Source organism: Oncorhynchus keta, chromosome 6, assembly GCF_023373465.1.
Source record: "Oncorhynchus keta strain PuntledgeMale-10-30-2019 chromosome 6, Oket_V2, whole genome shotgun sequence".
Classification (NCBI taxonomy): Eukaryota; Metazoa; Chordata; class Actinopteri; order Salmoniformes; family Salmonidae; genus Oncorhynchus; species Oncorhynchus keta.
In genome coordinates, this window is record NC_068426.1 from 7,417,644 (window position 1) to 7,480,711 (window position 63,068).

A 63,068-nucleotide genomic window follows, 5' to 3' on the forward strand; every position below is an offset into this window, starting at 1 on the left:
GCCTAGTGGTTAGAGACAGGTAGCCTAGTGGTTAGAGTGTAGGGACGGTAGGTAGCCTCGTGGTTAGAGACAGGTAGCCTAGTGGTTAGAGTGTAGGGACGGTAGGTAGCCTAGTGGTTAGCGTGTAGGGACGGTAGGTAGCCTAGTGGTTAGAGACAGGTAGCATAGTGGTTAGAGTGTAGGGACGGTAGGTAGCCTAGTGGTTAGAGTGTAGGGACGGTAGGTAGCCTAGTGGTTAGCGTGTAGGGACGGTAGGTAGCCTAGTGGTTAGAGTGTAGGGACGGTAGGTGGCCTAGTGGTTAGAGTGTAGGGACGGTAGGTGGCCTAGTGGTTAGCGTGTAGGGACGGTAGGTGGCCTAGTGGTTAGAGTGTAGGGACGGTAGGTGGCCTAGTGATTAGCGTGTAGGGACGGTAGGTGGTCTAGTGGTTAGAGTGTAGGGACGGTAGGTGACCTAGTGGTTAGAGTGTAGGGACGGTAGGTGGCCTAGTGGTTAGAGTGTAGGGACGGTAGGTGGCCTAGTGGTTAGCGTGTAGGGACGGTAGGTGGCCTAGTGGTTAGAGTGTAGGGACGGTAGGTGGCCTAGTGGTTAGAGTGTAGGGACGGTAGGTGGCCTAGTGGTTAGAGTGTAGGGACGGTAGGTGGCCTAGTGGTTAGCGTGTAGGGACGGTAGGTAGCCTAGTGGTTAGCGTGTAGGGACGGTAGGTGGCCTAGTGGTTAGAGTGTAGGGACGGTAGGTGGCCTAGTGGTTAGAGTGTAGGGACGGTAGGTGGCCTAGTGGTTAGAGTGTAGGGACAGTAGGTGGCCTAGTGGTTAGAGTGTAGGGACGGTAGGTGGCCTAGTGGTTAGAGTGTAGGGACGGTAGGTGGCCTAGTGGTTAGAGTGTAGGGACGGTAGGTGGCCTAGTGGTTAGAGTGTAGGGACGGTAGGTGGCCTAGTGGTTAGAGTGTAGGGACGGTAGGTAGCCTAGTGGTTAGAGTGTAGGGACGGTAGGTGGCCTAGTGGTTAGCGTGTAGGGACGGTAGGTGGTCTAGTGGTTAGAGTGTAGGGACGGTAGGTGGCCTAGTGGTTAGAGTGTAGGGACGGTAGGTAGCCTAGTGGTTAGAGTGTAGGGACGGTAGGTGGCCTAGTGGTTAGAGTGTAGGGACGGTAGGTAGCCTAGTGGTTAGAGTGTAGGGACGGTAGGTGGCCTAGTGGTTAGCGTGTAGGGACGGTAGGTGGCCTAGTGGTTAGAGTGTAGGGACGGTAGGTGGTCTAGTGGTTAGAGTGTAGGGACGGTAGGTGGTCTAGTGGTTAGAGTGTAGGGACGGTAGGTGGCCTAGTGGTTAGAGTGTAGGGACGGTAGGTGGCCTAGTGGTTAGAGTGTAGGGACGGTAGGTGGCCTAGTGGTTAGCGTGTAGGGACGGTAGGTAGCCTAGTGGTTAGCGTGTAGGGACGGTAGGTGGCCTAGTGGTTAGAGTGTAGGGACGGTAGGTGGCCTAGTGGTTAGCGTGTAGGGACGGTAGGTGGCCTAGTGGTTAGAGTGTAGGGACAGTAGGTGGCCTAGTGGTTAGAGTGTAGGGACGGTAGGTGGCCTAGTGGTTAGAGTGTAGGGACAGTAGGTGGCCTAGTGGTTAGCGTGTAGGGACGGTAGGTGGCCTAGTGGTTAGAGTGTAGGGACGGTAGGTGGCCTAGTGGTTAGAGTGTAGGGACAGTAGGTGGCCTAGTGGTTAGAGTGTAGGGACGGTAGGTGGCCTAGTGGTTAGAGTGTAGGGACAGTAGGTGGCCTAGTGGTTAGAGTGTAGGGACGGTAGGTGGCCTAGTGGTTAGAGTGTAGGGACAGTAGGTGGCCTAGTGGTTAGAGTGTAGGGACAGTAGGTGGCCTAGTGGTTAGAGTGTAGGGACGGTAGGTGGCCTAGTGGTTAGAGCGTAGGGACAGTAGGTGGCCTAGTGGTTAGCGTGTAGGGACGGTAGGTGGCCTAGTGGTTAGAGTGTAGGGACGGTAGGTGGCCTAGTGGTTAGAGTGTAGGGACAGTAGGTGGCCTAGTGGTTAGAGTGTAGGGACGGTAGGTGGCCTAGTGGTTAGAGTGTAGGGACAGTAGGTGGCCTAGTGGTTAGAGTGTAGGGACGGTAGGTGGCCTAGTGGTTAGAGTGTAGGGACAGTAGGTGGCCTAGTGGTTAGAGTGTAGGGACGGTAGGTGGCCTAGTGGTTAGCGTGTAGGGACGGTAGGTGGTCTAGTGGTTAGAGTGTAGGGACGGTAGGTGGCCTAGTGGTTAGAGTGTAGGGACGGTAGGTAGCCTAGTGGTTAGCGTGTAGGGACGGTAGGTGGCCTAGTGGTTAGCGTGTAGGGACGGTAGGTAGCCTAGTGGTTAGAGTGTAGGGACGGTAGGTGGCCTAGTGATTAGCGTGTAGGGACGGTAGGTGGTCTAGTGGTTAGAGTGTAGGGACGGTAGGTAGCCTAGTGGTTAGCGTGTAGGTAGGTGGCCTAGTGGTTAGAGTGTAGGGACGGTAGGTGGTCTAGTGGTTAGAGTGTAGGGACGGTAGGTAGCCTAGTGGTTAGAGTGTAGGGACGGTAGGTGGCCTAGTGGTTAGAGTGTAGGGTTACGTAGGGACGGTAGGTGGCCTAGTGGTTAGCGTGTAGGGACGGTAGGTAGCCTAGTGGTTAGCGTGTAGGGACGGTAGGTGGCCTAGTGGTTAGAGTGTAGGGACGGTAGGTGGCCTAGTGGTTAGCGTGTAGGGACGGTAGGTGGCCTAGTGGTTAGAGTGTAGGGACAGTAGGTGGCCTAGTGGTTAGAGTGTAGGGACGGTAGGTGGCCTAGTGGTTAGAGTGTAGGGACAGTAGGTGGCCTAGTGGTTAGCGTGTAGGGACGGTAGGTGGCCTAGTGGTTAGCGTGTAGGGACGGTAGGTGGCCTAGTGGTTAGCGTGTAGGGACAGTAGGTGGCCTAGTGGTTAGAGTGTAGGGACGGTAGGTAGCCTAGTGGTTAGCGTGTAGGGACGGTAGGTGGCCTAGTGGTTAGAGTGTAGGGACGGTAGGTGGCCTAGTGGTTAGAGTGTAGGGACAGTAGGTGGCCTAGTGGTTAGCGTGTAGGGACGGTAGGTGGCCTAGTGGTTAGCGTGTAGGGACGGTAGGTGGTCTAGTGGTTAGAGTGTAGGGACGGTAGGTGGTCTAGTGGTTAGAGTGTAGGGACGGTAGGTGGCCTAGTGGTTAGAGTGTAGGGACGGTAGGTGGCCTAGTGGTTAGAGTGTAGGGACGGTAGGTGGCCTAGTGGTTAGAGTGTAGGGACTGTAGGTGGCCTAGTGGTTAGAGTGTAGGGACGGTAGGTGGCCTAGTGGTTAGAGCGGTGGCCTAGTGGTTATGGTAGGTAGCCTAGTGGTTAGAGTGTAGGGACGGTAGGTAGCCTAGTGGTTAGAGTGTAGGGACGGTAGGTGGCCTAGTGGTTAGAGTGTAGGGACGTGTAGGTAGCCTAGTGGTTAGAGTGTAGGTGGTTAGAGCGTACGGTAGGTGGCCTAGTGGTTAGAGTGTAGGGACGGTAGGTAGCCTAGTGGTTAGAGTGTAGGGACGGTAGGTAGCCTAGTGGTTAGAGTGTAGGGACGGTAGGTAGCCTAGTGGTTAGAGTGTAGGGACGGTAGGTGGCCTAGTGGTTAGAGTGTAGGGACGGTAGGTAGCCTAGTGGTTAGCGTGTAGGGACGGTAGGTAGCCTAGTGGTTAGAGTGTAGGGACGGTAGGTGGCCTAGTGGTTAGAGTGTAGGGACGGTAGGTAGCCTAGTGGTTAGAGTGTAGGGACGGTAGGTAGCCTAGTGGTTAGCGTGTAGGGACGGTAGGTAGCCTAGTGGTTAGAGTGTAGGGGACGGTAGGTGGCCTAGTGGTTAGCGTGTAGGGACGGTAGGTGGCCTAGTGGTTAGAGTGTAGGGAGGGACAGTACCTGGGTTAGAGTGTAGGGACCAGGTAGCCTAGTGGTTAGCGTGTAGGGACGGTAGGTGGCCTAGTGGTTAGAGCGTTGGGACGGTAGGTGGCCTAGTGGTTAGAGTGTAGGGACGGTAGGTGGCCTAGTGGTTAGAGTGTTGGGACGGTAGGTGGCCTAGTGGTTAGAGCGTTGGGACGGTAGGTGGCCTAGTGGTTAGAGCGTTGGGACGGTAGGTGGCCTAGTGGTTAGAGTGTAGGGACGGTAGGTGGCCTAGTGGTTAGAGTGTAGGGACGGTAGGTGGCCTAGTGGTTAGAGCGTTGGGACGGTAGGTGGCCTAGTGGTTAGAGCGTTGGGACGGTAGGTGGCCTAGTGGTTAGAGTGTAGGGACGGTAGGTGGCCTAGTGGTTAGAGTGTAGGGACGGTAGGTGGCCTAGTGGTTAGCGTGTAGGGACGGTAGGTAGCCTAGTGGTTAGAGTGTAGGGACGGTAGGTGGCCTAGTGGTTAGCGTGTAGGGACGGTAGGTGGCCTAGTGGTTAGCGTGTAGGGACGGTAGGTAGCCTAGTGGTTAGAGCGTTGGGCCAGTAACCGAAAGGTTGCCTGATTGAATCCCTGAACTGACAAGGTAAAAATCTGTCGTTCTGCCCCCGAACAAGGCAGCTGACCCACTGTTCCCCGGTAGGCAGTCATTGTAAATAACAATGTGTTCTTCACTGACTTGCCTAGTTAAATAAAGGTTCAATGCAACAACAAAAAAAGCACAAGCGGCTGTGATTGGTAGTCCCATAGTGCAGTGCACAATTGGCCCAGCGTCGTCCAGGTTTGCCCGGTGTAGGCCACCATTGTAAATAAGAATTTGTTAAGTGACTTTCCTAGAAAGTTAACTGAATAAAGGTTAAATAAAAAAAATCAAGCCAGACCCAGCCATGATTACAGACATGTCCTTTGAAACAATATAAACTAGTGACCTGCAGTGTTGGTAATTATAAACTGGGTGGTTTGTGCACTGAATGCTGAAAGCTGTGGTACATCAGACCATATACCACAGGTTTGACAAAACATGTATTTTTACTGCTCTAATTACGTTGGTAACCAGTTTATAATAACAATAAGGCACCTTGGGGTTTGTGGTATATGGCCAATATACCATGGCTAAACGCTGTATCCAGGCACTCCGCGTTGCGTCGTGAAAGAACAGCCCTTAGCCGTGGTATATTGGCCACATACCACACCCATTCGTGCCTTATAGCTTAATTATACCCTGATGAAGACAGCTTGTCTGTTGAAACGTTGATTGTTAGGTTATTAAATTATTGCATCTGAGCTCCTGGACCTAGAGTTTGCGGCTCTCCTTTTATTTTTCAAGAACCATGGCATGACCATGGGCTCGCAACGCAGCCGAATCTCCTGCTAGCAGCCTACCAGAGGTTGCACCGTGTTCATTACAACGTAGAAAAAAACGCATCACTCGTCCAAACCGTTCAATAGTTAAAGGCGGTGCATGGTCATTCCGAAGGCGACATTGGCCCTGTAGCATTCATGGCGATACAGCATCTGCTAAAGTCAGGGTCATTCATACTTCTTGCGCTCTGGAGCAGCACAGAGCTGCTGTCAAGGAAGTTGTCAGGAAGTGAATTTGTGTTCATACAAGAACTCCCGCCCCCACCTACCGTCAACCAATCATGTCAATGCAGAGCAAACGGAGCCCTCCGCATTGTTATAACATTTGAGAGGCGCACAGAAATGCGGTAAGGAGCTCAATTTGGCCTATGCGTGCCTCTGGAGGTTCTGCAGTTGCGTCACACCTACCGACCACATTTTCGGTTCAAGCATAAATAGGCTCTTAAAGACTCTACATGGTCAATCTGACATCTGTAATGGTCTTTCAGCATATACAGCCATGCGGCCTCTGGAGAAGTCAGAGAAAACGTACTTTTTGGCTTCCTGGAGCAGAGTAGAGCTGTTGTGAAGGAAGTTGTCAAGGAAGTGTATTTGTGTTTATACAGTACCTCCCGCCCCCACCTACCGTCAACCAATCATGTCAATGTCGAGCTATACGGAGGCGCACAGCCATGCTGTACAGAACTTCTGCATGCCTCCCGAAATTGCATCACACCCTCCATAGGAAGCCTCTGACCACATTGTCAAATCAAGCATAAATGGGCTTTTAGGCTATCCATAGTACTGGAGCATCGTCTTATCCATAGTACTGGAGCATCGTCTTATCCATAGTACTGGAGCATCGTCTTATCCATAGTACAGGAGCATCGTCTTATCCATAGTACAGGAGCATCGTCTTATCCATAGTACTGGAGCATCGTCTTATCCATAGTACAGGAGCATCGTCTTATCCATAGTACTGGAGCATCATCTTATCCATAGTACAGGAGCATCGTCTTATCCATAGTACTGGAGCATCATCTTATCCATAGTACTGGAGCATCATCTTATCCATAGTACTGGAGCATCATCTTATCCATAGTACAGGAGCATCGTCTTATCCATAGTACTGGAGCATTGTCTTATCCATAGTACCGGAGCATCATCTTATCCATAGTACTGGAGCATCATCTTATCCATAGTACAGGAGCATCGTCTTATCCATAGTACTGGAGCATTGTCTTATCCATAGTACCGGAGCATCATCTTATCCATAGTACTGGAGCATTGTCTTATCCATAGTACTGGAGCATCATCTTATCCATAGTACTGGAGCTTCGTCTTATCCATAGTACTGGAGCATCATCTTATCCATAGTACCTGAGCATCATCTTATCCATAGTACTGGAGCATTGTCTTATCCATAGTACCGGAGCATCATCTTATCCATAGTACTGGAGCATTGTCTTATCCATAGTACCGGAGCATCATCTTATCCATAGTACTGGAGCATTGTCTTATCCATAGTACTGGAGCTTCGTCTTATCCATAGTACAGGAGCATTGTCTTATCCATAGTACTGGAGCATCGTCTTATCCATACTACTGGAGCTTCGTCTTATCCGTAGTACCAGAGCTTCGTCTTATCTATAGTACCGGAGCTTCATCTTATCCATAGTACCGGAGCTTCGTCTTATTCATAGTACCGGAGCTTCGTCTTATCCATAGTACCGGAGCTTCTTGTTATCCATGGTACCGGATCTTCGTCTTATCTATAGTACCGGAGCTTCATCTTATCCATAGTACCGGAGCTTCTTCTTATCCATAGTACTGGAGCATCGTCTTATCCATACTTTACGGGTGCTTCGTCTTATCCATAGTACCGGAGCTTCGTCTTATCCATAGTATCAGAGCTTCGTCTTATCTATAGTACCGGAGCTTCATCTTATCCATAGTATCGGATCTTTGTCTTATCTATAGTACCAGAGCATCGTCTTATCCATAGTACCGGAGCTTCATCTTATCCATAGTACCGGAGCTTCGTCTTATCCATAGTACCGGAGCTTCGTCTTATCCATAGTACCGGAGCTTCGTCTTATCCATAGTACCGGAGCTTCGTCTTATCCATAGTACCGGAGCATCGTCTTATCCATAGTACCGGAGCATCGTCTTATCCATAGTACCGAGCTTCATCTTATCCATAGTACCGAGCTTCTTATCTTATCCATAGTACCGAGCATCGCCTTATCCATAGTACCGAGCTTCATCTTATCCATAGTACCGAGCTTCGTCTTATCCATAGTACCGAGCATCGTCTTATCCATAGTACCGAGCTTTATCCATAGTACTTCATCCCATAGTACTGGAGCATCTTCTTATCCATAGTACCTGAGCATCATCTTATCCATAGTACCGGAGCATCGTCTTATCCATAGTACCGGAGCTTCGTCTTATCCATAGTACCGGAGCTTCGTCTTATTCATAGTACCGGAGCTTCGTCTTATCCATAGTACCGGAGCTTCGTCTTATCCATAGTACCGGAGCTTCGTCTTATCCATAGTACCGGAGCTTCGTCTTATCCATAGTACCGGAGCTTCGTCTTATCCATAGTACCGGAGCTTTGTCTTATCTATAGTACCGGAGCTTCGTCTTATCCATAGTACCGGAGCTTCGTCTTATCCATAGTACCGGAGCTTCGTCTTATCCATAGTACCGGAGCTTCGTCTTATCCATAGTACCGGAGCTTCGTCTTATCCATAGTACCGGATCTTTGTCTTATCCATAGTACCGGATCTTTGTCTTATCCATAGTACCGGAGCTTCGTCTTATCCATAGTACCGGAGCTTCGTCTTATCCATAGTACCGGAGCTTCGTCTTGTCCTTTCTATTTCTAACTAGGTTTGATTGAACATAACAAAACTTTGGAGATGACACAATAGATGTCAAAGTGAAAGATACTGGTTTCTCCTATCCCTATCCATCTGTGGCGAAGTTTTGCATAAATGTTTATGACAAATCCAGCTCTGGAACCAGACCTATCCTAGCCAGTTGGCTAATCTTTTGAATACAGTGTAGCAACAAGAGATAACATTAGGTAGCGAAGGTTAGCATGCTAGCTAGCTAGCTACATTGACAGCTATCAGTGCCCTCCTGTTACATCTACCCATAACATAGTACATGTAAGTCCGAGACACTCCAATTAGTACGATATGTCACGATTCGTATGGTATGTATTAATCTGTGGATGTCCATCATTCATTTCGTATAACATGATACGAATTACAATTCTTATGATATGTTTACTTTGAATTGTAGTTGTTACAATATGTTAAGAATTGCAATTCATACATGTTACAAATTTGCTAAATGTATGATATTAAAATAACTATTTAGGATGTAGCAGTTGTTATCTATAATGCTAATGCTGAAACAAAAGCTAGCTAAAGAGCCATTTTACTGGTTGAAGTTGAAGTGTTTTTAAAATATATATATATAATTCAGTTGATTTGTAATGATGACACAAACATTTGATTATGCAGGACATTCATACAAGCCTTGAAATCCAATTATAATCCAAAAGTAGTGTGAAACGCACCCATTATCAACATGTAAATAGATACTTTTTTTGTTGTTTCTGGCGTTCTATAAGAACTCCCCCTTGTTCTGTCACCAACATGCGCGCATCGCCATCGTGCGGCAATGTTTGCAAACACAGAACATGGTCAATAAAGAGGGTTTCCTGCAGATGCAGGAATACCTACATGCAGGAAAGGCCCGAATCGCAGGCTGAAGTTGCACACTTCTCCCATCCCCATGCATTTTGTGGATAGGGCCAATACAATTTTGAGGTCACGTAGAGGCAAACAATACAACAACAATCTTTAAATGTTGTAGGTCTACACCCTACCTACACATTTGAAGACAGGTAGGGTGTAGACCTACAACATGTATTTGTGTAAATCAAACGGTCGTATGGTTTCAGTTCGCAACTGCGGCGCCCAGCCAGGCATCTTTCCTTGGCAGGTGCCCTACAGACAGCCCGAGGTGCACACACAGTGACAGACAGGACAATCGGCCAATCCCTAGCGTCCTTTTCCTCCGTATCCAGAGGACCCGCATCTGATTGGTTGCTAAGGGCGGGGTGCTGCCATCCCTACCCAGAGAGCTGTCACCCGACCAAGGCACGACTCCGGGAGGGAAGAGAGACGAGACGAATAGATGCAAACACGAGAATCAAACCACAAACAAACAAGACCGATACACCGAGAAATGTACAAATAAACACCGGTTAAGACGCGCATAAGGTAGAGTGCATTTTTGGTGTCAATTCTAGCGATGGGGATGTTTTGTGGCTGGCTTGCCTATAACAATACGAGACAGCCATGTCTCCTATCTTGTCTCGATAACACACACTGACTGTGCCACTGTACTTGGTGGCTAGGTAACCAGCTAGCTAGCGGCAACGAAATTACACGGTTTTTCACCACGAATAGCTTATTTTATTATACAATCATGTAGTCAAAGAAACGCCGCCGTTGCGTTGCAGATCAACATGTCTGTAAACAATCTGATGCACCCTGTGGATATACCGTTTGCTAGGAGATAAAAGATTATGTGCAAGAATAGGTGATGGGGTAGGCGGGGATGCTCAGCTTGACAGGCTTTTACTACGGGTCGTCGGTGTTTCAAAATGGTTGTGTCTAGGAATATAGCTAGTAGGGAATAAAAACGTTTTTTTGGTGGTTCTATTAGGGTAATGTTATACTTAGTAATTCTACCTTATTTAAATCACTATTATTTATTTAGGTATGTCTGTCTGTCTGTATCATGTATGAAACATCTTGTCTCTCTACATCATCATATTGGAACATAAATAAACCCGGGCACTTCGAAAGGTTACAATTCTGATCCCGAAGTTCAACTGCTCTCCCTCGCGGCCTCTTGCTTCGCCTGTGTAGTGAGTGAGTGTAGGCTACTTGTTCATTCCCCCGGGATGCATTGCGACCAGGTATGTGTGTGTGTGTGTGTGTGTGTAATTAGCATGTTAATTATTGATAAGTCATATTTCTGGAGCCTTGTTGTACAGTCTAGTTTGGTGTGTAGGCTACATGCTCCCGTTTGCTCCACATACTGTTGGCCTTGCTTTATTGTGTAATGCATTGCCGCCCGCAGTGTCAATTCAGGATAAAACATCCTATCTGATTTGACCTGCTACTATAGAACTACACACTGCTTATATGTTCTTTGTTGTTTACAGTATGTTCGTCTAAACCTCAGTGTAAGTGTATCAACAGCATACTTTTTTGAAGTGTTGTGTCATTGTCGTGTTATAATCATCAGTGTCAAATTGGCAATGGGTCACTGCCACTGGTCTTGAACCAATGATTTCACTGCACCTATCCGGTATATGTGACAAAACATTATTTATTTATTTATATATGCACTAGATGACTGATAGGGGGCGCTGTGTTGAAGCCACCATGCCTCCTCCATCTTGGTACTCCCCCACCGTTGTAAAATATATTTTGGAAGCTATAGAAATGCATTTATTAATGTCTACATTCGTTTTTGCCACATTTATTTTTATTACAGATTCCTTAATGCATACTTTTACCTTATATTATGTGAGCTAAACATAATTTAAAAAAAAATAAGGTATACTTTATTAAGGGATACTTTGGGATTTTGGCAAAGCGGCCCTTTATCTACTTCCCCAGAGTCAGATGAAGTAGTGGATAGTTTATTTTTTTATATCTGTATCCAGTATGAAGGAAATTAGAGGTAGTTTCATGAGCCAACGCTAACTAGCAATACCGCAATGACTGGAAGTCTATGGGTATCTACTAGCATGCTACCGTAATGTTACTGTCTCCACTACAACAACAAAAATACTTAAATACATGTTAGCATTTAATTGATATACTGTAGAATTCCATTCATTCCAATGGAGAACTGCTCCTACTGGGGAGTACCAATATGGCTGGTTGCTTCAAAATCCTATTGTCCCTAACCCCTAACAGTAACCCTAACCTTTGACCTAACCCCAAACCCTAAACCTAACACTAACCCTAATTCTTCCCCTAACCCTAATTCTAACCCTAGCCATAAACCTAACACTAACCCTAATTCTAACCCTAGCCATAAACCTAACACTAACCCTAATTCTTCCCCTAACCCTAATTATAACCCTAGCCATAAACCTAACGACTAAACCTAAAAAAAAATATTTTTCCTTGTTTTACTATCCTTGTGAGTACTTCTGGTTCCTACAAGGATAGTAAAACCAAACCACACACACACACACACGCACGCGCACGCGCACACACACACACACACACACACACACACACACACACACACACACACACACACACACACACACACACACACACACACACACACACACACACACACACACACACACACACACACACACACACACACACACACACACACACACACACACACACACTCAGTGACACTCAATAGCACTGGATATGTGACAGACAGCACTGTGGGTCCTTGTGATGCTTTCCTCCCCCCTCTCTCTCTCTCTCTTTGTCGCTGTTACACTGTGCTACCGGCTGGGTAGATGGGCGATAGTAGGCCAGCCTACCCACGCACTCATTATGGTTGCTCTGTGATATAGAACCCTGTATGGTGCCATTTTTAAATTATGGCTACTACTATTAAAATAGTAATATTTTGTGCTAAGACCATAATTTAATAAAACATGTAATAATGGATGAAATGACAAAAGAACACCAGTATAGTTTTCAGAATTTATTGTCATTGTATGCAAACATAGTTTGGAAATGTGCACTGGTGGCCAGAGAGGCATCTCTTTGTTAGAATGATGGCCCATGTCAACTCTGGCTGACTTATTTGCAGTACAATACAATACAATACAATACAATACAATACAATACCATACAATAGAATACCATACACTACCATACCATACCATTCAATTCAATACAATACAATACAATACACTACCATACCATACCATACCATTCAATTCAATACAATACCATTCAATTCAATTCAATACAATACAATACAATACAATACAATACAATACACTACCATACCATTCAATACAATACAATACAATACAATACAATACACTACCATACCATACCATACCATTCAATACAATACAATACACTACCATACCATACCATACCATACCATTCAATTCAATACAATACCATTCAATTCAATACAATACAATACAATACACTACCATACCATTCAATTCAATACAATACAATACAATACAATACAATACAATACACTACCATACCATTCAATACAATTCAATACAATACAATACACTACCATACCATTCAATACAATACAATACAATACAATACAATACAATACCATTCAATTCAATACAATACAATACACTACCATACCATTCAATTCAATACAATACCATACCATACCATTCAATACAATTCAATATAATACAATACAATACCATACCATACCATTCAATACAATACAATACAATACAATACAATACCATACCATACCATTCAATACAATACAATACAATACAATACACTACTATACCATACCATACCATTCAATACAATACAATACAATACAATACACTACTATACCATACCATTCAATTCAATACAATACACTACCATACCATACCATTCAATTCAATTCAATACAATACAATACAATACACTACTATACCATACCATTCAATACAATTCAATACAATACAATACAATACACTACTATACCATACCATTCAATACAATTCAACACAATACAATACACTACTATACCATACCATTCAATACAATTCAATACAATACAATACACTACCATACCATACCATACCATTCAATACAATACAATACAATACAATACAATACAATACAATACACTACTATACCATACCATTCAATCCAATACAATACAATACACTACTATACCATACCATTCAATACAATTCAATACAATACCATACCATACCATTCAATTCAATACAATACAATACAATACACTACTATACCATACCATTCAATTCAATACAATACAATACAATACACTACCATACCATTCAATTCAATACAATACAATACACTACAATACCATACCATTCAATACAATACAATACAATACAATACAATACAATACACTACCATACCATACCATTCAATACAATACAATACAATACCATTCAATTCAATACAATACAATACAATACAATACAATACAATACAATACAATACACTACCATACCATTCAATACAATACAATACAATACAATACAATACACTACCATACCATTCAATACAATACAATACAATACACTACCATACCATACCATTCAATACAATACAATACACTACCATACCATTCAATATAATTCAATACAATACCATACCATTCAATTCAATACAATACACTACCATACCATTCAATTAAATTCAATACAATACAATACCATACCATTCAATATAATACAATACAATACACTACCATACCATACCATTCAATACAATACAATACAATACACTACCATACCATTCAATACAATACAATACAATACACTACCATACCATTCAATACAATACAATACCATACCATTCAATACAATACAATACAATACACTACCATACCATACCATCCAATTCAATACAATACAATACAATACAATACAATACCATACCATACCATTCAATACAATACAATACAATACAATACACTACCATACCATTCAATACAATACAATACACTACCATACCATTCAATTCAATACAATACAATACAATACACTACCATACCATTCAATTCAATACAATACAATACACTACCATACCATACCATACCATTCAATACAATACATTATAGTTTTTCCATTATTTATAGTGAACAACAAAAATCTGTGTTCTGCTCCGTTCAACTTCAGCATTTTTGGAAGTGTATAAAAACAAAAGAAAAACTGAAATATTACATTTACATAAGTATTCAGACCCTTTAGTCAGTACTTTGTTGAAACACCTTTGGCAGTGATTACAGCCTTAAATATTATTGGGTTTGATGCTACAACCTCGGCACACCTGTATTTAGGGAGTTTCTCCCATTCTTCTCTGCAGATCCCCTCAAGCTCTGTCAGGTTGGATGGGGAGCGTCGATGCACAGTTATTTCAGGTCTCTCTAGAGATGTTAGATCGGGTTCAAGTCCGGCTGGGCCACTCAAGGATATTTAGAGACTTGTCCCAAAGCTGCTCCTGCATTGTCTTGGCTGTGTGCTTAAGTTGGTTGTCCTATCGCCCCAGTCTGAGGTCCTGAGCGCTCTGGAGCAGGTTTTCATCAAGGATCTCTCTGCTCCATGTACTTTGCTCCATTCATCTTTCCCTTGATCCTGACTAGTCTCCCAGTCCCTGCCGCTGAAAAATATCCACACAGCATGATGCTGCCACCACCATGCTTCACCGTAGGGATGCTGCCACCACCATGCTTCACCGTAGGGATGGTGCCAGGTTTCCTCCAGACAGGACGCTTGGTATTCAGGCCAAAGCGTTCAATCTTGGTTTCATAAGACCAGAGAATCTTGTTTCTCATGGTCTGAGATTCCTTTAGGTGCCTTTTGTCAAACTCCAAGCGGGCTGTCATGAGTTTTTTACTTCCGTCTGGCCACTCTACAACAAAGGCCTGATTGGTGGAGTTCTGCAGAGATGGTTGTCCTTCTGGAAGGTTCTCATTCCATTGAAGAATGATGGAGGCCACTTTGTTCTTGGGGACCTTCAATGCTTCAGACATTTTTTGGTACCCTTCCCTACAACTGTGCTTCTGTAAAATCCTGTCTCGGAGCACTATGGACAATTCCTTTGACCATAGTGGCTTGGCTTTTGCTCTGACGTGCACTGTCAACTGTGGGACCTTATATAGACAGGTGTGTGTGCCTTTCCAAATCATGTCCAATCAATTGATTTTACCACAGTTGGACTCCAATCAAGTGGTAGAAACATCTCAAAGATGATTAATGGAAACAGGATGCACCTGAGCTCAATTTTGAGTCTCATAGCAAAGGGTCTGAATACTTATATAAATAAGTTATTTCTGTTTTTTATTTGTAATAAATTAGCAAAAAAAAATTAAAAACTGTTTTCGCTCTGTCATTATAGGGTATTGTGTGTAGATTGATGAGGAAAATAAATAACTGTAAAGTAACAAAATGTGGGAAAATGGAAGGGGTCTGAATAGTTTCCGATTGCACTGTACATCGTTTATAATAAATAATTTATACCTCCTCTCAGTCAGCAACAGTCTTCTAATGGCTTCATGAAACACAATCCCCTCAATTGACTACACACTGTAATACTGAAATAAAATAAACAATTAGGTCATTTCCAATGTCAGGCTGGATCTGTAGCACTATTTGGCATATCCCATAATAAAAAAAGTATGTTTATTTGCTGGCTAGCTTGTAAAGTGGTGAATTAAAGTAGCCTATCTTTTTTATGTTTAGCCAACTAATTTAGCTAGCTAGCTAGCTGGCTTACAAACGTGCTCTAAATTCGAATAACTTTTACAACTTTATTTATCTAGCCTATAATTTATCATATGACTTTGGCTTTATATATTTGAATTAAATAATCAACTTCGCTTACCTTAATACATTGAAAAAGAACGTACTTATTGGTAGACTGCTTGCATGTCGCTTCTACCACTGACCTTTTGCGTCATCATGCTGGAATGGATTGGCAGTTTTATTAAATTATCCAAAAGGTTCTATATAGAACCCCCCTTTTTTATTTAAGACTATGTTTTTATTAAACACATTATTTCCTCTTGCTAGCATTTAGTTTGCAACAGGTTTGTATGAACCTTGCTGTTTGCCACTCAGACCTCTGCAACAATGTTGCAAAATATGAATTAGATCTTCCGCTTACCATAGAGAGCTAAAGGTGTCTGACGTCAGCTAGCCATTCTTCTTACCAGCTAGCCATTCTTCTTACCAGCTAGCCATTCTTCTTACCAGCCAGCCATTCTTCTTACCAGCTAGCCATTCTTCTTACCAGCTAGCCATTCTTCTTACCAGCCAGCCATTCTTCTTACCAGCTAGCCATTCTTCTTACCAGCTAGCCATTCTTCTTACCAGCCAGCCATTATTCTTACCAGCTAGCCATTCTTCTTACCAGCCAGCCATTCTTCTTACCAGCCAGCCATTCTTCTTACCAGCCAGCCATTCTTCTTACCAGCCAGCCATTCTTCTTACCAGCCAGCCATTCTTCTTACCAGCCAGCCATTCTTCTTACCAGCTAGCCATTCTTCTTACCAGCTAGCCATTATTCTTACCAGCTAGCCATTATTCTTACCAGCCAGCCATTCTTCTTACCAGCCAGCCATTCTTCTTACCAGCCAGCCATTCTTCTTACCAGCTAGCCATTCTTCTTACCGGACCAAATCACGCAACATCATTCATATGGATATAAATGTGGAAAAGAACTGAAACAAATGAAAAGGAAATGTTAACTGTCATCTCCAATCTACCTCATTCCCAAACTGTATTAATTTATTTATCTTGCACCTTTGCACCCCAGTATCTCTACTTGTACATTCATCTTCTGCACATCTACCATTCCAGTGTTTAATTGCTATATTGTAATTACTTCACCACCATGGCCTATTTATTGCCTTACCTCTCTTATCCTACCTCATTTACACATGTTGTATATAGATTTTTCTACTGTATTATTGACTATGTTTGTTTATTCCATGAGTAACTCAGTGTTGTTGTATGTGTCGAACTGCTTTGCTTTATCTTGGCCAGGTCGCAGTTGTAAATGAGAACTTGTTCTCAACTAGCCTACCTGGTTAAATAAAGGTGTTCTCAACTAGCCTACCTGGTTAAATAAAGGTGTTCTCAACTAGCCTACCTGGTTAAATAAAGGTGAATAAATAAATAAAATAAAAATGATGTGACTGGATTACCATTAAACTCTGGGGTAGGAATAGAACCCTCTAGTTTATTTGCCTTCAATGGGTATATATATATAAGACCTTTTTTTTGTAAATGGTTCTTTAATCTCGTCCAAAGAACCAATAGGTTCTATATAGAACACCAAAGAAGCATTTTTTGTAAGTGTATGTCATATTGATGCTGCTTACATACTGTGCTGTCTGCTTGTTAGCATTCGCCAGCCGTTGTGTGGCCATACTGCTGTCAGAGGGACTCAATCTTGTCCTAGTACACACTAATCAATAACACGATCACACTATGCCTGTGTTAACATACGGAGTCCAATTCTGATCTTTTTTTCCACAATTATGGTCAAAAAAGCTGATCTGATTGGTCAAAAGTGAGAAAAATAAATATCACAATTGGGCTGCCTGTGTAAACGCAGCCTTTACAGCACCGTAGCAAAACACTACTGTGTTATGTGCTGATTGGGTAATGTACAGCAGTACATCATCTATTCACTTCAGCCTGCAGTAGGTCTAGTTCTACAGACAGGCCGTTCTGGTGAAAGCTATGATGTGGCCAAAGCCAGGTCAATATGCTGCTGTGTGGTTCAGTCGGTAAGAGCATGACGCTCGCCAGGGTCACGGGATCGATTATCGGGTGTTCATAGAAATCCCCCAAAATATACCAGTCCGTTTTTTAATTTTATGACGACAGATATTCTCTTCCTGGGGTCCGACACGAAAGACAAAAAACAGTGTGTCTTTGTGCTGCCACCTGCTCCATACTCATGAAAATAACGTGCATCAATAATAACCAATGCATCAACACGTCCTATCTTTGTTCCTGTGTGCGTCAGCGTAGAAGGTACTCTGTGCTACATGGACCATCGGTACATCAGTTCCTAATGGCGATATGACGTGATGTCTGTTTTTAGCTGATGCTGTGTGAGCAGATCATCTGCTCTGATAATAGACGGCTTTATGTAACTGTCAGGTCCCATCCAATACTTCCTAAACTACGTGGTCGTCATGGAGACGGTGGAATGGGAAGAACGGGTCATATTCTAAGATGGAACTTGTTCTGTTCTTATTCAGTCTACACTGTTGATGTTCCATTTGAACAGCTGTAATCTGAACCATTGCACATTACACACTAGCAGCAGCTGCCACTTCTCCCTCTCTCTCTCTCTCTCTCTCTCTCTTTGTCTCTAACACTCTCCTACCATTAATGCCAAGATAATGGAATTCATTGCCCTTGACAATCAACCGTTTTCTGTCATGGGTGATGTTGGCTTTCTCGACTGGTTGAGCACCGGTACACACTAACGTTACCAAGTGCGCTATTTTTTCAGATGTTGTCCTACCGGAGTTACACAGTAATAGCGTCACTGCTATTAGCTTCACGACATACTATGGCACCCCGTTTGGGTCTTTGCGTGTCAAAAAAAGATACAAACACCGGCCACGAACGATGTGCTTACAATACCGCTTTGGTAATAAAGCATGACTTGTTCGACCGCAACTTCTGGGGTAGCTAGCTTTAGCTTAATACCTAGCTAGCACCAATACAACCAGCCTTTTCATTATTCTTAGCAATGATTTAGGAATCATTGTGAGTAAGTATTAGCTAGGTAGCCACTTGTTGTTCGCCTATTGAAATTGAACTTCAGTTCATGAAAATAAATAGCTAGCTGGCTACTTAATCCTGTTGCCCAAAGCTAACGTTATAAGCAGCCAGCTAGCTTCATCTGGCTAGTGAGGCTCGACTTGACTGAATTATGTGTTGTGAAGCTAGCCACAATAAGGATTTGGCACAATAGTGAAATGTGTGGTTTGCCTTCAAAATAAAAGTACTTATTTGAAAGTGATGCAGAAGGTTACAGTTGGTGGAATCATACCCAATATATTTTTTCCTAACGTCCTCCTCAGAATTTTCAGACTCCGAAGCATCCACACAGTATTGTTTTTCCTCAGGAATAGTGTTCAATACACAATTTAATTATTATGTGACGTGCAGTCATATCCAGGTCCTGATTGGTCAACAAGCTTATTTGACACAGAAAGACCCAAACGGCATTCCATATAAATCCTGGTTGAGAATGAAACGAATGAACAAATTAACAACGAAACAGCACAGCAAGTAAGTGAAAGAAAAAGGTTTTGATTATGTTTTACTCAGTTTTACTGAGACACTGTGGCCCCATCCGATGATACCCCCAGACAGGGCCAAACAGGCAGGATATAACCCCACCCACTTTGCCAAAGCACAGCCCCCACACCACTAGAGGGTAATCTTCAACCACCAACTTACCATCCTGAGACAAGGCTGAGTATAGCCCATAAAGATCTCTGCCACGGCACAACCAGAGGGGGGCGCCAACCCAGACAGGAAGACCACGTCGGTGACTCAATCCACTCAAGTGACGCACCCCTCCTAGGGACGGCATGGAAGAGCATCAGAAAGCCAGCGACTCAGCCCCTGTAATAGGGTTAGAGGTAGAGAATCCCAGTGGAGAGAGGGGAACCGGCCAGGCAGAGACAGCAAGAGCGGGGACTGTAGTTACGCCTCTTGCACTGAGATGCAGTGCCTTAGACCGCTGCATCCATGTGTGTGTGTTAACGATTTAACTCTAATAGAATGCTTAAAAGGCTGCCAAAATGTTAAATATCGGTTATCGGTATCTTTTTTTTTAATGCATACTGCATTCCGATTTAGGTGCTTGTCAATGTCAAAATCTGCCATTTTCAACCCGTATAGGGGATGACAGGGCCTGTGAGTGGAAAGGGAAAGGGTCTGATGTTTATTTTATAGCAGCTCTCAGCCATCTGGGTTGGCAGCAATACACTCACTGAAACTCTACTTCTCATTACTGCCTCATACAGACAGTTTTGTATTGTGATGCCTTACTTTACAGGAGGCTCGAGAGAGAGAGAGGAGCCTTGGCAACTGTAGATTGTGAAGATGCAGTCCTTCTTCATTGAAAACAAACAAGAGTTAAAGACTATTCCTATAGTGAAAAGCCAACAAGGCAGAGCTCCAGACTGATTTGGTCAAACAGTAAAGTACATTATCCCCATGATTCGTGTAATGAAAGTGTTTGCTCCGTCTCTGTTTCTCTGGGCCTTGCTGCTGTGAGACACTCTCTCGCTCCTTTCCAGTGGAAAAAAAAAATGCTTGGGGAGAATGAATAGTGTTCTGATTGAATTACATTTTAAAATCCAATTGCTGGGAAATCACTGCTATCCTGTTGTAACAGATGGAACTGGGATGTCCTCAGCTTTCTGTAGGTATAATGTTTTGTTCTCAACTCTCAATTATGAGCTCAATAGCAACTATTTAAAAAATATAACTGATATGGCTTTGAGATACAGAACGAGCGAAATGCTCATTGGCCATTGTGAGTCCATAGACCTCATTGGACGGTAGGCTTCAACTGCAACTTCTTTTTTTTTGGGACAATAAATGTGCTGTTAGATTAATACATGGCTACTATGAGTGGGTATAATCAATTCACATTCTATTTGTCACGTGCTTCGTAAACAACAGGTGTAGACTAACAGTGAAATGCTTACTTCTAAGCCCTTGTCACACCCTGACCTTAGAGAGACGTTTTATTTCTCTATTTGGTTTGGTCAGGGTGTGATGTGGGGTGGGCATTCTATGTTTTGTATTTCTGTGTGTTTGGCCGAGTGTGGTTCCCAATCAGAGTCAGCTGTCTATCGTTGACTCTGATTGGGAATCATACTTAGGCAGCCTGTTTTGCCACCTTAGTTGTGGGTAGTTGTCTGTGTTAGTGGCCTGTATAGCCCTAGTAAGCGTCACGGTCGTTTTTGGTGTTTCTTGGTTTTGTTGGCAACATTCTTAATAAAGGAAAATGTACGCTCACCACGCTGCACCTTGGTCCGGTCATTTCCACCCTGACGACGAGCGTGACAGCCCTTCCTAACAACACGGAGAGAAAGAAAATATAGAAAGAATAGAAAAATAATAACACAAGGAAAAAATACACAATGAGTAAAAAATAACTTGTGCGGCAGGGTACATCATGTTAGGAGGTATCCAGAGTATCATATCGCCATACTGTCCTCTCACCCCTAGAGTTATAATATTACTGGTGTAGTACACAAGTGGGTGCCAAAAAGCAACAAAAAAAACATTGGGCGTCTATTACCAGAATGCTAACAAAATGAGCACAAGTAATAGCGAATTTAAATGGAGGCTGCTAGCTAAATATGCTAAAATAAACTAATTGCATAGACAAGCTCATAAAGTTATACATATAAGGTAGACGCTACCGAATGTCATTTCACAAGTGAATGTGAACGAGAGTCTCTCCAGCAGCATGTCTGCAGTCCGTGTCTGTGTGGAGTCCTGGGCCCGTTATCTAAAATGATATCTAAAATTATTCGTATTTTTATTTCTTCCCGGCGTCAGACACATTTTGTGCTTTAGTTGTACTTCTAAACTCAGATGAGAATTCACGAACGGGGTAGTTTCTTTCCTCTGGTGCTTTTGTCGGTGTCGCCAGCCTATTTTTCTCTGGTAAAACGCAAGATGAACTTTAAAGCGAAATATTAGGAAATGTAGCTGGCTACATCCTTTCTATGATTGGCCGAAACATAGTTTATTGCAAAAAATACCTTGTTCATTTACTTGTGTGGCTGCCAGCCAAATATTTATACTATTGTACTTTACATAGATGAGAAGAATGTGGGCGTGGCCAAATGCCAGGATGCAATTTTTCGTATTTATAATAAAATAATAATAATAATTATTGTATATCATTATTATTATTGTATATCATTATTATTATTGTATATCATTATTATTATTGTATATCATTATTATTATTGTATATCATTATTATTATTGTATATTATTATTATTATTGTATATCATTATTATTATTGTATATCATTATTATTATTGTATATCATTATTATTATTGTATATCATTATTATTATTGTATATCATTATTATTATTGTATATCATTATTATTATTATTATTATTGTATATCATTATTATTATTATTGTATATCATTATTATTATTGTATATCATTATTATTATTGTATATCATTATTATTATTGTATATCATTATTATTATTGTATATCATTATTATTATTGTATATCATTATTATTATTGTATATCATTATTATTATTGTATATCATTATTATTATTGTATATCATTATTATTATTATTATTATTGTATATCATTATTATTATTGTATATCATTATTATTATTGTATATCATTATTATTATTGTATATCATTATTATTATTGTAGGCCTATTTATTCGCGATCCTTCTCATTTATTAGGTTTCCCAAGTGGCGCTGTGGTCTAAGGCACCGCATCTCACTGCTTGAGGTGTCACTACAGACCCTGGTTTGATTCCAGGCTGTATCACAACCGGCCGTGATTGGGAGTCCCATATGGCGGTGCACAATTGGCCTAGTGTCGTCCGGGTTAGGTTTTGGTCGGGGTAAGCTGTCATTTTAACAGACTTGCCTAGTTAAATAATGGTATATATATATATATAATAATCCAACCCAGTTGTTTAAATATGGAAAACGTGTTTTGTTTCATTCTGTTGATACATTTTCATTGGCTAAATTAAGTTCGGGCTCTGGCTGGGCCACTCAAGGACATTCAGAGACTTGTCCCAAACTTGCCAGGACTTGCCACTCCTGCGTTGTCTTGGCTGTGTGCTTAGGGTTGTTGTCCTGTTGGAAGGTGAACCTTTGCCCCAGTCTGAGGTCCTGAGTGCTCTGGAGCAGGTTTTCATCAACGATCTCTGTACTTTGATCCATTCATCTTTCCCTCGATCCTGTCTAGTCTCTCAGTCCCTGCCGCTGATAAAACATTTCCACAGTATGATGCTGCCACCACCATGCTTTACTGTAGGGATGGTGTCCAGACGTGAAGCTTGGCATTCAGGCCAAAGAGTTCAATCTTGGTTTCATCATACCAGAGAATCTTGTTTTTCATGGTCTGAGAGTCTTTACGTGCCTTTTGGCAAACTCCAAGTGGGCTGTCATGTGCCTTTTACTGAGGAGTGACTTCCGTCTGACCACTCTACCATAAAGGCCTGATTGGTGGAGTGCTGCAGAGATGGTTGTCCTTCTGGAAGGTTCTCCCATCTCCACAGAGGAACTCTGGAGCTCTGTCAGAGTGACCATCGGGTTCTTGGTCACCTCTTTTATCAAGGCCTTTCTCCTCTGATTGCTAGGAAGAGTCTTGGTGGTTCCAAACTTCTTCCATTTAAGAATGATGGAGGCCACTGTGTTCTTGGGGACCTTCAATGCTGCAGAAATGTTTTGGTACCCTTCCTCAGATCTATGCCTCGTCACAATCCTGTCTCAGAGCTCTACTGACAATTTCTTCAACCTCATGGCTTGGTTTTTGCTCTGATATGCCCTGTCAATTGTAGGACCTTAAATAAACAGGTGTGTGCCTTTCCAAATCATGTAAAATCAATTGAATTTACCATAGTTCGACTCCAATCAAGTTGTAGAAACATCTCAAGGATGATCAATGGAAACAGGATGCACCTGAGCTTAATTTCGAGTCTCATAGCAAAAGGTCTGAATACTTGTGTAAATAAGGTATTTCTGTTGTTTTTAAAAAAACATGTTTTATACATTTAGCTTTGTCATTATGGGGTATTGTGTGTAGATTGAGGTGGATTGTAGAGTAAAGCTGTAACTTAAATGTGGAAGAAGTCTTTCCAAACGCACTGTGTGTTATTACATAACTAAATTATGTATCTGTGTTTGTGTGTTCACGCCAACTCAAAGTACACACACTCACCATGCACCACGCATACACATACTACACTTAACAAATTCAATGCAATCAGTAGTATAGTATTGTTGATTTAAAAATCCTGAGTGAAAGCTTATCTCCAGTGAACAGCAGAGGGCACCGTTGCAGAGGCTAACCGGTCTAACTGGTCAAACTGGGCTAACTGGGCGAACTGGGCCAACTGAGCTCTGCTTGGAGAGGGGGAACAAAGACAGTCCCGCTGCAGTCAGTCAGCCATACCAGTCTGTCAGCCATACCAGTCAGTCAGCCCCATACCAGTCAGTCAGCCCCATACCAGTCTGTCAGCCATACCAGTCAGTCATCCATACCAGTCAGTCAGCCATACCAGTCAGTCAGCCATACCAGTCTGTCAGCCAAACCAGTCTGTCAGCCATACCAGTCAGTCATCCATACCAGTCAGTCAGCCCCATACCAGTCAGTCAGCCCCATACCAGTCAGTCAGCCCCATACCAGTCTGTCAGCCATACCAGTCAGTCAGCCATACCAGTCAGTCAGCCATACCAGTCAGTCAGCCATACCAGTCTGTCAGCCAAACCAGTCTGTCAGCCATACCAGTCAGTCATCCATACCAGTCAGTCAGCCATACCAGTCTGTCAGCCAAACCAGTCTGTCAGCCATACCAGTCAGTCATCCATACCAGTCAGTCAGCCCCATACCAGTCAGTCAGCCCCATACCAGTCAGTCAGCCATACCAGTCAGTCAGCCCCATACCAGTCAGTCAGCCCCATACCAGTCAGTCAGCCCCATACCAGTCAGTCAGCCCCATACCAGTCAGTCAGCCATACCAGTCAGTCAGCCAAACCAGTCAGTCAGCCATACCAGTCAGTCAGCCAAACCAGTCAGTCAGCCATACCAGTCAGTCAGCCATACCAGTCAGTCAGCCATACCAGTCTGTAAGCCAAACTAGTCAGTCAGCCAAACCAGTCAGTCCTCCTCCTTCTCCTCCTCTTGCACCACCTCCTTCTCCTCCTCTTCTGCCTCATCCTACTTCCCATCCTCCTATTTCTAAATCTCTTCTGCCTCCTCCCTCTTGTCCTCCTCTTCTTCCTCCTCCTTGTCTTGTTCTTCCTCCCCTTCCTCGGCTCCCCCCTCCTCTTTCTCCTCTTCCTCCTCCTCTTGCTCCTCCTCTTATTCATCTTCCTGCTCCTCCTCTTATTCATCTTCCTGCTCCTCCTCTTATTCATCTTCCTGCTCCTCCTCTTATTCATCTTCCTGCTCCTCCTCTTAGTCATCTTCCTGCTCCTCCTCTTCCTCAGCTTCCTCACCTTCGCCCTCCTCCTCTTCTACCTCTTCCCCATCCTCCTCTTCCTCCTTCTCCTCCTCTTATTCATCTTCCTGCTCCTCCTCTTATTCATTTTCCCGCTCCTCTTATTCATCTTCCTGCTCCTCCTCTTATTCATCTTCCTGCTCCTCCTCTTATTCATCTTCCTGCTCCTCCTCTTCCTCAGCTTCCCGCTCCTCCTCTTATTCATCTTCCTGCTTCCTCCCTCTTCCTCTTCTACCTCTTCCCCATCCTCCTCTTCCTCTTCTCCTCCTCTTATTCATCTTCCTGCTCCTCCTCTTATTCATTTTCTCCTCTTATTCATCTTCCTGCTCCTCCTCTTATTCATCTTCCTGCTCCTCCTCTTATTCATCTTCCTGCTCCTCCTCTTCCTCAGCTTCCCGCTCCTCCTCTTATTCATCTTCCTGCTCCTCCTCTTCCTCACCTCCTCTTATTCATCTTCCTGCTCCTCCTCTTATTCATCTTCCTGCTCCTCCTCTTATTCATCTTCCTGCTCCTCCTCTTCCTCAGCTTCCTCACCTTCGCCCTCCTCCTCTTCTACCTCTTCCCCATCCTCCTCTTCCTCCTTCTCATCTTCTCCCTTTCCATCCCCCTCCTCTTCTTCTACCTCCCCCCACCCTCTTCTTTCTCCTCTTCCCCCTCCTCTTCCTCCTCTTCCCCTTCCTCCTTCTCCTCTTCCCCCTCCTTCTCCTTAGCACGTAATCAAGCCTCTGATTAGTGGAATCAGGTGTGTAGTGCTAGGACAAAAAACAAAATGTGCAGGACCAGGATTAAGAAACACTGATATATGTAATCTCTGAGGTGAATGTGGACTACTCCAATACAAACAGAGAACGAGAGAGAGAGAGAGAGAGAGAGAGAGGAGGAAGGACAAGAGAGAGAGAGAGAGAGAGGAAGACAAGAGAGAGAGGAGGAAGGACAAGAGGAGGAGGACAAGAGAGAGAGAGAGAGAGAGAGAGAGAGAGGAAGGACAAGAGAGAGAGAGAGAGAGAGAGAGAGAGAGAGGAAGAGACAGAGAGGGGAGGGGAGGAGGGAAGGGTTGAGAGAGAGAGAGAGAGAGAAATAGAAAGAGAAACAGAGAGAGAGAGAGAGAGAGAGAGAGAGAGAGAGAGAGAGAGAGAGAGAGAGAGAGAGAAGGAGAAGAGAGAGAGAGAGAGAGAGAGAGAGAGAGAGAGAGAGAGAGAGAGAGAGAGAGAGAGAGAGAGAGAGAGAGAGAGAGAGAGAGAGAGAGAGAGAGGAGGAAGGACAAGAGAGAGAGAGAGACAGAGAGAGAGAGAGAGAGAGAGAGAGAGAGAGAGAGAGAGACAGAGAGGACAGAGAGAGAGAGAGAGAGAGAGACAGAAGGGACAGAGAGAGAGAGAGAGAGAGAGATAGAGACAGAGACAGAGAGAGAGAGACAGAGAGAGACAGAGACAGAAGACAGAGAGAGACAGAGAGAGAGACAGAGAGAGAGAGAGACACAGAGAGAGAGAGAGAGAGAGAGAGAGAGAGAGAGAGAGAGAGAGAGAGAGAGAGAGAGAGAGAGAGAGAGAGAGAGAGTAGGTAGGACGAGAGAGAGAGGAGGAAGGACAAGAGAGAGGGAGGACATTTAATGATTATAACATCAGTCACCACAGTGCTGATGACACATTCCTTGTGGTTGTTCTGGCCCAGTGACAGGTTTAGTAAGGTTAAATAGTCAGTGTTAATAACGAGTAAGGTGACAGGTTTAGTAAGGTTAAATAGTCAGTGTTAATAACGAGTAAGGTGACAGGCTTAGTAAGGTTAAATAGTCAGTGTTAATAACGAGTAAGGTGACAGGCTTAGTAAGGTTAAATAGTCAGTGTTAATAACGAGTAAGGTGACAGGTTTAGTAAGGTTAAATAGTCAGTGTTAATAACGAGTAAGGTGACAGGCTTAGTAAGGTTAAATAGTCAGTGTTAATAACGAGTAAGGTGACAGGCTTAGTAAGGTTAAATAGTCAGTGTTAATAACGAGTAAGGTGACAGGTTTAGTAAGGTTAAATAGTCAGTGTTAATAACGAGTAAGGTGACAGGTTTAGTAAGGTTAAATAGTCAGTGTTAATAACGAGTAAGGTGACAGGCTTAGTAAGGTTAAATAGTCAGTGTTAATAACGAGTAAGGTGACAGGCTTAGTAAGGTTAAATAGTCAGTGTTAATAACGAGTAAGGTGACAGGCTTAGTAAGGTTAAATAGTCAGTGTTAATAACGAGTAAGGTGACAGGCTTAGTAAGGTTAAATAGTCAGTGTTAATAACGAGTAAGGTGACAGGCTTAGTAAGGTTAAATAGTCAGTGTTAATAACGAGTAAGGTGACAGGCTTAGTAAGGTTAAATAGTCAGTGTTAATAACGAGTAAGGTGACAGGCTTAGTAAGGTTAAATAGTCAGTGTTAATAACGAGTAAGGTGACAGGCTTAGTAAGGTTAAATAGTCAGTGTTAATAACGAGTAAGGTGACAGGCTTAGTAAGGTTAAATAGTCAGTGTTAATAACGAGTAAGGTGACAGGCTTAGTAAGGTTAAATAGTCAGTGTTAATAACGAGTAAGGTGACAGGCTTAGTAAGGTTAAATAGTCAGTGTTAATAACGAGTAAGGTGACAGGTTTAGTAAGGTTAAATAGTCAGTGTTAATAACGAGTAAGGTGACAGGCTTAGTAAGGTTAAATAGTCAGTGTTAATAACGAGTAAGGTGACAGGCTTAGTAAGGTTAAATAGTCAGTGTTAATAACGAGTAAGGTGACAGGCTTAGTAAGGTTAAATAGTCAGTGTTAATAACGAGTAAGGTGACAGGCTTAGTAAGGTTAAATAGTCAGTGTTAATAACGAGTAAGGTGACAGGTTTAGTAAGGTTAAATAGTCAGTGTTAATAACGAGTAAGGTGACAGGCTTAGTAAGGTTAAATAGTCAGTGTTAATAACGAGTAAGGTGACAGGCTTAGTAAGGTTAAATAGTCAGTGTTAATAACGAGTAAGGTGACAGGCTTAGTAAGGTTAAATAGTCAGTGTTAATAACGAGTAAGGTGACAGGTTTAGTAAGGTTAAATAGTCAGTGTTAATAACGAGTAAGGTGACAGGCTTAGTAAGGTTAAATAGTCAGTGTTAATAACGAGTAAGGTGACAGGCTTAGTAAGGTTAAATAGTCAGTGTTAATAACGAGTAAGGTGACAGGTTTAGTAAGGTTAAATAGTCAGTGTTAATAACGAGTAAGGTGACAGGCTTAGTAAGGTTAAATAGTCAGTGTTAATAACGAGTAAGGTGACAGGCTTAGTAAGGTTATATAGTCAGTGTTAATAACGAGTAAGGTGACAGGCTTAGTAAGGTTAAATAGTCAGTGTTAATAACGAGTAAGGTGACAGGCTTAGTAAGGTTAAATAGTCAGTGTTAATAACGAGTAAGGTGACAGGCTTAGTAAGGTTAAATAGTCAGTGTTAATAACGAGTAAGGTGACAGGCTTAGTAAGGTTAAATAGTCAGTGTTAATAACGAGTAAGGTGACAGGCTTTAGTAAGGTTAAATAGTCAGTGTTAATAACGAGTAAGGTGACAGGCTTAGTAAGGTTAAATAGTCAGTGTTAATAACGAGTAAGGTGACAGGCTTAGTAAGGTTAAATAGTCAGTGTTAATAACGAGTAAGGTGACAGGCTTAGTAAGGTTAAATAGTCAGTGTTAATAACTTGAGTAAGGTGACAGGCTTAGTAAGGTTAAATAGTCAGTGTTAATAACGAGTAAGGTGACAGGCTTAGTAAGGTTAAATAGTCAGTGTTAATAACGAGTAAGGTGACAGGCTTAGTAAGGTTAAATAGTCAGTGTTAATAACGAGTAAGGTGACAGGCTTAGTAAGGTTAAATAGTCAGTGTTAATAACGAGTAAGGTGACAGGCTTAGTAAGGTTAAATAGTCAGTGTTAATAACGAGTAAGGTGACAGGCTTAGTAAGGTTAAATAGTCAGTGTTAATAAGGTGACAGGCTTAGTAAGGTTAAATAGTCAGTGTTAATAACGAGTAAGGTGACAGGCTTAGTAAGGTTAAATAGTCAGTGTTAATAACGAGTAAGGTGACAGGCTTAGTAAGGTTAAATAGTCAGTGTTAATAACGAGTAAGGTGACAGGCTTAGTAAGGTTAAATAGTCAGTGTTAATAACGAGTAAGGTGACAGGCTTAGTAAGGTTAAATAGTCAGTGTTAATAACGAGTAAGGTGACAGGCTTAGTAAGGTTAAATAGTCAGTGTTAATAACGAGTAAGGTGACAGGCTTAGTAAGGTTAAATAGTCAGTGTTAATAACGAGTAAGGTGACAGGCTTAGTAAGGTTAAATAGTCAGTGTTAATAACGAGTAAGGTGACAGGCTTAGTAAGGTTAAATAGTCAGTGTTAATAACGAGTAAGGTGACAGGCTTAGTAAGGTTAAATAGTCAGTGTTAATAACGAGTAAGGTGACAGGCTTAGTAAGGTTAAATAGTCAGTGTTAATAACGAGTAAGGTGACAGGTTTAGTAAGGTTAAATAGTCAGTGTTAATAACGAGTAAGGTGACAGGCTTAGTAAGGTTAAATAGTCAGTGTTAATAACGAGTAAGGTGACAGGCTTAGTAAGGTTAAATAGTCAGTGTTAATAACGAGTAAGGTGACAGGCTTAGTAAGGTTAAATAGTCAGTGTTAATAACGAGTAAGGTGACAGGCTTAGTAAGGTTAAATAGTCAGTGTTAATAACGAGTAAGGTGACAGGCTTAGTAAGGTTAAATAGTCAGTGTTAATAACGAGTAAGGTGACAGGTTTAGTAAGGTTAAATAGTCAGTGTTAATAACGAGTAAGGTGACAGGCTTAGTAAGGTTAAATAGTCAGTGTTAATAACGAGTAAGGTGACAGGCTTAGTAAGGTTAAATAGTCAGTGTTAATAACGAGTAAGGTGACAGGTTTAGTAAGGTTAAATAGTCAGTGTTAATAACGAGTAAGGTGACAGGCTTAGTAAGGTTATATAGTCAGTGTTAATAACGAGTAAGGTGACAGGCTTAGTAAGGTTAAATAGTCAGTGTTAATAACGAGTAAGGTGACAGGCTTAGTAAGGTTAAATAGTCAGTGTTAATAACGAGTAAGGTGACAGGCTTAGTAAGGTTATATAGTCAGTGTTAATAACGAGTAAGGTGACAGGCTTAGTAAGGTTAAATAGTCAGTGTTAATAACGAGTAAGGTGACAGGCTTAGTAAGGTTAAATCAGTCAGTAAGGTTAAATAGTCAGTTTAATAACGAGTAAGGTGACAGGCTTAGTAAGGTTAAATAGTCAGTGTTAATAACGAGTAAGGTGACAGGCTTAGTAAGGTTAAATAGTCAGTGTTAATAACGAGTAAGGTGACAGGCTTAGTAAGGTTAAATAGTCAGTGTTAATAACGAGTAAGGTGACAGGTTTAGTAAGGTTAAATAGTCAGTGTTAATAACGAGTAAGGTGACAGGCTTAGTAAGGTTATATAGTCAGTGTTAATAACGAGTAAGGTGACAGGTTTAGTAAGGTTAAATAGTCAGTGTTAATAACGAGTAAGGTGACAGGCTTAGTAAGGTTAAATAGTCAGTGTTAATAACGAGTAAGGTGACAGGTTTAGTAAGGTTAAATAGTCAGTGTTAATAACGAGTAAGGTGACAGGCTTAGTAAGGTTAAATAGTCAGTGTTAATAACGAGTAAGGTGACAGGTTTAGTAAGGTTAAATAGTCAGTGTTAATAACGAGTAAGGTGACAGGCTTAGTAAGGTTATAATAGTCAGTGTTAATAACGAGTAAGGTGACAGGCTTAGTAAGGTTAAATAGTCAGTGTTAATAACGAGTAAGGTGACAGGCTTTAGTAAGGTTAAATAGTCAGTGTTAATAACGAGTAAGGTGACAGGCTTAGTAAGGTTAAATAGTCAGTGTTAATAACGAGTAAGGTGACAGGTTTAGTAAGGTTAAATAGTCAGTGTTAATAACGAGTAAGGTGACAGGCTTAGTAAGGTTAAATAGTCAGTGTTAATAACGAGTAAGGTGACAGGCTTAGTAAGGTTAAATAGTCAGTGTTAATAACGAGTAAGGTGACAGGCTTAGTAAGGTTAAATAGTCAGTGTTAATAACGAGTAAGGTGACAGGCTTAGTAAGGTTAAATAGTCAGTGTTAATAACGAGTAAGGTGACAGGCTTAGTAAGGTTAAATAGTCAGTGTTAATAACGAGTAAGGTGACAGGCTTAGTAAGGTTAAATAGTCAGTGTTAATAACGAGTAAGGTGACAGGTTTAGTAAGGTTAAATAGTCAGTGTTAATAACGAGTAAGGTGACAGGCTTAGTAAGGTTAAATAGTCAGTGTTAATAACGAGTAAGGTGACAGGCTTAGTAAGGTTAAATAGTCAGTGTTAATAACGAGTAAGGTGACAGGCTTAGTAAGGTTAAATAGTCAGTGTTAATAACGAGTAAGGTGACAGGCTTAGTAAGGTTAAATAGTCAGTGTTAATAACGAGTAAGGTGACAGGCTTAGTAAGGTTAAATAGTCAGTGTTAATAACGAGTAAGGTGACAGGCTTAGTAAGGTTAAATAGTCAGTGTTAATAACGAGTAAGGTGACAGGCTTAGTAAGGTTAAATAGTCAGTGTTAATAACGAGTAAGGTGACAGGCTTAGTAAGGTTAAATAGTCAGTGTTAATAACGAGTAAGGTGACAGGTTTAGTAAGGTTAAATAGTCAGTGTTAATAACGAGTAAGGTGACAGGCTTAGTAAGGTTAAATAGTCAGTGTTAATAACGAGTAAGGTGACAGGCTTAGTAAGGTTAAATAGTCAGTGTTAATAACGAGTAAGGTGACAGGCTTAGTAAGGTTAAATAGTCAGTGTTAATAACGAGTAAGGTGACAGGCTTAGTAAGGTTAAATAGTCAGTGTTAATAACGAGTAAGGTGACAGGTTTAGTAAGGTTAAATAGTCAGTGTTAATAACGAGTAAGGTGACAGGCTTAGTAAGGTTAAATAGTCAGTGTTAATAACGAGTAAGGTGACAGGTTTAGTAAGGTTAAATAGTCAGTGTTAATAACGAGTAAGGTGACAGGCTTAGTAAGGTTAAATAGTCAGTGTTAATAACGAGTAAGGTGACAGGCTTAGTAAGGTTAAATAGTCAGTGTTAATAACGAGTAAGGTGACAGGTTTAGTAAGGTTAAATAGTCAGTGTTAATAACGAGTAAGGTGACAGGCTTAGTAAGGTTAAATAGTCAGTGTTAATAACGAGTAAGGTGACAGGTTTAGTAAGGTTAAATAGTCAGTGTTAATAACGAGTAAGGTGACAGGCTTAGTAAGGTTAAATAGTCAGTGTTAATAACGAGTAAGGTGACAGGTTTAGTAAGGTTAAATAGTCAGTGTTAATAACGAGTAAGGTGACAGGCTTTAGTAAGGTTAAATAGTCAGTGTTAATAACGAGTAAGGTGACAGGCTTAGTAAGGTTAAATAGTCAGTGTTAATAACGAGTAAGGTGACAGGCTTTAGTAAGGTTAAATAGTCAGTGTTAATAACGAGTAAGGTGACAGGCTTAGTAAGGTTAAATAGTCAGTGTTAATAACGAGTAAGGTGACAGGTTTAGTAAGGTTAAATAGTCAGTGTTAATAACGAGTAAGGTGACAGGCTTAGTAAGGTTAAATAGTCAGTGTTAATAACGAGTAAGGTGACAGGTTTAGTAAGGTTAAATAGTCAGTGTTAATAACGAGTAAGGTGACAGGTTTAGTAAGGTTAAATAGTCAGTGTTAATAACGAGTAAGGTGACAGGCTTTAGTAAGGTTAAATAGTCAGTGTTAATAACGAGTAAGGTGACAGGCTTAGTAAGGTTAAATAGTCAGTGTTAATAACGAGTAAGGTGACAGGCTTAGTAAGGTTAAATAGTCAGTGTTAATAACGAGTAAGGTGACAGGCTTAGTAAGGTTAAATAGTCAGTGTTAATAACGAGTAAGGTGACAGGCTTAGTAAGGTTAAATAGTCAGTGTTAATAACGAGTAAGGTGACAGGTTTAGTAAGGTTAAATAGTCAGTGTTAATAAATAAGGTGACAGTAAGGTTAAATAGTCAGTGTTAATAACGAGTAAGGTGACAGGCTTAGTAAATAGGTTAAATAGTCAGTGTTAATAACGAGTAAGGTGACAGGCTTAGTAAGGTTAAATAGTCAGTGTTAATAACGAGTAAGGTGACAGGCTTAGTAAGGTTAAATAGTCAGTGTTAATAACGAGTAAGGTGACAGGCTTAGTAAGGTTAAATAGTCAGTGTTAATAACGAGTAAGGTGACAGGCTTAGTAAGGTTAAATAGTCAGTGTTAATAACGAGTAAGGTGACAGGCTTTAGTAAGGTTAAATAGTCAGTGTTAATAACGAGTAAGGTGACAGGCTTAGTAAGGTTAAATAGTCAGTGTTAATAACGAGTAAGGTGACAGGCTTAGTAAGGTTAAATAGTCAGTGTTAATAACGAGTAAGGTGACAGGCTTAGTAAGGTTAAATAGTCAGTGTTAATAACGAGTAAGGTGACAGGCTTAGTAAGGTTAAATAGTCAGTGTTAATAACGAGTAAGGTGACAGGCTTAGTAAGGTTAAATAGTCAGTGTTAATAACGAGTAAGGTGACAGGCTTAGTAAGGTTAAATAGTCAGTGTTAATAACGAGTAAGGTGACAGGCTTAGTAAGGTTAAATAGTCAGTGTTAATAACGAGTAAGGTGACAGGCTTAGTAAGGTTAAATAGTCAGTGTTAATAACGAGTAAGGTGACAGGCTTAGTAAGGTTAAATAGTCAGTGTTAATAACGAGTAAGGTGACAGGTTTAGTAAGGTTAAATAGTCAGTGTTAATAACGAGTAAGGTGACAGGCTTAGTAAGGTTAAATAGTCAGTGTTAATAACGAGTAAGGTGACAGGCTTAGTAAGGTTAAATAGTCAGTGTTAATAACGAGTAAGGTGACAGGCTTAGTAGGTTAAATAGTCAGTGTTAATAACGAGTAAGGTGACAGGCTTAGTAAGGTTAAATAGTCAGTGTTAATAACGAGTAAGGTGACAGGCTTAGTAAGGTTAAATAGTCAGTGTTAATAACGAGTAAGGTGACAGGCTTAGTAAGGTTAAATAGTCAGTGTTAATAACGAGTAAGGTGACAGGCTTAGTAAGGTTAAATAGTCAGTGTTAATAACGAGTAAGGTGACAGGTTTAGTAAGGTTAAATAGTCAGTGTTAATAACGAGTAAGGTGACAGGCTTAGTAAGGTTAAATAGTCAGTGTTAATAACGAGTAAGGTGACAGGTTTAGTAAGGTTAAATAGTCAGTGTTAATAACGAGTAAGGTGACAGGCTTAGTAAGGTTAAATAGTCAGTGTTAATAACGAGTAAGGTGACAGGCTTAGTAAGGTTAAATAGTCAGTGTTAATAACGAGTAAGGTGACAGGCTTAGTAAGGTTAAATAGTCAGTGTTAATAACGAGTAAGGTGACAGGTTTAGTAAGGTTAAATAGTCAGTGTTAATAACGAGTAAGGTGACAGGTTTAGTAAGGTTAAATAGTCAGTGTTAATAACGAGTAAGGTGACAGGCTTAGTAAGGTTAAATAGTCAGTGTTAATAACGAGTAAGGTGACAGGCTTAGTAAGGTTAAATAGTCAGTGTTAATAACGAGTAAGGTGACAGGTTTAGTAAGGTTAAATAGTCAGTGTTAATAACGAGTAAGGTGACAGGCTTAGTAAGGTTAAATAGTCAGTGTTAATAACGAGTAAGGTGACAGGTTTAGTAAGGTTAAATAGTCAGTGTTAATAACGAGTAAGGTGACAGGCTTAGTAAGGTTAAATAGTCAGTGTTAATAACGAGTAAGGTGACAGGTTTAGTAAGGTTAAATAGTCAGTGTTAATAACGAGTAAGGTGACAGGTTTAGTAAGGTTAAATAGTCAGTGTTAATAACGAGTAAGGTGACAGGCTAGTGGCTAGTAAGGTTAAATAGTCAGTGTTAATAACGAGTAAGGTGACAGGTTTAGTAAGGTTAAATAGTCAGTGTTAATAACGAGTAAGGTGACAGGCTTAGTAAGGTTAAATAGTCAGTGTTAATAACGAGTAAGGTGACAGGCTTAGTAAGGTTAAATAGTCAGTGTTAATAACGAGTAAGGTGACAGGCTTAGTAAGGTTAAATAGTCAGTGTTAATAACGAGTAAGGTGACAGGCTTAGTAAGGTTAAATAGTCAGTGTTAATAACGAGTAAGGTGACAGGCTTAGTAAGGTTAAATAGTCAGTGTTAATAACGAGTAAGGTGACAGGTTTAGTAAGGTTAAATAGTCAGTGTTAATAACGAGTAAGGTGACAGGCTTAGTAAGGTTAAATAGTCAGTGTTAATAACGAGTAAGGTGACAGGCTTAGTAAGGTTAAATAGTCAGTGTTAATAACGAGTAAGGTGACAGGTTTAGTAAGGTTAAATAGTCAGTGTTAATAACGAGTAAGGTGACAGGCTTAGTAAGGTTAAATAGTCAGTGTTAATAACGAGTAAGGTGACAGGTTTAGTAAGGTTAAATAGTCAGTGTTAATAACGAGTAAGGTGACAGGCTTAGTAAGGTTAAATAGTCAGTGTTAATAACGAGTAAGGTGACAGGCTTAGTAAGGTTAAATAGTCAGTGTTAATAACGAGTAAGGTGACAGGCTTAGTAAGGTTAAATAGTCAGTGTTAATAACGAGTAAGGTGACAGGCTTAGTAAATAGTTAAATAGTCAGTGTTAATAACAGTAAGGTGACAGGCTTAGTAAGGTTAAATAGTCAGTGTTAATAACGAGTAAGGTGACAGGTTTAGTAAGGTTAAATAGTCAGTGTTAATAACGAGTAAGGTGACAGGCTTAGTAAGGTTAAATAGTCAGTGTTAATAACGAGTAAGGTGACAGGCTTAGTAAGGTTAAATAGTCAGTGTTAATAACGAGTAAGGTGACAGGCTTAGTAAGGTTAAATAGTCAGTGTTAATAACGAGTAAGGTGACAGGCTTAGTAAGGTTAAATAGTCAGTGTTAATAACGAGTAAGGTGACAGGCTTAGTAAGGTTAAATAGTCAGTGTTAATAACGAGTAAGGTGACAGGCTTAGTAAGGTTAAATAGTCAGTGTTAATAACGAGTAAGGTGACAGGCTTAATAAGGTTAAATAGTCAGTGTTAATAACGAGTAAGGTGACAGGCTTAGTAAGGTTAAATAGTCAGTGTTAATAACGAGTAAGGTGACAGGCTTAAATAAGGTTAAATAGTCAGTGTTAATAACGAGTAAGGTGACAGGCTTAGTAAGGTTAAATAGTCAGTGTTAATAACGAGTAAGGTGACAGGTTTGTAAGGTTAAATAGTCAGTGTTAATAGCGGTGACAGGCTTAGTAAGGTTAAATAGTCAGTGTTAATAACGAGTAAGGTGACAGGCTTAGTAAGGTTAAATAGTCAGTGTTAATAACGAGTAAGGTGACAGGCTTAGTAAGGTTAAATAGTCAGTGTTAATAACGAGTAAGGTGACAGGCTTAGTAAGGTTAAATAGTCAGTGTTAATAACGAGTAAGGTGACAGGCTTTAGTAAGGTTAAATAGTCAGTGTTAATAACGAGTAAGGTGACAGGCTTAGTAAGGTTAAATAGTCAGTGTTAATAACGAGTAAGGTGACAGGCTTAGTAAGGTTAAATAGTCAGTGTTAATAACGAGTAAGGTGACAGGCTTAGTAAGGTTAAATAGTCAGTGTTAATAACGAGTAAGGTGACAGGCTTAGTAAGGTTAAATAGTCAGTGTTAATAACGAGTAAGGTGACAGGCTTAGTAAGGTTAAATAGTCAGTGTTAATAACGAGTAAGGTGACAGGCTTAGTAAGGTTAAATAGTCAGTGTTAATAACGAGTAAGGTGACAGGCTTAGTAAGGTTAAATAGTCAGTGTTAATAACGAGTAAGGTGACAGGCTTAGTAAGGTTAAATAGTCAGTGTTAATAACGAGTAAGGTGACAGGCTTAGTAAGGTTAAATAGTCAGTGTTAATAACGAGTAAGGTGACAGGCTTAGTAAGGTTAAATAGTCAGTGTTAATAACGAGTAAGGTGACAGGTTTAGTAAGGTTAAATAGTCAGTGTTAATAACGAGTAAGGTGACAGGCTTAGTAAGGTTAAATAGTCAGTGTTAATAACGAGTAAGGTGACAGGCTTAGTAAGGTTAAATAGTCAGTGTTAATAACGAGTAAGGTGACAGGCTTAGTAAGGTTAAATAGTCAGTGTTAATAACGAGTAAGGTGACAGGCTTAGTAAGGTTAAATAGTCAGTGTTAATAACGAGTAAGGTGACAGGCTTAGTAAGGTTAAATAGTCAGTGTTAATAACGAGTAAGGTGACAGGCTTAGTAAGGTTAAATAGTCAGTGTTAATAACGAGTAAGGTGACAGGCTTAGTAAGGTTAAATAGTCAGTGTTAATAACGAGTAAGGTGACAGGCTTAGTAAGGTTAAATAGTCAGTGTTAATAACGAGTAAGGTGACAGGTTTAGTAAGGTTAAATAGTCAGTGTTAATAACGAGTAAGGTGACAGGCTTAGTAAGGTTAAATAGTCAGTGTTAATAACGAGTAAGGTGACAGGCTTAGTAAGGTTAAATAGTCAGTGTTAATAACTCTGAGTAAGGTGACAGGCTTAGTAAGGTTAAATAGTCAGTGTTAATAACGAGTAAGGTGACAGGTTTAGTAAGGTTAAATAGTCAGTGTTAATAACGAGTAAGGTGACAGGTTTAGTAAGGTTAAATAGTCAGTGTTAATAACGAGTAAGGTGACAGGTTAGTAAGGTTAAATAGTCAGTGTTAATAACGAGTAAGGTGACAGGCTTAGTAAGGTTAAATAGTCAGTGTTAATAACGAGTAAGGTGACAGGCTTAGTAAGGTTAAATAGTCAGTGTTAATAACGAGTAAGGTGACAGGTTTAGTAAGGTTAAATAGTCAGTGTTAATAACGAGTAAGGTGACAGGCTTAGTAAGGTTAAATAGTCAGTGTTAATAACGAGTAAGGTGACAGGCTTAGTAAGGTTAAATAGTCAGTGTTAATAACGAGTAAGGTGACAGGTTTAGTAAGGTTAAATAGTCAGTGTTAATAACGAGTAAGGTGACAGGCTTAGTAAGGTTAAATAGTCAGTGTTAATAACGAGTAAGGTGACAGGCTTAGTAAGGTTAAATAGTCAGTGTTAATAACGAGTAAGGTGACAGGCTTAGTAAGGTTAAATAGTCAGTGTTAATAACGAGTAAGGTGACAGGCTTAGTAAGGTTAAATAGTCAGTGTTAATAACGAGTAAGGTGACAGGCTTAGTAAGGTTAAATAGTCAGTGTTAATAACGAGTAAGGTGACAGGCTTAGTAAGGTTAAATAGTCAGTGTTAATAACGAGTAAGGTGACAGGCTTAGTAAGGTTAAATAGTCAGTGTTAATAACGAGTAAGGTGACAGGTTTAGTAAGGTTAAATAGTCAGTGTTAATAACGAGTAAGGTGACAGGCTTAGTAAGGTTAAATAGTCAGTGTTAATAACGAGTAAGGTGACAGGTTTAGTAAGGTTAAATAGTCAGTGTTAATAACGAGTAAGGTGACAGGCTTAGTAAGGTTAAATAGTCAGTGTTAATAACGAGTAAGGTGACAGGCTTAGTAAGGTTAAATAGTCAGTGTTAATAACGAGTAAGGTGACAGGCTTAGTAAGGTTAAATAGTCAGTGTTAATAACGAGTAAGGTGACAGGCTTAGTAAGGTTAAATAGTCAGTGTTAATAACGAGTAAGGTGACAGGCTTAGTAAGGTTAAATAGTCAGTGTTAATAACGAGTAAGGTGACAGGCTTAGTAAGGTTAAATAGTCAGTGTTAATAACGAGTAAGGTGACAGGCTTAGTAAGGTTAAATAGTCAGTGTTAATAACGAGTAAGGTGACAGGTTTAGTAAGGTTATATAGTCAGTGTTAATAACGAGTAAGGTGACAGGCTTAGTAAGGTTAAATAGTCAGTGTTAATAACGAGTAAGGTGACAGGTTTAGTAAGGTTAAATAGTCAGTGTTAATAACGAGTAAGGTGACAGGCTTAGTAAGGTTAAATAGTCAGTGTTAATAACGAGTAAGGTGACAGGTTTAGTAAGGTTAAATAGTCAGTGTTAATAACGAGTAAGGTGACAGGCTTAGTAAGGTTAAATAGTCAGTGTTAATAACGAGTAAGGTGACAGGTTTAGTAAGGTTAAATAGTCAGTGTTAATAACGAGTAAGGTGACAGGTTTAGTAAGGTTAAATAGTCAGTGTTAATAACGAGTAAGGTGACAGGCTTTAGTAAGGTTAAATAGTCAGTGTTAATAACGAGTAAGGTGACAGGTTTAGTAAGGTTAAATAGTCAGTGTTAATAACGAGTAAGGTGACAGGCTTAGTAAGGTTAAATAGTCAGTGTTAATAACGAGTAAGGTGACAGGCTTAGTAAGGTTAAATAGTCAGTGTTAATAACGAGTAAGGTGACAGGCTTAGTAAGGTTAAATAGTCAGTGTTAATAACGAGTAAGGTGACAGGCTTAGTAAGGTTAAATAGTCAGTGTTAATAACGAGTAAGGTGACAGGTTTAGTAAGGTTATATAGTCAGTGTTAATAACGAGTAAGGTGACAGGCTTAGTAAGGTTAAATAGTCAGTGTTAATAACGAGTAAGGTGACAGGTTTAGTAAGGTTAAATAGTCAGTGTTAATAACGAGTAAGGTGACAGGCTTAGTAAGGTTAAATAGTCAGTGTTAATAACGAGTAAGGTGACAGGTTTAGTAAGGTTATATAGTCAGTGTTAATAACGAGTAAGGTGACAGGCTTAGTAAGGTTAAATAGTCAGTGTTAATAACGAGTAAGGTGACAGGCTTAGTAAGGTTAAATAGTCAGTGTTAATAACTCTGAGTAAGGTGACAGGTTTAGTAAGGTTAAATAGTCAGTGTTAATAACGAGTAAGGTGACAGGCTTAGTAAGGTTAAATAGTCAGTGTTAATAACGAGTAAGGTGACAGGTTTAGTAAGGTTAAATAGTCAGTGTTAATAACGAGTAAGGTGACAGGTTTAGTAAGGTTAAATAGTCAGTGTTAATAACGAGTAAGGTGACAGGCTTAGTAAGGTTAAATAGTCAGTGTTAATAACGAGTAAGGTGACAGGCTTAGTAAGGTTAAATAGTCAGTGTTAATAACGAGTAAGGTGACAGGCTTAGTAAGGTTAAATAGTCAGTGTTAATAACGAGTAAGGTGACAGGTTTAGTAAGGTTAAATAGTCAGTGTTAATAACGAGTAAGGTGACAGGTTTAGTAAGGTTAAATAGTCAGTGTTAATAACGAGTAAGGTGACAGGTTTAGTAAGGTTAAATAGTCAGTGTTAATAACGAGTAAGGTGACAGGCTTAGTAAGGTTAAATAGTCAGTGTTAATAACGAGTAAGGTGACAGGTTTAGTAAGGTTAAATAGTCAGTGTTAATAACGAGTAAGGTGACAGGCTTAGTAAGGTTAAATAGTCAGTGTTAATAACGAGTAAGGTGACAGGTTTAGTAAGGTTAAATAGTCAGTGTTAATAACGAGTAAGGTGACAGGTTTAGTAAGGTTAAATAGTCAGTGTTAATAACGAGTAAGGTGACAGGCTTTAGTAAGGTTAAATAGTCAGTGTTAATAACGAGTAAGGTGACAGGTTTAGTAAGGTTAAATAGTCAGTGTTAATAACGAGTAAGGTGACAGGCTTAGTAAGGTTAAATAGTCAGTGTTAATAACGAGTAAGGTGACAGGTTTAGTAAGGTTAAATAGTCAGTGTTAATAACGAGTAAGGTGACAGGCTTAGTAAGGTTAAATAGTCAGTGTTAATAACGAGTAAGGTGACAGGCTTAGTAAGGTTAAATAGTCAGTGTTAATAACGAGTAAGGTGACAGGTTTAGTAAGGTTAAATAGTCAGTGTTAATAACGAGTAAGGTGACAGGCTTAGTAAGGTTAAATAGTCAGTGTTAATAACGAGTAAGGTGACAGGCTTAGTAAGGTTAAATAGTCAGTGTTAATAACGAGTAAGGTGACAGGCTTAGTAAGGTTAAATAGTCAGTGTTAATAACGAGTAAGGTGACAGGCTTAGTAAGGTTAAATAGTCAGTGTTAATAACGAGTAAGGTGACAGGCTTAGTAAGGTTAAATAGTCAGTGTTAATAACGAGTAAGGTGACAGGTTTAGTAAGGTTAAATAGTCAGTGTTAATAACGAGTAAGGTGACAGGTTTAGTAAGGTTAAATAGTCAGTGTTAATAACGAGTAAGGTGACAGGCTTAGTAAGGTTAAATAGTCAGTGTTAATAACGAGTAAGGTGACAGGTTTAGTAAGGTTAAATAGTCAGTGTTAATAACGAGTAAGGTGACAGGTTTAGTAAGGTTAAATAGTCAGTGTTAATAACGAGTAAGGTGACAGGTTTAGTAAGGTTAAATAGTCAGTGTTAATAACGAGTAAGGTGACAGGCTTAGTAAGGTTAAATAGTCAGTGTTAATAACGAGTAAGGTGACAGGCTTAGTAAGGTTAAATAGTCAGTGTTAATAACGAGTAAGGTGACAGGCTTAGTAAGGTTAAATAGTCAGTGTTAATAACGAGTAAGGTGACAGGCTTAGTAAGGTTAAATAGTCAGTGTTAATAACGAGTAAGGTGACAGGCTTAGTAAGGTTAAATAGTCAGTGTTAATAACGAGTAAGGTGACAGGCTTAGTAAGGTTAAATAGTCAGTGTTAATAACGAGTAAGGTGACAGGTTTAGTAAGGTTAAATAGTCAGTGTTAATAACGAGTAAGGTGACAGGTTTAGTAAGGTTAAATAGTCAGTGTTAATAACGAGTAAGGTGACAGGTTTAGTAAGGTTAAATAGTCAGTGTTAATAACGAGTAAGGTGACAGGCTTAGTAAGGTTAAATAGTCAGTGTTAATAACGAGTAAGGTGACAGGCTTAGTAAGGTTAAATAGTCAGTGTTAATAACGAGTAAGGTGACAGGCTTAGTAAGGTTAAATAGTCAGTGTTAATAACGAGTAAGGTGACAGGCTTAGTAAGGTTAAATAGTCAGTGTTAATAACGAGTAAGGTGACAGGCTTAGTAAGGTTAAATAGTCAGTGTTAATAACGAGTAAGGTGACAGGTTTAGTAAGGTTAAATAGTCAGTGTTAATAACGAGTAAGGTGACAGGTTTAGTAAGGTTAAATAGTCAGTGTTAATAACGAGTAAGGTGACAGGCTTAGTAAGGTTAAATAGTCAGTGTTAATAACGAGTAAGGTGACAGGCTTAGTAAGGTTAAATAGTCAGTGTTAATAACGAGTAAGGTGACAGGCTTAGTAAGGTTAAATAGTCAGTGTTAATAACGAGTAAGGTGACAGGCTTAGTAAGGTTAAATAGTCAGTGTTAATAACGAGTAAGGTGACAGGCTTAGTAAGGTTAAATAGTCAGTGTTAATAACGAGTAAGGTGACAGGCTTAGTAAGGTTAAATAGTCAGTGTTAATAACGAGTAAGGTGACAGGTTTAGTAAGGTTAAATAGTCAGTGTTAATAACGAGTAAGGTGACAGGCTTAGTAAGGTTAAATAGTCAGTGTTAATAACGAGTAAGGTGACAGGCTTAGTAAGGTTAAATAGTCAGTGTTAATAACGAGTAAGGTGACAGGCTTAGTAAGGTTAAATAGTCAGTGTTAATAACGAGTAAGGTGACAGGCTTAGTAAGGTTAAATAGTCAGTGTTAATAACGAGTAAGGTGACAGGTTTAGTAAGGTTAAATAGTCAGTGTTAATAACGAGTAAGGTGACAGGCTTAGTAAGGTTAAATAGTCAGTGTTAATAACGAGTAAGGTGACAGGTTTAGTAAGGTTAAATAGTCAGTGTTAATAACGAGTAAGGTGACAGGCTTAGTAAGGTTAAATAGTCAGTGTTAATAACGAGTAAGGTGACAGGCTTAGTAAGGTTAAATAGTCAGTGTTAATAACGAGTAAGGTGACAGGCTTTAGTAAGGTTAAATAGTCAGTGTTAATAACGAGTAAGGTGACAGGTTTAGTAAGGTTAAATAGTCAGTGTTAATAACGAGTAAGGTGACAGGTTTAGTAAGGTTAAATAGTCAGTGTTAATAACGAGTAAGGTGACAGGCTTAGTAAGGTTATATAGTCAGTGTTAATAACGAGTAAGGTGACAGGTTTAGTAAGGTTAAATAGTCAGTGTTAATAACGAGTAAGGTGACAGGCTTAGTAAGGTTAAATAGTCAGTGTTAATAACGAGTAAGGTGACAGGTTTAGTAAGGTTAAATAGTCAGTGTTAATAACGAGTAAGGTGACAGGTTTAGTAAGGTTATATAGTCAGTGTTAATAACGAGTAAGGTGACAGGCTTAGTAAGGTTAAATAGTCAGTGTTAATAACGAGTAAGGTGACAGGTTTAGTAAGGTTATATAGTCAGTGTTAATAACGAGTAAGGTGACAGGCTTAGTAAGGTTAAATAGTCAGTGTTAATAACGAGTAAGGTGACAGGTTTAGTAAGGTTAAATAGTCAGTGTTAATAACGAGTAAGGTGACAGGCTTAGTAAGGTTAAATAGTCAGTGTTAATAACGAGTAAGGTGACAGGTTTAGTAAGGTTAAATAGTCAGTGTTAATAACGAGTAAGGTGACAGGCTTAGTAAGGTTAAATAGTCAGTGTTAATAACGAGTAAGGTGACAGGCTTAGTAAGGTTAAATAGTCAGTGTTAATAACGAGTAAGGTGACAGGCTTAGTAAGGTTAAATAGTCAGTGTTAATAACGAGTAAGGTGACAGGCTTAGTAAGGTTAAATAGTCAGTGTTAATAACGAGTAAGGTGACAGGTTTAGTAAGGTTAAATAGTCAGTGTTAATAACGAGTAAGGTGACAGGCTTAGTAAGGTTAAATAGTCAGTGTTAATAACGAGTAAGGTGACAGGTTTAGTAAGGTTAAATAGTCAGTGTTAATAACGAGTAAGGTGACAGGCTTAGTAAGGTTAAATAGTCAGTGTTAATAACGAGTAAGGTGACAGGCTTAGTAAGGTTAAATAGTCAGTGTTAATAACGAGTAAGGTGACAGGCTTAGTAAGGTTAAATAGTCAGTGTTAATAACGAGTAAGGTGACAGGCTTAGTAAGGTTAAATAGTCAGTGTTAATAACGAGTAAGGTGACAGGTTTAGTAAGGTTAAATAGTCAGTGTTAATAACGAGTAAGGTGACAGGCTTAGTAAGGTTAAATAGTCAGTGTTAATAACGAGTAAGGTGACAGGTTTAGTAAGGTTAAATAGTCAGTGTTAATAACGAGTAAGGTGACAGGCTTAGTAAGGTTAAATAGTCAGTGTTAATAACGAGTAAGGTGACAGGTTTAGTAAATAGTCAGTTAAATAGTCAGTGTTAATAACGAGTAAGGTGACAGGTTTAGTAAGGTTAAATAGTCAGTGTTAATAACGAGTAAGGTGACAGGTTTAGTAAGGTTAAATAGTCAGTGTTAATAACGAGTAAGGTGACAGGCTTTAGTAAGGTTAAATAGTCAGTGTTAATAACGAGTAAGGTGACAGGTTTAGTAAGGTTAAATAGTCAGTGTTAATAACGAGTAAGGTGACAGGCTTAGTAAGGTTAAATAGTCAGTGTTAATAACGAGTAAGGTGACAGGCTTAGTAAGGTTAAATAGTCAGTGTTAATAACGAGTAAGGTGACAGGCTTAGTAAGGTTAAATAGTCAGTGTTAATAACGAGTAAGGTGACAGGTTTAGTAAGGTTAAATAGTCAGTGTTAATAACGAGTAAGGTGACAGGTTTAGTAAGGTTAAATAGTCAGTGTTAATAACGAGTAAGGTGACAGGTTTAGTAAGGTTAAATAGTCAGTGTTAATAACGAGTAAGGTGACAGGTTTAGTAAGGTTAAATAGTCAGTGTTAATAACGAGTAAGGTGACAGGTTTAGTAAGGTTATATAGTCAGTGTTAATAACGAGTAAGGTGACAGGCTTAGTAAGGTTAAATAGTCAGTGTTAATAACGAGTAAGGTGACAGGCTTAGTAAGGTTAAATAGTCAGTGTTAATAACGAGTAAGGTGACAGGTTTAGTAAGGTTAAATAGTCAGTGTTAATAACGAGTAAGGTGACAGGCTTAGTAAGGTTAAATAGTCAGTGTTAATAACGAGTAAGGTGACAGGCTTAGTAAGGTTATATAGTCAGTGTTAATAACGAGTAAGGTGACAGGCTTAGTAAGGTTAAATAGTCAGTGTTAATAACGAGTAAGGTGACAGGCTTAGTAAGGTTAAATAGTCAGTGTTAATAACGAGTAAGGTGACAGGTTTAGTAAGGTTAAATAGTCAGTGTTAATAACGAGTAAGGTGACAGGCTTAGTAAGGTTAAATAGTCAGTGTTAATAACGAGTAAGGTGACAGGTTTAGTAAGGTTAAATAGTCAGTGTTAATAACGAGTAAGGTGACAGGCTTAGTAAGGTTAAATAGTCAGTGTTAATAACGAGTAAGGTGACAGGTTTAGTAAGGTTAAATAGTCAGTGTTAATAACGAGTAAGGTGACAGGTTTAGTAAGGTTAAATAGTCAGTGTTAATAACGAGTAAGGTGACAGGTTTAGTAAGGTTAAATAGTCAGTGTTAATAACGAGTAAGGTGACAGGTTTAGTAAGGTTAAATAGTCAGTGTTAATAACGAGTAAGGTGACAGGCTTAGTAAGGTTAAATAGTCAGTGTTAATAACGAGTAAGGTGACAGGCTTAGTAAGGTTATATAGTCAGTGTTAATAACGAGTAAGGTGACAGGTTTAGTAAGGTTATATAGTCAGTGTTAATAACGAGTAAGGTGACAGGTTTAGTAAGGTTAAATAGTCAGTGTTAATAACGAGTAAGGTGACAGGCTTAGTAAGGTTAAATAGTCAGTGTTAATAACGAGTAAGGTGACAGGCTTAGTAAGGTTATATAGTCAGTGTTAATAACGAGTAAGGTGACAGGTTTAGTAAGGTTATATAGTCAGTGTTAATAACGAGTAAGGTGACAGGTTTAGTAAGGTTAAATAGTCAGTGTTAATAACGAGTAAGGTGACAGGCTTAGTAAGGTTATATAGTCAGTGTTAATAACGAGTAAGGTGACAGGCTTAGTAAGGTTAAATAGTCAGTGTTAATAACGAGTAAGGTGACAGGTTTAGTAAGGTTAAATAGTCAGTGTTAATAACGAGTAAGGTGACAGGCTTAGTAAGGTTAAATAGTCAGTGTTAATAACGAGTAAGGTGACAGGTTTAGTAAGGTTAAATAGTCAGTGTTAATAACGAGTAAGGTGACAGGCTTAGTAAGGTTAAATAGTCAGTGTTAATAACGAGTAAGGTGACAGGTTTAGTAAGGTTAAATAGTCAGTGTTAATAACGAGTAAGGTGACAGGTTTAGTAAGGTTAAATAGTCAGTGTTAATAACGAGTAAGGTGACAGGCTTAGTAAGGTTAAATAGTCAGTGTTAATAACGAGTAAGGTGACAGGTTTAGTAAGGTTAAATAGTCAGTGTTAATAACGAGTAAGGTGACAGGCTTAGTAAGGTTAAATAGTCAGTGTTAATAACGAGTAAGGTGACAGGTTTAGTAAGGTTAAATAGTCAGTGTTAATAACGAGTAAGGTGACAGGTTTAGTAAGGTTAAATAGTCAGTGTTAATAACGAGTAAGGTGACAGGCTTAGTAAGGTTAAATAGTCAGTGTTAATAACGAGTAAGGTGACAGGCTTAGTAAGGTTAAATAGTCAGTGTTAATAACGAGTAAGGTGACAGGCTTAGTAAGGTTAAATAGTCAGTGTTAATAACGAGTAAGGTGACAGGCTTAGTAAGGTTAAATAGTCAGTGTTAATAACGAGTAAGGTGACAGGCTTAGTAAGGTTAAATAGTCAGTGTTAATAACGAGTAAGGTGACAGGTTTAGTAAGGTTAAATAGTCAGTGTTAATAACGAGTAAGGTGACAGGTTTAGTAAGGTTAAATAGTCAGTGTTAATAACGAGTAAGGTGACAGGCTTAGTAAGGTTAAATAGTCAGTGTTAATAACGAGTAAGGTGACAGGTTTAGTAAGGTTAAATAGTCAGTGTTAATAACGAGTAAGGTGACAGGTTTAGTAAGGTTAAATAGTCAGTGTTAATAACGAGTAAGGTGACAGGTTTAGTAAGGTTAAATAGTCAGTGTTAATAACGAGTAAGGTGACAGGCTTAGTAAGGTTAAATAGTCAGTGTTAATAACGAGTAAGGTGACAGGTTTAGTAAGGTTAAATAGTCAGTGTTAATAACGAGTAAGGTGACAGGCTTAGTAAGGTTAAATAGTCAGTGTTAATAACGAGTAAGGTGACAGGCTTAGTAAGGTTAAATAGTCAGTGTTAATAACGAGTAAGGTGACAGGTTTAGTAAGGTTAAATAGTCAGTGTTAATAACGAGTAAGGTGACAGGTTTAGTAAGGTTAAATAGTCAGTGTTAATAACGAGTAAGGTGACAGGTTTAGTAAGGTTAAATAGTCAGTGTTAATAACGAGTAAGGTGACAGGCTTAGTAAGGTTAAATAGTCAGTGTTAATAACGAGTAAGGTGACAGGTTTAGTAAGGTTAAATAGTCAGTGTTAATAACGAGTAAGGTGACAGGTTTAGTAAGGTTAAATAGTCAGTGTTAATAACGAGTAAGGTGACAGGCTTAGTAAGGTTAAATAGTCAGTGTTAATAACGAGTAAGGTGACAGGCTTAGTAAGGTTAAATAGTCAGTGTTAATAACGAGTAAGGTGACAGGCTTAGTAAGGTTAAATAGTCAGTGTTAATAACGAGTAAGGTGACAGGTTTAGTAAGGTTAAATAGTCAGTGTTAATAACGAGTAAGGTGACAGGCTTAGTAAGGTTAAATAGTCAGTGTTAATAACGAGTAAGGTGACAGGTTTAGTAAGGTTAAATAGTCAGTGTTAATAACGAGTAAGGTGACAGGTTTAGTAAGGTTAAATAGTCAGTGTTAATAACGAGTAAGGTGACAGGTTTAGTAAGGTTAAATAGTCAGTGTTAATAACGAGTAAGGTGACAGGTTTAGTAAGGTTAAATAGTCAGTGTTAATAACGAGTAAGGTGACAGGCTTAGTAAGGTTAAATAGTCAGTGTTAATAACGAGTAAGGTGACAGGCTTAGTAAGGTTAAATAGTCAGTGTTAATAACGAGTAAGGTGACAGGCTTAGTAAGGTTAAATAGTCAGTGTTAATAACGAGTAAGGTGACAGGTTTAGTAAGGTTAAATAGTCAGTGTTAATAACGAGTAAGGTGACAGGCTTAGTAAGGTTAAATAGTCAGTGTTAATAACGAGTAAGGTGACAGGTTTAGTAAGGTTAAATAGTCAGTGTTAATAACGAGTAAGGTGACAGGTTTAGTAAGGTTAAATAGTCAGTGTTAATAACGAGTAAGGTGACAGGTTTAGTAAGGTTAAATAGTCAGTGTTAATAACGAGTAAGGTGACAGGCTTAGTAAGGTTAAATAGTCAGTGTTAATAACGAGTAAGGTGACAGGTTTAGTAAGGTTAAATAGTCAGTGTTAATAACGAGTAAGGTGACAGGTTTAGTAAGGTTAAATAGTCAGTGTTAATAACGAGTAAGGTGACAGGTTTAGTAAGGTTAAATAGTCAGTGTTAATAACGAGTAAGGTGACAGGTTTAGTAAGGTTAAATAGTCAGTGTTAATAACGAGTAAGGTGACAGGTTTAGTAAGGTTAAATAGTCAGTGTTAATAACGAGTAAGGTGACAGGTTTAGTAAGGTTAAATAGTCAGTGTTAATAACGAGTAAGGTGACAGGCTTAGTAAGGTTAAATAGTCAGTGTTAATAACGAGTAAGGTGACAGGCTTAGTAAGGTTAAATAGTCAGTGTTAATAACGAGTAAGGTGACAGGCTTAGTAAGGTTAAATAGTCAGTGTTAATAACGAGTAAGGTGACAGGTTTAGTAAGGTTAAATAGTCAGTGTTAATAACGAGTAAGGTGACAGGCTTAGTAAGGTTAAATAGTCAGTGTTAATAACGAGTAAGGTGACAGGCTTAGTAAGGTTAAATAGTCAGTGTTAATAACGAGTAAGGTGACAGGCTTTAGTAAGGTTAAATAGTCAGTGTTAATAACGAGTAAGGTGACAGGTTTAGTAAGGTTAAATAGTCAGTGTTAATAACGAGTAAGGTGACAGGTTTAGTAAGGTTAAATAGTCAGTGTTAATAACGAGTAAGGTGACAGGTTTAGTAAGGTTAAATAGTCAGTGTTAATAACGAGTAAGGTGACAGGCTTAGTAAGGTTAAATAGTCAGTGTTAATAACGAGTAAGGTGACAGGTTTAGTAAGGTTAAATAGTCAGTGTTAATAACGAGTAAGGTGACAGGTTTAGTAAGGTTAAATAGTCAGTGTTAATAACGAGTAAGGTGACAGGCTTAGTAAGGTTAAATAGTCAGTGTTAATAACGAGTAAGGTGACAGGTTTAGTAAGGTTAAATAGTCAGTGTTAATAACGAGTAAGGTGACAGGCTTAGTAAGGTTAAATAGTCAGTGTTAATAACGAGTAAGGTGACAGGTTTAGTAAGGTTAAATAGTCAGTGTTAATAACGAGTAAGGTGACAGGCTTAGTAAGGTTAAATAGTCAGTGTTAATAACGAGTAAGGTGACAGGTTTAGTAAGGTTAAATAGTCAGTGTTAATAACGAGTAAGGTGACAGGTTTAGTAAGGTTAAATAGTCAGTGTTAATAACGAGTAAGGTGACAGGTTTAGTAAGGTTAAATAGTCAGTGTTAATAACGAGTAAGGTGACAGGTTTAGTAAGGTTATATAGTCAGTGTTAATAACGAGTAAGGTGACAGGCTTAGTAAGGTTATATAGTCAGTGTTAATAACGAGTAAGGTGACAGGCTTAGTAAGGTTAAATAGTCAGTGTTAATAACGAGTAAGGTGACAGGTTTAGTAAGGTTAAATAGTCAGTGTTAATAACGAGTAAGGTGACAGGCTTAGTAAGGTTAAATAGTCAGTGTTAATAACGAGTAAGGTGACAGGCTTAGTAAGGTTAAATAGTCAGTGTTAATAACGAGTAAGGTGACAGGTTTAGTAAGGTTAAATAGTCAGTGTTAATAACGAGTAAGGTGACAGGTTTAGTAAGGTTAAATAGTCAGTGTTAATAACGAGTAAGGTGACAGGCTTAGTAAGGTTAAATAGTCAGTGTTAATAACGAGTAAGGTGACAGGCTTAGTAAGGTTAAATAGTCAGTGTTAATAACGAGTAAGGTGACAGGCTTAGTAAGGTTAAATAGTCAGTGTTAATAACGAGTAAGGTGACAGGCTTAGTAAGGTTAAATAGTCAGTGTTAATAACGAGTAAGGTGACAGGCTTAGTAAGGTTAAATAGTCAGTGTTAATAACGAGTAAGGTGACAGGCTTAGTAAGGTTAAATAGTCAGTGTTAATAACGAGTAAGGTGACAGGTTTAGTAAGGTTAAATAGTCAGTGTTAATAACGAGTAAGGTGACAGGCTTAGTAAGGTTAAATAGTCAGTGTTAATAACGAGTAAGGTGACAGGCTTAGTAAGGTTAAATAGTCAGTGTTAATAACGAGTAAGGTGACAGGCTTAGTAAGGTTAAATAGTCAGTGTTAATAACGAGTAAGGTGACAGGCTTAGTAAGGTTAAATAGTCAGTGTTAATAACGAGTAAGGTGACAGGCTTAGTAAGGTTAAATAGTCAGTGTTAATAACGAGTAAGGTGACAGGCTTAGTAAGGTTAAATAGTCAGTGTTAATAACGAGTAAGGTGACAGGTTTAGTAAGGTTAAATAGTCAGTGTTAATAACGAGTAAGGTGACAGGCTTAGTAAGGTTAAATAGTCAGTGTTAATAACGAGTAAGGTGACAGGTTTAGTAAGGTTAAATAGTCAGTGTTAATAACGAGTAAGGTGACAGGCTTAGTAAGGTTAAATAGTCAGTGTTAATAACGAGTAAGGTGACAGGCTTAGTAAGGTTAAATAGTCAGTGTTAATAACGAGTAAGGTGACAGGCTTAGTAAGGTTAAATAGTCAGTGTTAATAACGAGTAAGGTGACAGGTTTAGTAAGGTTAAATAGTCAGTGTTAATAACGAGTAAGGTGACAGGCTTAGTAAGGTTAAATAGTCAGTGTTAATAACGAGTAAGGTGACAGGCTTAGTAAGGTTAAATAGTCAGTGTTAATAACGAGTAAGGTGACAGGCTTAGTAAGGTTAAATAGTCAGTGTTAATAACGAGTAAGGTGACAGGCTTAGTAAGGTTAAATAGTCAGTGTTAATAACGAGTAAGGTGACAGGCTTAGTAAGGTTAAATAGTCAGTGTTAATAACGAGTAAGGTGACAGGCTTAGTAAGGTTAAATAGTCAGTGTTAATAACGAGTAAGGTGACAGGCTTAGTAAGGTTAAATAGTCAGTGTTAATAACGAGTAAGGTGACAGGCTTAGTAAGGTTAAATAGTCAGTGTTAATAACGAGTAAGGTGACAGGCTTAGTAAGGTTAAATAGTCAGTGTTAATAACGAGTAAGGTGACAGGCTTAGTAAGGTTAAATAGTCAGTGTTAATAACGAGTAAGGTGACAGGCTTAGTAAGGTTAAATAGTCAGTGTTAATAACGAGTAAGGTGACAGGTTTAGTAAGGTTAAATAGTCAGTGTTAATAACGAGTAAGGTGACAGGCTTAGTAAGGTTAAATAGTCAGTGTTAATAACGAGTAAGGTGACAGGCTTAGTAAGGTTAAATAGTCAGTGTTAATAACGAGTAAGGTGACAGGCTTAGTAAGGTTAAATAGTCAGTGTTAATAACGAGTAAGGTGACAGGCTTAGTAAGGTTATATAGTCAGTGTTAATAACGAGTAAGGTGACAGGTTTAGTAAGGTTATATAGTCAGTGTTAATAACGAGTAAGGTGACAGGTTTAGTAAGGTTAAATAGTCAGTGTTAATAACGAGTAAGGTGACAGGCTTAGTAAGGTTATATAGTCAGTGTTAATAACGAGTAAGGTGACAGGCTTAGTAAGGTTAAATAGTCAGTGTTAATAACGAGTAAGGTGACAGGTTTAGTAAGGTTAAATAGTCAGTGTTAATAACGAGTAAGGTGACAGGCTTAGTAAGGTTAAATAGTCAGTGTTAATAACGAGTAAGGTGACAGGCTTAGTAAGGTTAAATAGTCAGTGTTAATAACGAGTAAGGTGACAGGTTTAGTAAGGTTAAATAGTCAGTGTTAATAACGAGTAAGGTGACAGGTTTAGTAAGGTTAAATAGTCAGTGTTAATAACGAGTAAGGTGACAGGTTTAGTAAGGTTAAATAGTCAGTGTTAATAACGAGTAAGGTGACAGGCTTAGTAAGGTTAAATAGTCAGTGTTAATAACGAGTAAGGTGACAGGTTTAGTAAGGTTAAATAGTCAGTGTTAATAACGAGTAAGGTGACAGGCTTAGTAAGGTTAAATAGTCAGTGTTAATAACGAGTAAGGTGACAGGCTTAGTAAGGTTAAATAGTCAGTGTTAATAACGAGTAAGGTGACAGGTTTAGTAAGGTTAAATAGTCAGTGTTAATAACGAGTAAGGTGACAGGCTTAGTAAGGTTAAATAGTCAGTGTTAATAACGAGTAAGGTGACAGGCTTAGTAAGGTTAAATAGTCAGTGTTAATAACGAGTAAGGTGACAGGCTTAGTAAGGTTAAATAGTCAGTGTTAATAACGAGTAAGGTGACAGGTTTAGTAAGGTTAAATAGTCAGTGTTAATAACGAGTAAGGTGACAGGCTTAGTAAGGTTAAATAGTCAGTGTTAATAACGAGTAAGGTGACAGGCTTAGTAAGGTTAAATAGTCAGTGTTAATAACGAGTAAGGTGACAGGCTTTAGTAAGGTTAAATAGTCAGTGTTAATAACGAGTAAGGTGACAGGCTTAGTAAGGTTAAATAGTCAGTGTTAATAACGAGTAAGGTGACAGGTTTAGTAAGGTTATATAGTCAGTGTTAATAACGAGTAAGGTGACAGGTTTAGTAAGGTTAAATAGTCAGTGTTAATAACGAGTAAGGTGACAGGCTTAGTAAGGTTAAATAGTCAGTGTTAATAACGAGTAAGGTGACAGGCTTAGTAAGGTTAAATAGTCAGTGTTAATAACGAGTAAGGTGACAGGTTTAGTAAGGTTAAATAGTCAGTGTTAATAACGAGTAAGGTGACAGGCTTAGTAAGGTTAAATAGTCAGTGTTAATAACGAGTAAGGTGACAGGTTTAGTAAGGTTATATAGTCAGTGTTAATAACGAGTAAGGTGACAGGCTTAGTAAGGTTAAATAGTCAGTGTTAATAACGAGTAAGGTGACAGGCTTAGTAAGGTTAAATAGTCAGTGTTAATAACGAGTAAGGTGACAGGCTTAGTAAGGTTAAATAGTCAGTGTTAATAACGAGTAAGGTGACAGGTTTAGTAAGGTTATATAGTCAGGGATGGAGGGGAGGAGGCTCCCCCTCGTTAAGATCAAATGGTTCATGCGCCAAATACAACAGGTGTAAAACTTACAGGGAAATGCTGAATACAACAGGTGTAGAACTTGTACCTCATCTACCTACGTTATACAGGTATGCACCTCATCTACCTACCTTATACAGGAATGTACCTCACCTACCTACATTATACAGGTATGTACCTCATCTACCTACGTTATACAGGCATGTACCTCATCTACCTACATTATACAGGTATGCACCTCATCTACCTACGTTATACAGGTATGTACCTCATCTACCTACATTATACAGGTATGTACCTCATCTACCTACGTTATACAGGTATGTACCTCATCTACCTACGTTATACAGGTATGTACCTCATCTACCTACGTTATACAGGTATGTACCTCATCTACCTACGTTATACAGGTATGTACCTCATCTACGTTATACAGGTATGTACCTCACCTACCTACATTATACAGGTATGTACCTCATCTACCTACGTTATACAGGTATGTACCTCATCTACCTACGTTATACAGGTATGTACCTCATCTACCTACGTTATACAGGTATGTACCTCATCTACCTACGTTATACAGGTATGTACCTCACCTACCTACGTTATACAGGTATGTACCTCACCTACCTACGTTATACAGGTATGTACCTCATCTACCTACGTTATACAGGTATGTACCTCATCTACCTACGTTATACAGGTATGTACCTCATCTACCTACGTTATACAGGTATGTACCTCACCTACCTACGTTGTTCAGGTATGCACCTTCTACCTACATACAGGTATGTACCTCACCTACCTACGTTATACAGGTATGTACCTCATCTACCTACGTTATACAGGTATGTACCTCATCTACCTACGTTATACAGGTATGTACCTCATCTACCTACCTCATCTATCTATGTTATACAGGTATGTACCTCATCTACCTACGTTATACAGGTATGTACCTCACCTACCTACGTTATACAGGTATGTACCTCACCTACCTACGTTATACAGGTATGCTCTTCATCTACCTACGTTATACAGGTATGCACCTCATCTACCTACGTTATACAGGTATGTACCTCACCTACCTACGTTATACAGGTATGCACCTCATCTACCTACGTTATACAGGTATGTACCTCACCTACCTACGTTATACAGGTATGTACCTCACCTACCTACGTTATACAGGTATGCTCTTCATCTACCTACGTTATACAGGTATGCACCTCATCTACCTACGTTATACAGGTATGTACCTCACCTACCTACGTTATACAGGTATGCACCTCATCTACCTACGTTATACAGGTATGTACCTCATCTACCTACGTTATACAGGTATGCAACTCAGCTTTGACATCGGTTTTACACATCACCGTTAAACTAGACATCAGGCCGATGTTGTCATTTTTAGCTAATAACGTCCGATTCCGATATGTTTACCGATATATCGCGCATCTCTAGTATTTATTGTTGTTAAAAAAAGAAGTTGTGATATTTGTTTAATTTTATTACAACCAAACTTTTTAGAATGATTCACCTTCCTGGTTTTATGTTGACAACAACCGTGGCGAGCTCGTAATGCAACTTCTGGAGATGTTTGAATATGATCTGATTAGGTTGATAAAACACAGAACTATTGGGGAGCACTATAACTGTGGACATTCTCTCTTTCTCTTTATATAGCATCTTTGTCCAGCTACTGTTTAAAGTTTGGATGTGTGTGAACACCTCCATAGTCTTCATTGTTGTAATATTATCTGTCCACGGGGGGAAATGATGGTGCCTGTAATTGTGACATAGCCTATTTAAAACAAATTGTTGTTTAGTTTTGTTTAGAATTAGACTATAATTATTCATTCTATTTTTAGGGCTTAAAGTAATGAATGTAATCTTGCTTATTGACTATGTTTGGCATGTCCATGCTCAGCCATAATATAATGTACAGTAGGCCTCTATATCAGTGGGAATGCTATTGAATACATACAATTACTTAGAACAATGTGGACTGCAAATGGGTTCAAGTTAACGTATTTAGCACAGATAGGTCTACATTTTGTTAGTTTGTTTCTGGAAGCCATTTAAAGAAATAAAGTGGACTAACATTGGAATTGAAGTTGAGGTTCCAAGGTAATACATAAAATACCGTAAATATACCATTTAAACGTTCTGATTGGCCCAGTGAGGGGCCATGGATCACGTCCTGATTGGCCCAGTGAGGGGCCATGGATCACGTTCTGATTGGCCCAGTGAGGGGCCATGGATCACGTTCTGATTGGCCCAGTGAGGGGCCATGGATCACGTTCTGATTGGCCCAGTGAGGGGCCATGGATCACGTTCTGATTGGCCCAGTGAGGGGCCATGGATCACGTTCTGATTGGCCCAGTGAGGGGCCATGGATCACGTTCTGATTGGCCCAGTGAGGGGCCATGGATCACGTTCTGATTGGCCCAGTGAGGGCCATGGATCACGTTCTGATTGGCCCAGTGAGGGCCATGGATCACGTCCTGATTGGCCCAGTGAGGGGCCATGGGTCACGTTCTGATTGGCCCAGTGAGGGGCCATGGATCACGTTCTGATTGGCCCAGTGAGGGGCCATGGATCACGTTCTGATTGGCCCAGTGAGGGCCATGGATCACATCCTGATTGGCCCAGTGAGGGGCCATGGATCACGTTCTGATTGGCCCAGTGAGGGGCCATGGATCACGTTCTGATTGGCCCAGTGAGGGGCCATGGATCACGTTCTGATTGGCCCAGTGAGGGGCCATGGATCACGTTCTGATTGGCCCAGTGAGGGGCCATGGATCACGTTCTGATTGGCCCAGTGAGGGGCCATGGATCACGTTCTGATTGGCCCAGTGAGGGGCCATGGATCACGTTCTGATTGGCCCAGTGAGGGGCCATGGATCACGTTCTGATTGGCCCAGTGAGGGGCCATGGATCACGTTCTGATTGGCCCAGTGAGGGCCAGGATCACGCCTGATTGGCCCAGTGAGGGGCCATGGAGAACGTTCTGATTGGCCCAGTGAGGGGCCATGGATCACGTTCTGATTGGCCCAGTGAGGGGCCATGGATCACGTCCTGATTGGCCCAGTGAGGGGCCATGGATCACGTTCTGATTGGCCCAGTGAGGGGCCATGGATCACGTTCTGATTGGCCCAGTGAGGGGCCATGGATCACGTTCTGATTGGCCCAGTGAGGGACCAATTCTCGACACAACTTGTTGATTCATTAAATACCCAGCCCTCTCGCGCCAACACCAGCAGATGCGCCGACAACGGTGAAAGTGAAAATAGCTGAAATAGTTCTGGCACACCCCTGAACCTATAGCACTACTGCATTGTGCTTAGAATTACCACTGTGTTAGGTTAGTTAAACGAGAGGCCTAAAACTACGTCCAACAGATGTTTAATCCAGTGAGATTAAGTGAACAAAACAACAAACAATATCCTGTCCATAATGTCCTGTCCATAATGTCCTGTCCATAATATCCTGTCCATAATGTCCTGTCCATAATGTCCTGTCCATAATGTCCTGTCCATAATGTCCTGTCCATAATGTCCTGTCCATAATATCCTGTCCATAATGTCCTGTCCATAATGTCCTGTCCATAATACCCTGTCCATAATGTCCTGTCCATAATACCCTGTCCATAATGTCCTGTCCATAATGTCCTGTCCATAATGTCCTGTCCATAATGTCCTGTCCATAATACCCTGTCCATAATACCCTGTCCATAATGTCCTGTCCATAATACCCTGTCCATAATGTCCTGTCCATAATGTCCTGTCCATAATGTCCTGTCCATAATATCCTGACTATAATGTCCATAATGTCCTGTCCATAATGTCCTGTCCATAATACCCTGTCCATAATGTCCTGTCCATAATGTCCTGTCCATAATGTCCTGTCCATAATGTCCTGTCCATAATACCCTGTCCATAATGTCCTGTCCATAATGTCCTGTCCATAATACCCTGTCCATAATGTCCTGTCCATAATGTCCTGTCCATAATGTCCTGTCCATAATACCCTGTCCATAATGTCCTGTCCATAATGTCCTGTCCATAATGTCCTGTCCATAATACCCTGTCCATAATGTCCATAATGTCCTGTCCATAATATCCTGTCCATAATACCCTGTCCATAATGTCCTGTCCATAATACCCTGTCCATAATGTCCTGTCCATAATGTCCTGTCCATAATGTCCTGTCCATAATGTCCTGTCCATAATACCCTGTCCATAATACCCTCCATAATGTCCTGTCCATAATACCCTGTCCATAATGTCCTGTCCATAATGTCCTGTCCATAATGTCCTGTCCATAATACCCTGTCCATAAAGTCCTGTCCATAATGTCCTGTCCATAATACCCTGTCCATAATGTCCTGTCCATAATGTCCTGTCCATAATGTCCTGTCCATAATGTCCTGTCCATAATACCCTGTCCATAATGTCCTGTCCATAATGTCCTGTCCATAATGCCCTGTCCATAATGTCCTGTCCATAATGTCCTGTCCATAATACCCTGTCCATAATGTCCTGTCCATAATGTCCTGTCCATAATACCCTGTCCATAATGTCCTGTCCATAATATCCTGTCCATAATGTCCTGTCCATAATGTCCTGTCCATAATACCCTGTCCATAATACCCTGTCCATAATACCCTGTCCATAATATCCTGTCCATAATGTCCTGTCCATAATGTCCTGTCCATAATGTCCTGTCCATAATACCCTGTCCATAATACCCTGTCCATAATACCCTGTCCATAATATCCTGTCCATAATGTCCTGTCCATAATGTCCTGTCCATAATGTCCTGTCCATAATACCCTGTCCATAATATCCTGTCCATAATGTCCTGTCCATAATACCCTGTCCATAATGTCCATAATGTCCTGTCCATAATACCCTGTCCATAATACCCTGTCCATAATACCCTGTCCATAATATCCTGTCCATAATGTCCTGTCCATAATGTCCTGTCCATAATGTCCTGTCCATAATACCCTGTCCATAATATCCTGTCCATAATGTCCTGTCCATAATACCCTGTCCATAATGTCCATAATGTCCTGTCCATAATATCCTGTCCATAATGTCCTGTCCATAATGTCCTGTCCATAATACCCTGTCCATAATACCCTGTCCATAATGTCCTGTCCATAATACCCTGTCCATAATACCCTGTCCATAATATCCTGTCCATAATGTCCTGTCCATAATACCCTGTCCATAATGTCCATAATGTCCTGTCCATAATGTCCTGTCCATAATACCCTGTCCATAATACCCTGTCCATAATACCCTGTCCATAATGTCCTGTCCATAATGTCCTGTCCATAATACCCTGTCCATAATACCCTGTCCATAATACCCTGTCCATAATATCCTGTCCATAATGTCCTGTCCATAATGTCCTGTCCATAATGTCCTGTCCATAATACCCTGTCCATAATACCCTGTCCATAATATCCTGTCCATAATGTCCTGTCCATAATACCCTGTCCATAATGTCCATAATGTCCTGTCCATAATGTCCTGTCCATAATACCCTGTCCATAATACCCTGTCCATAATACCCTGTCCATAATGTCCTGTCCATAATGTCCTGTCCATAATACCCTGTCCATAATACCCTGTCCATAATATCCTGTCCATAATGTCCTGTCCATAATACCCTGTCCATAATGTCCATAATGTCCTGTCCATAATGTCCTGTCCATAATACCCTGTCCATAATGTCCTGTCCATAATGTCCTGTCCATAATACCCTGTCCATAATGTCCTGTCCATAATGTCCTGTCCATAATACCCTGTCCATAATGTCCTGTCCATAATGTCCTGTCCATAATGTCCTGTCCATAATATCCTGTCCATAATGTCCTGTCCATAATGTCCTGTCCATAATATCCTGTCCATAATGTCCTGTCCATAATGTCCTGTCCATAATGTCCTGTCCATAATGTCCTGTCCATAATACCCTGTCCATAATACCCTGTCCATAATGTCCTGTCCATAATGTCCTGTCCATAATACCCTGTCCATAATACCCTGTCCATAATGTCCTGTCCATAATGTCCTGTCCATAATGTCCTGTCCATAATACCCTGTCCATAATACCCTGTCCATAATGTCCTGTCCATAATGTCCTGTCCATAATGTCCTGTCCATAATGTCCTGTCCATAATACCCTGTCCATAATACCCTGTCCATAATGTCCTGTCCATAATGTCCTGTCCATAATACCCTGTCCATAATGTCCTGTCCATAATGTCCTGTCCATAATGTCCTGTCCATAATACCCTGTCCATAATGTCCTGTCCATAATGTCCTGTCCATAATGTCCTGTCCATAATATCCTGTCCATAATGTCCTGTCCATAATACCCTGTCCATAATACCCTGTCCATAATGTCCTGTCCATAATGTCCTGTCCATAATATCCTGTCCATAATACCCTGTCCATAATACCCTGTCCATAATGTCCTGCCTCTAATATCCTGTCCATAATGTCCTGTCCATAATACCCTGTCCATAATACCCTGTCCATAATGTCCTATCCATAATGTCCTGTCCATAATACCCTGTCCATAATACCCTGTCCATAATGTCCTATCCATAATGTCCTGTCCATAATGTCCTGTCCATAATACCCTGTCCATAATGTCCTGTCCATAATGTCCTGTCCATAATGTCATGTCCATAATGTCCTGTCCATAATGTCATGTCCATAATGTCATGTCCATAATGTCCTGTCCATAATGTCCTGCCTCTAATATCCTGTCCATAATACCCTGTCCATAATGTCCTGTCCATAATGTCCTGTCCATAATGTCCTGTCCATAATACCCTGTCCATAATGTCATGTCCATAATGTCATGTCCATAATGTCCTGTCCATAATACCCTGTCCATAATGTCCTGTCCATAATGTCCTGTCCATAATACCCTGTCCATAATGTCCTGTCCATAATGTCCTGTCCATAATACCCTGTCCATAATGTCCTGTCCATAATATCCTGTCCATAATGTCCTGTCCATAATGTCCTGTCCATAATACCCTGTCCATAATACCCTGTCCATAATACCCTGTCCATAATATCCTGTCCATAATGTCCTGTCCATAATGTCCTGTCCATAATGTCCTGTCCATAATACCCTGTCCATAATACCCCTGTCCATAATACCCTGTCCATAATATCCTGTCCATAATGTCCTGTCCATAATGTCCTGTCCATAATGTCCTGTCCATAATACCCTGTCCATAATATCCTGTCCATAATGTCCTGTCCATAATACCCTGTCCATAATGTCCATAATGTCCTGTCCATAATACCCTGTCCATAATACCCTGTCCATAATACCCTGTCCATAATATCCTGTCCATAATGTCCTGTCCATAATGTCCTGTCCATAATGTCCTGTCCATAATACCCTGTCCATAATATCCTGTCCATAATGTCCTGTCCATAATACCCTGTCCATAATGTCCATAATGTCCTGTCCATAATATCCTGTCCATAATGTCCTGTCCATAATGTCCTGTCCATAATACCCTGTCCATAATACCCTGTCCATAATGTCCTGTCCATAATACCCTGTCCATAATACCCTGTCCATAATATCCTGTCCATAATGTCCTGTCCATAATACCCTGTCCATAATGTCCATAATGTCCTGTCCATAATGTCCTGTCCATAATACCCTGTCCATAATACCCTGTCCATAATACCCTGTCCATAATGTCCTGTCCATAATGTCCTGTCCATAATACCCTGTCCATAATACCCTGTCCATAATACCCTGTCCATAATATCCTGTCCATAATGTCCTGTCCATAATGTCCTGTCCATAATGTCCTGTCCATAATACCCTGTCCATAATACCCTGTCCATAATATCCTGTCCATAATGTCCTGTCCATAATACCCTGTCCATAATGTCCATAATGTCCTGTCCATAATGTCCTGTCCATAATACCCTGTCCATAATATCCTGTCCATAATACCCTGTCCATAATGTCCTGTCCATAATGTCCTGTCCATAATACCCTGTCCATAATACCCTGTCCATAATATCCTGTCCATAATGTCCTGTCCATAATACCCTGTCCATAATGTCCATAATGTCCTGTCCATAATGTCCTGTCCATAATACCCTGTCCATAATGTCCTGTCCATAATGTCCTGTCCATAATACCCTGTCCATAATGTCCTGTCCATAATGTCCTGTCCATAATACCCTGTCCATAATGTCCTGTCCATAATGTCCTGTCCATAATGTCCTGTCCATAATATCCTGTCCATAATGTCCTGTCCATAATGTCCTGTCCATAATATCCTGTCCATAATGTCCTGTCCATAATGTCCTGTCCATAATGTCCTGTCCATAATGTCCTGTCCATAATACCCTGTCCATAATACCCTGTCCATAATGTCCTGTCCATAATGTCCTGTCCATAATACCCTGTCCATAATACCCTGTCCATAATGTCCTGTCCATAATGTCCTGTCCATAATGTCCTGTCCATAATACCCTGTCCATAATACCCTGTCCATAATGTCCTGTCCATAATGTCCTGTCCATAATGTCCTGTCCATAATGTCCTGTCCATAATACCCTGTCCATAATACCCTGTCCATAATGTCCTGTCCATAATGTCCTGTCCATAATACCCTGTCCATAATGTCCTGTCCATAATGTCCTGTCCATAATGTCCTGTCCATAATACCCTGTCCATAATGTCCTGTCCATAATGTCCTGTCCATAATGTCCTGTCCATAATATCCTGTCCATAATGTCCTGTCCATAATACCCTGTCCATAATACCCTGTCCATAATGTCCTGTCCATAATGTCCTGTCCATAATATCCTGTCCATAATACCCTGTCCATAATACCCTGTCCATAATGTCCTGCCTCTAATATCCTGTCCATAATGTCCTGTCCATAATACCCTGTCCATAATACCCTGTCCATAATGTCCTATCCATAATGTCCTGTCCATAATACCCTGTCCATAATACCCTGTCCATAATGTCCTATCCATAATGTCCTGTCCATAATGTCCTGTCCATAATACCCTGTCCATAATGTCCTGTCCATAATGTCCTGTCCATAATGTCATGTCCATAATGTCCTGTCCATAATGTCATGTCCATAATGTCATGTCCATAATGTCCTGTCCATAATGTCCTGCCTCTAATATCCTGTCCATAATACCCTGTCCATAATGTCCTGTCCATAATGTCCTGTCCATAATGTCCTGTCCATAATACCCTGTCCATAATGTCATGTCCATAATGTCATGTCCATAATGTCCTGTCCATAATGTCCTGTCCATAATGTCCTGTCCATAATGTCCTGTCCATAATGTCCTGTCCATAATGTCCTTT

The 63,068-nt window shown here is 40.1% G+C and overlaps 1 long non-coding RNA gene across 6 annotated transcripts; it reads left to right on the forward strand.

The window, feature by feature from the left end:
- Positions 1–29,697: 29,697 nt before the first annotated feature.
- On the forward strand, positions 29,698–52,987 carry LOC127930662 (uncharacterized). 6 transcript variants are annotated; one of them, XR_008138651.1, is made up of 3 exons: positions 29,698–30,450; positions 30,750–30,813; positions 52,028–52,987. It is a non-coding gene; the product is annotated as an uncharacterized LOC127930662 (long non-coding RNA). The 6 variants fall into 6 exon arrangements; XR_008138647.1 differs by lacking the exon at positions 30,750–30,813 and adding an exon at positions 43,355–43,418; XR_008138650.1 differs by lacking the exon at positions 52,028–52,987 and adding an exon at positions 46,152–47,686.
- Positions 52,988–63,068: the final 10,081 nt, after the last annotated feature.